This window comes from Dipodomys spectabilis, unplaced genomic scaffold (assembly GCF_019054845.1).
Source record: "Dipodomys spectabilis isolate Male_0828 unplaced genomic scaffold, ASM1905484v1 ptg000295l, whole genome shotgun sequence".
Taxonomy (NCBI): Eukaryota; Metazoa; Chordata; class Mammalia; order Rodentia; family Heteromyidae; genus Dipodomys; species Dipodomys spectabilis.
Genome location: NW_024870972.1, coordinates 6,262,656 through 6,333,247, shown reverse-complemented (window position 1 = coordinate 6,333,247; position 70,592 = coordinate 6,262,656). Strand labels below are relative to the sequence as shown.

At 44.8% G+C, this 70,592-nt stretch overlaps 1 long non-coding RNA gene across 1 annotated transcript; it reads right to left on the bottom strand.

The window, feature by feature from the left end:
* Positions 1–32,529: 32,529 nt before the first annotated feature.
* Positions 32,530–37,475, bottom strand: LOC122126969. Its single transcript, XR_006151051.1, has 2 exons — positions 37,435–37,475; positions 32,530–32,593 (listed from the first exon to the last, which is right to left on the bottom strand). It is a non-coding gene; the product is annotated as an uncharacterized LOC122126969 (long non-coding RNA).
* Positions 37,476–70,592: the final 33,117 nt, after the last annotated feature.

Genomic DNA, 70,592 nt, shown 5'->3' with positions numbered 1-70,592 from the left:
AGGGTGAGGTTTAGGGTGAGGGTGAGTGTTAGTGTTAGCATAAGGGTTAGGGTGAGGGTGAGGGCTATTGTGAGGGTTCGGGTTAGGGTTAGGGATAGGGTGAGGATTAGGGTTATGGTTAAAGTTAGTATTAGGGTGAGGTTGAGGGCGAGGGTTAGGGTGAGGCTATTTCTTGGTTTAGAGTGCGGTTTAGGGTTATGGTTAGGGTGAGGGTAAGTGTGAGGGTGAGGGTGAGGGTTAGGTTTTGGGTTAGGTTTAAGGTTAGGTTGAGGGTGAAGATTAGGGTGAAGTTGTGGGTTAGGGTGAGGGTTAGGGTTAGTGTGAGGGTGAGGGTTATGTTTAGGTAAGGGTGAGGGTGAGGGTAAGGGTTAGGAGGAGGTTTAGGGTGAATGTGAGAGTTAGGGTGTGGGTGAGGGTGAGGGTGAGGGTTAGTGTGAGGGTGAGGGTGAGTGTGAAGGTTTCGGTTAGGTAAGTATTAGTGTTAGGTTTAGGGTGAGGTTGTGGGTTAGGGTGAGGTTAGGGTTAGGGTGAGGGTGAGGGTTATGTTTAGGGTAAGGGTGAGGGTGAGGGTAAGGTTTAGGGGGAGGGTAAGGGTGAGGGTGAGGGATAGGGTTATGGTGAGGGTAAGGGTTAGGGTGAGGTTTAGGGTGAGGGTGAGTGTTATTGTTAGCATAAGAGGTAGGGTGAAGGTGAGGGTTATTGTGAGGGTTCGGGTTAGGGTTAGGGATAGGGTGAGGATTAGGGTTATGGTTAAAGTTAGTATTAGGGTGAGGTTGAGGGTCAGGGTTAGGGTGAGGGTGAGGCTTAGGTTTAGAGTGCGGTTTAGGGTTAGGGTTAGGGTGAGGGTAAGGTTGAGGGTGAGGGTGAGGGTTAGGTTTTGGGTTAGGTTTAAGGTTAGGTTGAGGGTGTGGGTGAGGGTTACGGTTAGGATTAGCGTTAGGTTTAGGGTTAGGATGAGGGTGAGGGTTATTGTTAGGGTTAGGGTGAGGGTGATGGTGAGGATTAGGTTTAGGGTGATGTTTAGGGTGAGGGTGAGGGTTAGGGCAAGGGTGAGGGTTCGGTTGAGGGTGAGGCTTCGGGTGAGGGTGATGGTTATGGTGTGGGTGTGGTTTAGGGTTAGGGTGAGGGTTACGGTTACAGTGAGGTTTAGGATGATCTCGAGCGTTAGGGTTAGGGATAGGGTGAGGGTTAAGTTTAGAGTGAGGGCTAGGGTGAATTTTAGGGTTAGGATGAAGCCTAGGTGAGGGTTTCAGATAGGGAATGGTTAGGGTTAGGGTTAGGGTTAGGATTAGGGTGAGGGTGAGGCTTAGATTTAGAGTGCGGTTTAGGGTTAGGGTTAGGGTGATGGTGATCGTGAGGATTAGGTTTAGGGTGATGTTTAGGGTGAGGGTGAGGGTTAGGGCAAGGGTGAGGGTTCGGTTGAGGGTGAAGCTTCGGGTGAGGGTGATGGTTATGGTGTGGGTGTGGTTTAGGGTTAGGGTGAGGGTTATGGTTACAGTGAGGTTTAGGATGATCTTGAGGGTTAGGGTTAGGGATAGGGTTAGGGTTAGTGTGAGGATAAGGGTTAGGGTGAGGGTTAGGGTGGGGGTGAGGCTTAGGGTTAGCATTAGGGTTAGGGTGAGGGTGAGGGTGAGTGTTAGGGTTAGGGTGAGGTTTAGGATTAGGATTAGGGTGAGGGATAGGTTTAGGGTGATGTTTAGGGTGAGGGTGTGGGTTAAGGTGAGGGTGAGGGTGAGGGTTAGGGTGAGGCTGAGGGTTAGGGTTAGGATTATTGTTAAGGTTTGGTTTAGGGTTAGGGTGAGGGTTAGGTTTAGGGTTAGGCTGAGGGTGAGGGTGAGGGTGAGGGTTAGCATTAGGGTTAGGTTTAGGGTTAGGCTGAGGGTGAGGGTGAGGGTGAGTTTGAGGGTTAGGGTGAGGGTGAGGGTTAGGTTGAGTGTTTGGGTTATGCTGAGGGTTAGGGTTAGGGTGAGCGTCAGTGTTAGGTTGATGATTAGGGTGAGGGTGTGGGTGAGGGTGAGGGTGAGGGTTAGGGTGAGGGTCCTAGAGAGGGTTAGGGTTAGGATTAGTGTTGGAGTTAGGGTTAGGGTTATTGTTAGGGTTTGGGTTAGGGTTAGGTTGAGGGTGAGGATGAGGGTTAGGGTTAGGGTTAGGGTTAGGGTGAGGGTGAGGGTGAGGGTGGGGGTGAGAGTTAGGGTTAGGAATAGGGATAGGGTTAAGTTTAGGCTGAGTGGGAGGGTGAGGGGAGGGGGAGGGTAGGCTTAGGGTTAGGGTTAGGGTTAGGGTGAGGGCTAGTGTGAGGGTGTGGGTTAGAGTGATGCTGAGGTTGAGGTTATCGGTTAGGTAAATGTTAGCATTATTGTTACGGTGAGAATTAGGTTGAGGGTGAGGTTTAGTGTGAGGGTTAGGGTTTGGGTTATGGTTTGGGTGAGGGTTAGGGTTAGGGTGATATTTAGATGAGGGTGAGGTTTAGTGTGAGGTTTAGGTTTCGGGTGAGGTTGAAAGTTAGGGTGTGGGTGAGGTTTAGGGTTATGGTGAGGGTTAGGGTAAGTGTGAGGGTTAGGGTGAGGGTGAGGGATATGGTTAGGATGAGGTTTAGGGTTAGTGTGATTGTTAGGGTTAGGTTTAGTGTTAGGGTTAGGTTGAGGGTAAGGGTTAGGGTGAGGATTAGGGTGAGAGTGAGGGTTAGGGTGAGGGTGAGGGTGAGGGTGAGGGTGAGGGGTTCGATTACGTAAGGGTTAGGGTTAGGGTTAGGGTGAGGGTGAGGTTTAGGGTAAGGTTTACGGTGAGGGTGAGGGTGAGGGTGAGGGATTCGGTTAGGTAAAGGTTAGGGTTAGGTTTAGGGTGAGAATTAGGTTGAGGGTGAGTGTTAGGTTGACGGTTAGGGTTATGGTGAGTGTTAGGGTTAGGGTTTGGGTGAGGGTTAGGGTTAGGGTGATATTTAGGGTGAGGGTGAGGCTTAGGTTGAGGGTGAGGGTTAGGATTAGGATTAGGGTTAGGGTGAGTTTTAGATTTAGGGTTAGGTTTATGGTGTGGGTTAGGGTTTGGATTAGGGTTAGGATTAGGGTTAGGTTTAGGGTTTGGGTTACGGTTAGGTTTAGGGTTACGGTTAGGGTGAGGGTGAGGGTGAGGGTAAGGGTGAGTTTTAGGGTGAGGGTGACAGTGAGGGTTAGTTTTAGGGTTAGGATTAGGGTTAGGGTGAGTTTTAGGGTTAGGGTTAGGATGAGCGTTAGGGTTAGGATTACTGTTAGGGTTAGGGTTAGTGTGAGGATAAGGGTTAGGGTGAGGGTTAGGGTGGGGGTGAGGGTTAGGGTTAGCGCTAGGGTTAGGGTGAGGGTGAGGGTGAGTGTTAGGGTTAGGGTGAGGTTTAGGATTAGGATTAGGGTGAGGGATAGGTTTAGGGTGATGTTTAGGGTGAGGATGTGGTTTTAGGTGAGGGTGAGGGTGAGGGTTAGGGTGAGGCTGAGGGTGAGGGTGACGGTTAGGGTTAGAGTTATTGTTACAGTGAGGGTGAGGGTGAGGGTTAGGGTGAGGCTGAGGGTGAGGGTGACGGTTAGGGTTATAGTTATTGTTACAGTGAGGGTGAGGGTGAGGGTTAGGGTTAGTATTAGGGTTAGAGTTAGGCTTAGGCTGAGGGTGAAGTTGAGGATGAGGGTTAGTGTTAGGGTTAGGGTGAGGGTTAGGTTAAGGGTTAGGTATAGGGTGAGCGTTAGTGTGACGTTGAGGGTGAGGGTTAGGGTTAGGGTTAGGTTTACGGTGAGGTTTAGGGTGAGGGTTAGTGTTAGGGTTAGGGTTAGGCTGAGGGTGCGGGTTAGGGTTAGGGTTAGGGTGAGGGTTAGGTTAAGGGTTAGGTATAGGGTGAGCGTTAGTGTGACGGTGAAGGTGAGGGTTAGGGTTAGGGTTAGGGTTAAGTTGAGGTTTAGGGTGAGGGTTAGTGTTAGGGTTAGGGTTAGGCTCAAGGTGCGGGTTAGGGTTAGGGTTAGGGTGAGGGTTGGGTTTTGGGTGAGGGTTAGAGTTAGGGATAGGGAGAGGGTGAGGGTGAGAGTTAGGTTTAGGCTTAGGGTTAGGGTGGGTTTGAGGGTTAAGTTTAGCGTTAGGGTTAGGTTGAAGGTGAGGGTTAGGTTTAAGATTAAGGTTATTGTTAGGGTTAGGGTGAGGGTTAGGGTGAGGGTGAGGGTTCAGGTGAGCGTGAGTGTTAGGGTGTGTGTGAGGGTTAGGGTTAGGGTGAGGTTTAGGGAGATGGTGATGATTAGGGTGAGGGTGAAGGTGAGGTTGAGGTTTAGGGTGAGGGTGAGGGTGAGGGTGAAGGTTTCGGTTAGGTAAGGGTTAGGGTTAGGTTTAGTGTGAGGATTAGGTTGAGGTTGTGGGTTAGGGTGAGCGTTAGGGTTAGGGTGAGGGTGAGGGTTATGTTTAGGTAAGGGTGAGGGTAAGGGTTAGGAGGTTTAGGGTGAATGTGAGAGTTAGGGTGTGGGTGAGGGTGAGGGTGAGGGTTAGTGTGAGGGTGAGGGTGAGTGTGAAGGTTTCGGTTAGGTAAGTGTTAGTGTTAGGTTTAGGGTGAGGTTGTGGGTTAGGGCGAAGTTAGGGTTAGGCTGAGGGTGAGGGTTATGTTTAGGGTAAGGGTGAGGGTGAGGGTAAGGTTTAGGGGGAGGGTAAGGGTGAGGGTGAGGGATAGGGTTATGGTGAGGGTAAGGGTTAGGGTGAGGTTTAGGGTGAGGGTGAGTGTTAGTGTTAGCATAAGGGTTAGGGTGAGGGTGAGGGCTATTGTGAGGGTTCGGGTTAGGGTTAGGGATAGGGTGAGGATTAGGGTTATGGTTAAAGTTAGTATTAGGTTGAGGTTGAGGGCGAGGGTTAGGGTGAGGCTATTTCTTAGGTTTAGAGTGCGGTTTAGGGTTATGGTTAGGGTGAGGGTAAGTGTGAGGGTGAGGGTGAGGGTTAGGTTTTGGGTTAGGTTTAAGTTTAGGTTGAGGGTGTGGGTGAGGGTTAGGGTTAGGATTAGCATTAGGTTTAGGGTTAGGGTGAGGGTGAAGATTAGGGTTAGGGTGAGGGTGAGGGTGAGGATTAGGTTTTGGGTGATGTTTTGTGTGAGGGTGAGGGTTAGGGCAAGGGTGAGGGTTCGGTTGAGGGTGAGGATTCGGGTGAGGGTGATGGTTATGGTGTTGGTGTGGTTTAGGGTTAGGGTGAGGGTTACGGTTACAGTGAGGGTTAGGATGATCTTGAGGGTTAGGGTTAGGGATAGGGTGAGGGTTAAGTTTAGAGTGAGGGCTAGGGTGAGGTTAGGGTTAGGGTGAAGCCTAGGTGAGGGTTTCGGATAGGGAAGGGTTATTGTTAGGGTTAGGGTTAGGGTTAGGGTTAGGATTAGGGTGAGGGTGAGGGTTAGGTTGAGGTTAGGTTTAGGTTGAGGGTGAGGGTTAGGGTGAGGGTGAACGTTCGGGTGAGGGTGAGGTTTCCGTTGAGTGTGAGGTTTAGGGTGTAGGAGAGGGTTAGGTTTAGGGTTAGGTTGATTGTTAGGCTGATGGTGAGGTTTAGTGTGAGGGTGAGGGTTAGGGTTAGGTTTAGTGTGAGAGTTAGTGTTAGGGTAAGCGTGACGGTTAGGGTGAGGGGTAGGGTTAGGTTTAGGGTGAGGGTTAGGGTTAGGGTTAGTGTGAGGATAAGGGTTAGGGTGAGGGTTCGGGTGAGTGTGAGTTTTAGGGTTAGCGTTAGGGTTAGGGTGAGGGTTAAGGTTAGGATTAGCGTTAGGTTTAGGGTTACCCTGAGGGTGAGGGTGAGGGTGAGGGTTAGGATTAGTGTTAGGTTTAGGTTTAGGCTGAGGGTGAGTGTGAGGGTGCGGTTGAGGGTTAGGGTGAGGGTAAGGTTTAAGTTGAGGGTTAGGGTGAGGGTGAGGGTTAGGGTGAGGGTGCGGGTGAGGGTTAGGGTTAGGATTGGGGTTGGGGTTAGGGTTAGGTTTATTGTTAGGGTTAAGGTTAGGGTTAGGGTGAGGGTGAGGGATATGGTTAGGATGAGGTTTAGGGTTAGTGTGATTGTTAGGGTTAGGTTTAGGTTATCGTGAGGGTAGGTGTTAGGGTGAGGGTTAGGGTGAGGGTGAGTGTTAGGGTTAGCATAAGGGTTAGTTTGAGGGTGAGGGCTAGGGTGAGGGATCGGGTTAGGGTTAGGGATAGGAAGAGGATTAGGGTTATGGTTAAGGTTAGTATTAGGGTGAGTGTGAGGGTGAGGGTTAGGGTCAGGGTGAGGGTTAGGTTTAGAGTGAGGTTTAGGGTTAGGTGAGGGTGAGGGTTAGGGTTAGGATTAGCGTTAGGTTTAGGGTTAGGGTGAGGATTACGGTTAGGGTTAGGGTGAGTATTAGGGTTAGGGTTAGGGTGAGGGTGAGGGTGAGGGTTAGGTTTAGGGTGATGTTTAGGTCGAGGGTGAGGGTTTGGTTGAGGGTGAGTGTTCGAGTGAAGTTGATGGTTAGGGTGTGGGTGTTGTAGGGTGAGTGTGATGGTTACGGTGACAGTGATGGTTAGGACAATCATGAGGATTAGGGTTAGGGATAGGGTGAGGTTTAGGGTTAGGGTTAGCGTGAAGGTGAGTGTTAGGGTGAGACTAGGTTTAGGGTTAGGGTGAGGGTCAGGGTTAGTGTGAGGGTTAGGTTTAGGTTTAGGGTTAGGGTTAGTGTGAGGATAAGTGTTAGGGTGAGTGTAAGGTTGAGGGTGAGGGTTAGGATTAGCGTTAGGATTAAGGTGAGGTTTAGGGTGAGGGTTAGCGTTAGGGTTAGGGTTAGGGTGATGGTGCGGGTTACGGTTAGGGTTAGGGTTAAGGTGAGGGTTAGGGTTTGGGTGAAGGTTAGATTTAGGGATAGGGTGAGGGTTAGGTTTAGGGTTAAGATTAGGGTGAGGGTGAGGGTTAACTTAAGCTTTAGTGTTAGGGTGAGGGTGAGGGTCAGGGTTAGGATGAGGTTTAGGTTTAGTGTTATTGTTAGGGTTAGGTTTATGATTAGGGTTAGGTTGAGGGTAAGGGTTAGGGTGAGGGTTAGGGTGAGAATGAGGGTTAGAGTGAGAGTGAGGGTGAGGGTGAGGTATTTGGTTAGGTAAGGGTTAGGGTTAGGGTTAGGGTGAGGGTTAGGGTTAGGGTTAGGGTTAGGGTGAGTGTGTGGTTGATGGTGAGGGTGAGGGATTCGGTTAGGTAAGGGTTAGGGTTAGGTTTAGGGTGAGGATTAGGGTGAGGGCGAGTGTTAGGTTGAGGATTAGGGTTAGGGTGAGGGTTAGGGTTAGGTTATGGTGATAATTTGGGTGAGGGTGATACTTAGGTTGAGGGTGAGTGTTAGGATTAGGATTAGGGTTAGGGAGAGTTTTAGGGTTAGGGTTTGGGTTAAGGTTATGGTGAGGTTTAGGGTTAGGATTAGGGTTAGGTTTAGGGTTTGGGTTATTGTTAGGTTTAGGGTTAGCATGATGGTGAGGGTGAGGGTAAGGGTGAGGGTTAGGGTGAGGGTGACAGTGAGGGTGAGGGTCAGGGTTAGGATTAGGGTTAGCGTTAGGGTTAGGTTGAGGGTTAGGGTGATGGTTAGGGTTAAGGTGAGGTTTAGGTTTAGGATTAGAGTGAGGATTAGGTTTAGGGTATTGTTTAGGGTGAGAGTGTGGGTTAAGGTGAGGGTGAGGGTGAGGGTTAGGTTGAGTCTGAGGGTGAGGATGAAGGGTAGGTTTACCGTTGTGGTTAGGGTGAGGGTGAGGGTGAGGGTTAGGGTTCGTATTAGGGTTACGGTTAGGGTTAGGCTGAGGGTGAGGGTGAGGGTTAGGGTTAGTATTAGGGTTAGGGTTAGGGTTATGGTGAGGTTAGGTTGAGGGCGAGGGTTAGGGTGATGGTGAGGGTGAGGGAGAGGGTTAGTCTGAGGGTGAGGGTGAGGGTGGGTGTTAGGGTTAGGATTAGGGTTAGGGTTAGGGTTATGGTTAGGTTGAGGTTGAGGGTGATTGTTAGGGTTAGGGATAGGGTGAGGGCTACAGTGAGTGTGAGGTTTGGGGTGAGGGTGAGAGTGAGGTTGAGCGTTAGGGTTAGGGTTAGGTTAGGGTAAGGGTTAGGGTTAGGTTGAGGGTTAGGCTGAGGGTTAGGGTTAGGGTTAGGGTGAGGGTTTGGTTTACTGTGATGGTTAGGATTAGGGTTAGGGTTAGTGTGAGGGTAAGGGTTAGGTTAAGGGTTAGGGTGATGGTGAGGGTGAGGGTTAGCATTAGGGTTAGGGTTAGAGTTAGGTTGAGGGTTCAGGTGAGGGTGAGTGTTAGGGTGTGGATGTGGTATAGGGTTAGGGTGAGGGTTAGGGTGACGGTGAGGGTTTGGATGAGGGTGAGGTTTAGCGTTAGAGTTAGGGTGAGGTTTAGGGTAAGGGTTACTGTGAGGGTAAGGGTTAGGGTGAGGTTAGGTTTAGGGTTAGGGTGAGGGTTAGGCTTAGCATGAGGTTTATGGTTAGGGTTAGGTTTAGTGTGAGGGTTAGGATTTGGGTGAGTCTTAGGGTTAGGGACAGGTTTAGGGTGAGGGTGAGGGTTAGGTTTAGGATTAGGGTTAGGGTGAGGGTTATGGTTAGGGTGAGTTTTAAGGTTTGGTTTAGGATTAGGCTGAGGGTGAGGTTGAGGGTGAGGTTTAGGCTTAGGGTTAGGTTGAACTTTAGGGTTATTGTGAGGGTTAGGGTAAGGGTGAGGTTGAGGGTGAGTGTAAGGTTTAGAATTAGGGTTAGGTTGACTTTTAGGGTTAGGGTTAGGGTTAGCGTTAGGTTTAGGATTATTGTTAGGGTTAGGGTTAGGTTCAGGTTTAGGGTGAGGGTGAGGGTGAGGGTTAGGATTAGGGTTAGGGTTAGGGATAGGCTGAGGGTGAGGGTGAGGGTGATTGTTAGGGATAGGGTTAGGGTAAGGGCTAGGGTGAGTTAGAGGTTTAGGTTGAGGGTGAGGGTGAGGGTAATCGTTAGGGTTAGGATTAGGTTAGGGTTAGGGTTAGGGTTAGGTTGAGGTTAGGCTGAGGGTTAGGGTTAGAGTTAGGTTGAGGGTGATAGTCAGAGGTAGGGTGAGGGTTAGGGGAAGGGATAGGTTTAGGGTGAGTTTAAGGTTTAGGATGAGTGTTAAGATTGGGGTTAGTGTTGGGTGAGGGTTAGGTTTAGGGTTAGGGTGAGGGTTAGGGTGAGGGTTAAGGTTAGGGTTAGGGTTTGGGTGAGGGTGAGGTTTAGGGTTAGGGTTAGGGTGAGGTTTAGGTTTATTGTGTGTGCTTGGGTGAGGGTTTGGATGAGTGTGAGGGTTAGGGTGAGGTTAGGTTTAGGGTTAGGGTGAGGATTAGGGTTAGTGTGAGGGTTTCGGTTAGGGTTAGGGTTAGTGTGAGGATAAGAATTAGGGTGAGGGTTAGGGTCAGGTTGAGGGTTAGGGTTAGCGTTAGGGTTAAGGTGAGGGTTAGGGTGAGGCTTAGGGGTAGGGTTAGGGTTAGGGTGAGGTTGGAGATTAGGGTTAGTGTTAGGGTGAGGGTTAGGATTTGGGTGAGGTTTAGGGTTAGGGACAGGTTTAGGGTGAGGGTGAGGGTTAGGTTTAGGATTAGGCTTAGGGTTAGTGTTAAGGTGAAAGTTAGGGTGAGGATGAGGGTTCGGGTGACGGTGAGGGTTAGGGTGTGGATGAGGGTTAGAGTTAGGGTGAGGCTTAGGGTGATGGTGAGTGTTAGGGTGAGGGTGAGGGTGAGGGTTAGGATTAGGATTTGGGTTAGGGTTAGACTTAGGCTGAGGGTGAGGTTGAGGTTGAGGGTGAGATTGAGGGTTAGGGCTTGGGTTAGGGTTAGGGTCAGTGTTTGTGTGAGGGTTAGGTTTAGGTTGATATTTACGGTGAGGGTGAGTTTTAGGGTGAAGTTTAGTTTTCCGGTGAAGGTAAGGGTTAGGGTGTGGGTGAGGGTTAGGTTTAGGGTGAGGGTTAGGTTTAGGGTGAGGGTTAGGGTGAGGGTGAGGGTTAGGGTTAGGTTTAGGTTGAGGGTTAGTGTTAGGGTTAGGGTGAGGGTGAGGGTTAGAGTGAGGGGTAGAGTTAGGTTTAGGGTAAGGGTTAGGGTTAGTGTGCGGGTTAGGGTTAGGGTTAAAGTGAGGGTAAGGTTTAGGGTGAGGGTAAGGGTGAAGGTGAGGATTTGGATTAGCATTTGTGTTAGTGTGAGGGTTAGGGTGAGGATTAGGTTTAGGGTTAGGGTTAGGGTGTGGGTTAGGTTTAAGGTTAGGGTGAGGGTTAGAGCGTGGGTTAGGGTTAGGGTTAGGGTTTGGGTGAGGGTGAGGGTGAGGGTTAGGGTTTGGGTTCGGTTTAGGGTGAGGATTAGGGTGAGTGTTAGGTTGAAGGTTAGTGTTAGGGTGAGGGTTAGTGTTAGGGATAGGGTATGGGATAGGGTTAGGGTGATTTTTAGGGTGAGGGTTAGGTTTAGGGTGAAGGTGAGGGTTAGGGTTAGGGTGAGTTTTAGGGTTAGGGTTAGGGTTATGGTGAGGGTGAGTGTTAGGACTAGGGTTAGGCTTAGGGTAAAGCTTATTGTTAGGATTAGGGTTTGGGTTAGGGTTAGGGTGAAGGTAAGGTTTAGGGTGAAGGTGACGATGAGGGTGAGGCTTAGGGTTAGGATTAGGTTTAGGGTGAGTTTTAGGGTTAGGGTTAGGTTTAGAGTTAGGGTGAGTTCTAGGGTTAGGGTTAGGTTTAGGGTTAGGGTTAGGGTGAGCGTTAAGGTTAGTGTGAGGGTTAGGGTGAATGTTAGGGTTAGGGTGAGTTTTAGGGTTAAGTTTAGGGTTAGGCTGAGGGTGAGGGTGAGGGTTAGGCTTAGGGTTAGTGTGAGGGTTAGGATGAGGGTGAAGTTGAGGGTGAGTGTTAGGGTTAGGGTGACGGTGAGGGTGAGTGTTAGGGTTAGAATTAGGGTTAGGGTGACTTTTAGGGTGAGGGTTAGGGTTAGCGTGAGGTTTAGGGTTAGGATTATGGTTAGGGTTAGGGTTCGGCTTACTGTTAGGGTTAGGGTTAGGGTTAAGGTGAGGGTGAGGGTTAGCGTTAGTGTTAGGGTTACGGTTAGGGTGAGGGTGAGGGTGAGGGTTAGGGTTAGGATTAGGGTTAGGTTTAGGGATAGGCTGAGGGTGAGAGTGAGGGTGAGGGTGAGGTTTAGGGTTAGTGTGAGGATAAGGGATAGGGTGAGTGTTAGGGTGAGCGTGAGCATTAGGGTTAGGTTTAGGGTTTGGGTGAAGGTTAGTGTTAGGGTGAGTTTTAAGGTTTGGTTTAGGATTACGCTGAGGGTGAGGGTGAGGGTGAGGGTTAGGCTTAGAGTTAGGTTGAAAGTTAGGGTTATTGTGAGGGTTAGGGTGAGGGTGAGGTTGAGGGTTAGTGTTAGGGTTAGAATTAGGGTTAGGTTGACTTTTAGGTTTAGGGTTAGGGTGAGGGTGAGGGTTAGCATTAGGGTTAGGCTTAGGGTTATTGTTAGGGTTAGGGTTAGGTTTAGGTTTAGGGTGAGGGTGAGGGTGAGGGTTAGCATTAGGGTTAGGTTTATGGTTAGGTTGAGGGTGAGGGTCGGGTTTAGGGTTAGGATTAGGGTTAGGGTTAGGGATAGGCTGAGGGTGTGCGTTAGGGTGATTGTTAGGGTTAGGGTTAGGGTGAGGGCTAGGGTGAGTTAGAGGTTTAGGGTGAGGGTGAGGGTGAGCGTTAGTGTTAGGGTTAGGTTAGTGTTAGGGTTAGGGTTAGGTTGAGGTTAGGCTGAGGGTTAGGGTTAGAGTTAGGGTGAGGGTGAGAGTTAGAGTTAGGGTGAGGGTTAGGGTTAGGGGTAGGTTTAGGGTGAGTTTAAGGGTTAGGATGAGGGTTAGGGTTTGGGTTAGGGTTCGGTATGGGTTAGGTTTAGGGTTAGGGTGAGGGTTAGTGTTAGGGTTAGGGTTTGGGTGAGGGTGAGGTTTAGGGTTAGGGTTAGGCTGAGATTTAGGTTTATTGTGTGAGCTTGGGTGAGGGTTTGGGTGAGGGTGAGGTTTAGGGTGAGGGTTAGGGTGAGGTTAGGCTTAGGGTTAGCGTGAGGATTAGGTTTAGTGTGAGGGTTTCGGTTAGGGTTAGAGTTAGTGTGAGGATAAGTTTTAGGGTAGATTTAGGGTCAGGTTGAGGGTTAGGGTTAGTGTTAGGGTTAAGGTGAGGGTTAGAGTGAGGCTTAGGGTTAGGGTTAGGGTTAGGGTGAGGTTGCGGGTTAGGCTTAGTGTTAGGGTGAGGGTTAGGATTTGGGTGAGGTTTAGGGTTAGGGACGGGTTTAGGGTGATTGTGAGGGTTAGGTTTTGGATTAGGGTTAGGGTTAGTGTTAGGGTGAGGGTTAGGGTGAGGGTGATCATTTGGGTGACGGTGAAGTTTAGGGTGTGTGTGAGGGTTAGGGTTAGGGTGAGGCTTAGGGTGATGGTGAGTGTTAGGGTGAGGGTGAGGGTTAGGATTAAGATTTTTGTTAGGGTTAGAGTTAGGCTGAGGGTGAGGGTGAGGTTGAGGGTGAGATTGAGGGTTAGGGTTTGGGTTAGGGTTAGGGTCAGTGTTTGTGTTAAGGTTAGGTTTAGGTTGATCATTACGGTGAGGGTAAGGTTTAGGGTGAGGTTCTGGTTTCCGGTGAGGTTGAGGGTTAGGGTGTGGGTGAGGATTAGGGTTAGGGTGAGGGTTAGGTTTAGGGTGAGGGTTAGGGTGAGGGTGAGGATTAGGGTTAGATTTAGGTTGAGGGTTAGTGTTAGGGTTAGGGTGAGGGTGAGGGTTAGGGTGAGGGTGAGGGTTAGGGTTAGGGTGAGGGTTAGGGTTATTTTGCGGGTTAGGGTTCGGTTCAGGTGAGGGTATAAGGGTTAGGGTGAGTGTTAGGGTGAAGGTGAGGGTTTGGGTTAGCATTTGTGTTAGGGTGAGGGTTAGGTTTAGGGTTAGGGTTAGTGTGCGGGTTTGGTTTAAGGTTAGGGTGAGGGTTAGGGCGTGGGTTAGGGTTAGTGTTAGGGTTTGGGTGAGGGTGAAGCTTAGGGTTAGTGTTAGGTTGAGGTTTATGGTTATTGTGAGGGCTCGGGTGAGGATGAGGGTTAAAGTGAGGGTGAGGTTCAGGGTTTCCGTTAGGTAAGGTTTGGGTTCCGTTTAGGGTGATGAATAGGGTGAGGGTGAGTGTTAGGTTGAGGGTTAGTGTTTGGGTGAGGGTTAGGGTTAGGGTGAGGGTTAGGTTTAGGGTGATGTTTAGGGTGAGGGTGAGGTTTAGGGTGAAGGTGAGGGTTAGGGTTAGGGTGAGTTTTATGGTTAGGGTTAGGGTTATGGTGAGGGTGAGGGTTAGGTTTAGGGTTAGGGTTAGGGTAAGGCTTATTGTTAGGGTTAGGATTTGGGTTAGGGTGAGGGTGAGGGTGAGGGTTAGGGTGAAGGTGACGATGAGGGTGAGGGTTAGGGTTAGGATTAGGTTTAGGGTGAGTTTTAGGGTTAGCGTTAGGGTAAGGTCTAGGGTTACAGTGAGTGTTTGGGTTAGGATTAGCGTTAGTGTTAGCGTTAGGTTTAGGGTGAGGGTTAGCGTTATTGTGAGGGTTAGGTTTAGTGTCAGGGTTAGGGTGAGTTTTAGGGTTAGGTTTAGGGTTAGGCTGAGGGTGAGGGTGAGGGTGAGGTTGAAGTTTAGGCTTAGGGTTAGGGTGAAGTTTAGGGTTAGTGTGAGGGTATGGGTGAGGGTGAGGTTGAGGGTGAGTGTTGGGGTTAGGGTGACGGTGAGGGTGAGTGTTAGGGTTAGAATTAGGGTTAGGGTGACTTTTAGGGTTAGGGTTAGGGTTACGGTTAGGGTGAGGGTTAGGATTAGGGTTAGGGTTAGGGTTAGGGTTTTTGTTAGGGTTAGGGTTTTTGTTAGGGTTAGGGTTAGGGTGAGGGTGAGGGTTAGAGTTAGTGTTAGGGTTAAGGTTAGGGTGAGGGTGAGGGTGCGGGTTATGGTTAGGATTAGGGTTAAGGTTAGGGATAGGCTGAGGGTGAGGGTGAGGGTGAGGGTGAGAGTGAGGGATAGGGTTGAGGGCTAGGGTGAGGGTGAGGTTTAGGGTGAGGGTTAGTGTGAGTGTTAGTGTTAGGGTTAGGGATAGTGTGAGGATAAGGTATAGGGTGAGTGTCAGGGTGAGGGTGAGCTTTAGGTTATGGTTAGGGTAAGGGTTATGGTTAGGGTGAGGTTTACGTTGTCTTTGAGGATTAGGGTAAGGTTGTGTTTTAGGGTGAGGGTTAGTCTTAGGGTGAGGGTGAGGGTTAGGGTTAGGGTGATGGTTCCGGTTAGGGTGATGTTTAGGGTGATTTTGAGCGTTAGGTTTAGGGTTAGTCTGAGGGTTAGGGTTAGGTTTAGGGTTAGGGTTAGAGTTAGGGTTAGGTTTAGGATTAGGGTTAGGGTGAGTGTAAGGGTTAGGATGAGGGTTAAGGTGAGAATGAAGGTTAGGGTTGGGGTTAGGGTTAGGGTGAGGGTTAGGGTGAGGGTTAGGGTTAGTGTGAAGGTTTGGGTGAAGTTTAGGGTTAGGCTTAGGGTTTGGGTTAGGGTGAGGGTTAGGATGAGGATAAGGGTGAGGGGGAGTTTTAGGGTGAAGGTGAGGAATAGGGTTATGTTGAGGGTAAGGGTGAGGGTGAGGTTTAGCGTGAGGGTGAGTGTTAGAGTGAGCATTAGGGTTAGGGTGAGGGTAAGGGTTAGGATGATGGTTCAGGTTAGGGTTAGGGATAGGGTGAGGATTAGGGTTAGGGTTAGGGTTAGTGAAAGGGTTAGGCTGAGGGTTAGTGTTAGGGTTAGTGTGAGGGTTAGGTTTACTGTGAGGGTTAGGATTAGGGTTAGGGTTAGGGTGAGGTTAAGGGTTAGGGTGGGGGTGAGGGTTAGCGTTAGGGTTAGGGTTAGAGTTAGGTTGAGGGGTCAGGTGAGGGTGAGGTTTAGGGTGTGGATGTGGGATAGGGTTAGGGTGAGGGTTAGGGTGACGGTGAGCGTTAGGATGAGGGTGAGGGTTAGCGTTAGAGTTATGGTGAGGGTGAGGGTAAGGGTTAGTGTGAGGGTGAGGGTTAGGGTGAGGTTAGGTTGAGGGTTAAGGTGTGGGTTAGGATTAGTGTGAGGGTTACAGTTAGGGTTAGGGTTAGTGTGAGGATAAGGGTTAGGGTGGGAGTTAGGGTGAGGTTGAGAGTTAGGGTTGGGGTTAGGGTTAGGGTAAGGGTTAGGGTGAGGTTGCGTGTAAGGGTTATTGTTTGGGTGAGGGTTAGGATTTGGGTGAGTTTTAGGGTTAGGGACAGTTTTAGGGTGAGGATGAGGGTTAGGTTTAGGATTAGGGTTAGGGTTAGTGTTAGGGTGAGGGTTAGGGTGAGGGTGAGGGTTCTGGTGAGGGTGAGGGTTAGGGTGATGGTGAGGATGAGGTGAGGATTAGACTTAGGGTTAGGGTTAGCATTAGGCTGTGGGTGAGGGTGAGGGTGAGGGTGAGATTGAGGGTTAGAATTTGGGTTAGGGTTAGGGTCAGGGTTTGTGTGAGAGTTAGGGTTAGGTTTAGGGTTAAGGTGAGGGTAAGGGTTAGGGTGAGGTTTAGGGTGACGTTGAGTGTTTGGGTTAGCATTAGTGTTAGTGTGAGGGTTAGGGTGAGTGTTAGGATTAGGGTGAGAGTTACGTGTAGGGTTAGGGTGAGGGTTAGGGTTAGGGTTAGGGATAGGCTGAGGATCAGGGTTAGGGTTAGGGTTAGTGTGAAGGTTAGGCTGAGGGGTAGTGTTAGCGTTAGGGTGAGGGTTAGGTTTGCTGTGAGGGTTAGGGTTAGGGTGAGGGTGAGGGTGAGGTTTAGGGTTAGGATTAGGGTTAGATTTAGGGTTAGGCTGAGAGTGAGGGTGATGGAGAGGGTTAGGTTTAGGGTGAGGGCTGGGGGGAGTGTGAGGTTGAGGGTTTATATTAGGTAAGTGTTAGGGTTACGGTGAGGATTAGGGTGAGGGTGAGGGTTAGGGTGAGGGTTAGGGTTAGGTTTAGGATGAGGGTGAGGGATGGGGTTATGTTTAGAGTGAGGGTTAGGGTTACGGTTAGGGTGAAGGTGAGTTTTAGGGTGAGAGTTAGGTTTAGGGATAGGGTGAGGGTTAGGGTTAGTGTGAGGGTTACGGTTAGGGTTAGGGTTAGTGTGAGGATAAGGTTTAGGATGAGGTTTAGGGTGAGGGTGAGGGTTAGGGTTAGCGTTAGGGTTAAGGTGAAGGTTAGGGTGAGGGTTATTGTTAGGGTTAGGGTTAGGGTGAGGGTTCGGGTTAGGGTGAGGGTGAGGGTAAGGGTGAGGGTAGGGTGAGGGTTAGGGATAGGGTTAGGGTGATGGTTTGGGTGAGGGTGAGTTTTAGAGTTAGGTTTAGTGTTAAGGTGAGGGTGACGGTTTGGGTGAGGGTTAGGGTTAGCGTTAGGGTGATTCGTCGGGTTAGGGTGATGGTTAGGGTGATTGTGAGCATTAGAGTTAGTGTTAGTCTGAGGGTTAGGGTTAGGGTTATGGTGAGGGTGAGGGTTAGGGTTCGGGTGAGGGTTAGGGTTAGCGTTAGGGTGATTCTTCGGGTTAGGGTGATGGTTAGGGTGATTGTGAGCATTAGAGTTAGTGTTAGTCTGAGGGTTAGGGTTAGGGTTATGGTGAGGGTGAGTGTTAGGGTTAGGGTGAGGGTTAGGGTTAGGGTTAGGGTGAGGGTAAGTGTTAGGTTGAGCGTTCAGGTTAGGGTTAGGGATAGGGTGAGGATTAGGGTTAGGGTTAGGGTTAGGGTGAGGGTTAGGCTGAGGGGTAGTGTTAGGGTTAGTTAGAGGGTTACGTTTACTGTGTGGGTTAGGATTAGGGTTAGGGTTAGATTGAGGGTAAGGGTTTGGGTGAGGGTTAGGGTGAGGGTGAGGGTTAGCGTTCCGGTTAGAGTTAGGTTGAGGATGAGGATGAGGGTGAAGGTTAGGATTAGCGTTAGGTTTAGCGTTAGGCTGAGGGTGAGTGTGAGGGTGTGTGTGAGGGTTAGGTTAGCATTAGGATTAGGGTGAGGGTGAGTGTTAGGGTTAGGGTTAGGGTGAGGGTGAGGTTGAGGGTTAGGTTTAGGATTAGGGTTAGGGTTAGGGTGAGGGTTAGGGTGTGGGTGAGGTTTAGGCTTAGGTTGAGGGTTAGGGTGATGGTGAGGGTTGGGGTGAGGGTGAAGGTTAGGGTTAAGATTAGCGTTAGTGTGAGTGTAAGGGTTAGGGTGAGGGTTAGGTGACGGGGAGGGTTAGGTTTAGGGTTAGGTTTAGGATTAGGGTGAGTGTGAGGATAGGTTTAGGGTGAGGGTTAAGTTTAGGGTTAGTGCTTGGTTGAGGGTGAGGGTGAGGGTTAGGGTTAGGGTTATGGTTACAGTTAGGGTGAGGGTGAGGATTAGGATTAGGACTAGGGTTAGGTTTAGGGTTAGGCTGAGGGTGAGGGTGAGGGTGAGGGTGAGGGTTAGGGTTAGTGTGAGGGCTAGGGTGAGGGTGAGGGAGGGTTTCGTTTAGGTATGTATTAGAGTTATGGTGAGGGTGAGGGTTAGGGTGAGGGTTAGGATTAGGGTTAGGTTTAGGTTTAGGCTGAGGGTGAGTGTGAGTGTGTGGGTCAGGGTTAGGGTTTGGGTTAGGGTTAGGCTGAGGGCTATGGTGATTGTGAGGATTAGGGTGAGGGTGAGGATGAGGGTGAGGATTTCGTTTAGGTATCGGTTAGGGTTAGGGTAGGGTGAGGACTAGGGTGAGGTTGAGGGTTATGGTTAGGGTTAGGGTTAGGGTGAGGGATAAGGTTAGGGTTAGAGTGAGGGTTCGGGTTAGGGTAAGGGTTATTTTTAGGATTAGGGTTAGAGTGATGTGAGGGTGAGGTTTTGGGTTAGGGTGACAGTGAGGGTTAGGGTTAGGATTTAGGTTAGGGTGAGTTTTAGGGTTAGGGTTAAGGTTAGGGTTAGGGTGAGGGTTAATGTTAGAATTAGGGTTAGGGTTAGGGTTAGGGTGAGGGTGAGGTTTAGGGTTAGTGTGAGGGTTAGGGTTAGGGTTAGGGTGAGTTTTAGGATTAGGTTTAGTGTTAGGCTGAGGGTTAGGGTTAGGGTTAGTGTTAGGGTGACTTTTAGGGTTAGGGTTAAGGTTAGGGTGAGGATTAGGGTTAGGGTTAGTGTTCGGGTAAAGGTTAGGGTGAGGGTGAGTGTGAGAGTTAGTGTTAGGCATAGGGTTACAGTTAGGTTGAGGGTGAGGGTGAGGGTTTCGTTTAGGTAATTGTTAAGGTTAGGGTGAGGATTAGTTTGAGGTTGAGGGTGTGGGAGAGGGTTGGGGTTAGGGTTAGGGTGAATGTTAGGGTGAGGGTGAGGTTTAGGGTGAGCGTGAGTTTGAGGGAGAGGTTTTCGGTTAGTTAAGGGTTAGGGTTATTGTTAGGGTGAGGATTAGGTTGAGGGTGAGAGTTATTGTGAGGGTTAGGGTTAGAGTTAAGGTGAGGGTTAGGATTAGGGTTATGTTTAGGTTGAGGATGAGGGTTAGGTTTAGGGTGAGGGTTAGGGTGACAGTCAGGGTTACGGTGTGGGTGAGGGTTAGCGTTAAGTTAACTTGAGGGTTAGGGTTAGGTTTATGGTTAGGGTGAGGGGTAGGGTTAGGTTTAGGGTGAGGGTTAGGTTTAGTGTGAGGGTTAGGGTTAGGGTTAATGTGAGGATAAGGGATAGGATGAGAGTTAAGGTTACGGTTAGGTTTAGGGTAAGGGTTAGGTTTGGACTTAGGGTTAGAGTTAGGTTTAGGATTAGGGTTAGGGTGAGGGTGAGGGTTAGGTTTAATGTTAGACTGAGGGTGAGGGTGAGGGTGAGGTTTAGATTTAGGATTAGGGTTAGGGTTAGGGTTAGCCTTAGGGTGAGGGTGAGGGTTAGGATTAGGTTGAGGATTAGGGTGACGGTGAGGGTTAGGGTGAAGGTGAGGGTTAGGGTTAGCGTTAGGGTTAGGGTAAGGTTTAGGGTGAGGGTTAGGTGAGGGTGAGGGTTAGGGTTAGGTTTAGGGTTAGGTTTAGGATTAAGGTGAGTGTGAGTGTTAGGGTTAGAATGAGAGTTAAGGGTAAGGTGAGGGTTAGGGTTAGGGTTAGTGTTAGGGTGAGGGTGAGGGTGAGGGCGAGGTTTAGGGTTAGGGTTACAGTTAGGGTGAGGGTGAGGGTTAGTGTTAGGATTAGGGTTAGGTTTAGGGTTAGGCTGAAGTGTAGGTTGAAGTTAATGATGAGGGTTAGGGTTAGGGTTAGGGTTAGGGTGAGGGCTACGATGAGGGTGAGGGAGGGTTTGGTTAGTTAAGTATTAGGCTTATGGTGAGGGTGAGGGTTAGGGTGAGGGTTAGCATTAGGATGAGGGTTAGGGTTATGGTTAGGGTTAGGGTGAGGGTTACGTTTAGGGTGATGTTTAGGGTGAGGGTGAGGGTTAGGGTGAGGATTCGGGTTCGAGTGAGTGTGAGGGTTCCAGTGAGGGTGATGGTTAGGGTGTGGGTGTGAGTTAGCTTTAGGGTGAGGGTTAGGGTGACGGTGAGGGTTTGGATGAGGGTGAGGGTTAGGGTTAGGTTTAGGGTGAGGGTTAGGTTTAGGGTTAGGATGAGGGTGAGGTTTAGGGTGAGCTGTAGGTTTAGGGTTAGTGTGAGGTTTAGGGTTAGTGTGAGGGTTAGGTTTAGGGTTAGGGTTAGTGTGAGGAGAAGAGTGATGGTTAGGGTTAGCATTAAGGTTAGGGTGAGGGTTAGGGTGAGGGTTAGGGTTAGGGTTAGGGTCAGGGTGAGGATTAGGGTGATGTTTAGGGTGAGGTTGAGGGTTAGGGTAAGGGTGAGTGTTAGGGTTAGTGTTAGGATTAGGGTTAAGGAGAGGGTGAGGGTGAGGGTTAGGTTTAGGATTAGGGTTAGGCTTAGGGTTACGGTAAGTGTTAGGGTGAGGGTGAGGGTTCCAGTGAGGGTGAGTGTTAGGGTGTGGGTGAGGGTTAGGGTTAGGGTGAGGATTATGGTTCGGGTTAGGGTTAGGGTTAGGTTGACTTTTAGTGTGAGGGTTAGGGTTAGGGTTAGGGATAGGGTGCGGGTTAGGGTGAGGGTAAGGATTACGGATGAGGGTTAGGGTGAGGGTTAGAGTTAGGGTTAGGTTGAGGGTAAGGGTTAGAGTGAATGTGAGGGTTAGAGTGAGGTTTAGGTTTTGGGTTAGGGATAGGGTGAGGATTAGGGTTAGTGTGAGGCTTAGGTTTAGGGTTAGGGTGAGGGTTAGGGTTAGGTGAGGGTTAGGGTTTGGGTTAGGTTTAGTGTTAGGTTTTGGGTCAGGGTTAGATTTAGGGTGAGGGTGAGGATGAGGGTTAGGTTTAGTTTTAGGTTTAGAGTTAGGTGAAGGTGAGGTTAGGTTTAGGGTTAGGTTTAGGGTTAGTGTGAGAATAAGGGTTAGGGTGAGTTTTAGGATGAGGGTGAGTGTGAGAGTTAGCGTGAGGGTGAGGGTTAGGGTTAGGTTGAGGGTAGGGTAGGGGTTAGAGTGAGGGTTCTGTTTTAGGTTACCCAAGTTCTCAGGGCTCTATCTTGTCGTTTTCATCCTGAGCTCCCTAACACTGCCCAGCAATCCCAGAATTGCAAGGAAAAAATTGGGACTGGTTAATGGGGACAGTGTGAGGAGCTTTAAGCCCTGCTAGGATGCAGACCGAAGTTGCCTGGGATAGACCGATGCTCTCTAACTCTCCTTAGTGCCCTGTCTTTCGTTTTCGGAATGTGTAGAGCATTTAGAACCTGGTCAGAGTAAAACAATAATGTTTGAAATCGCCGAGGTTCTGAGTGCTCTATCTTGTTTTTTGCATCCTGAGTTCCTAAACAGATTTGATCTCTCTCAGAATTAAAAGGAAAAAAAATGTCACCTGTTATTGTTGGCAAAATGAGGCACTTTCAATATTGCTAGGATGCAGAGCAGAGCTTCTTGGGAGAGATAGTTACTGTGAATTTATCTTTGGAGGGGTGTCTCTTCCTTGGGGAAGGTGTAGAGCCCTCCTTCCTTGGAGGCCTTAAGACTGTTCTAGGGTCCCCATATTCTGAGTACTCTATCATATCGTTTGTAAGTGGGCTCCCTAACACTGGTCACTTAACCAAGAATTGGAAGAACAAAGTTTGGACTGTTTACTGTGGATAGTGCAAGCGTCATAAAGCCCTGCTAAGATTCAGAGCAGAGTTGCCTGGGATAGAACCATGCTTTCTATTTCTCCTAAGTGTCTTGTCTCGCTTTTGGGAAAAGTTGAGAGCACTCAGAACTTGGAGACCTTAAAACAATTTTCTTTATGGTCCCCAAATTCTGAGAACTCTCTTTTATTGTTTGTATCCTGTGCTCCCAAACCCTCCACAGCTCTTCCAAAATTGCAAAGAAAAAGGATTGACCTGCGGATGCTGACACCAAGAGGGGCTTTGAACCATGCCAGGATGCATAGAGGGGCGGCTAGAAACCGAACGATGTTGTCTATTTCTCTTCGGGGGCTGGTCTTTTCATTTTCAAAGGTATAGACCATTCAGAACCTTGGCGATATAAAACAATTTTGTTTTAAGTTCCCCACATTCTCAGTGCTCTATCTTGTCGTTTTCTTCCTGAACTTCCTAACACTGTTTAGCCCACCCTGAATTGCAAGGAAAAAATTCGGACTTGTTACTGTGGACTGTGTAAGGGGCTTCAAGCGCTGATAGGATGCAGACCGCTGTTGCCTGTGATAGAACCATGGTGTCTATTTCTCTTTAGTGGCTTGTATCTCCTTTGAGGAATTGTAGAGCCTTCAGAACGTGGGCACCATACAATATTGTTTACCTCACCGAAGGCCTGAGTGCTCTCTCTTGTCGTTTACATGCTGAGATCTCAAAAACTTTCCAGCCCTCCCAGTCGTAAGGAAAAAAAACGGAACCTGTGATTGTAGACAGGATGAGACACTTTCTGTCTTGCTAGGATGCAGAACAGAGTTTCTTGGGAAGATTGGTGCTGTCAATTTCTCTTTGGAGGCGTGTCCCTCTTTTGGGGAAGGAGTCAACTCTCATTGCTTGTGGGCCTTCAAACTGTTTCAAGGACCCCAAGTTCGGATCTCTCCATCTTTTCTTGTTTTTAAATTTACTTATTTCTTTATTTGTTCATTTATTTTTTGTGTGAAAACAATGTACAGAGTGGTTAAATATACATGTGCACGATAAAGAGTACATTTTTTACTAAGTATTGTAATGTGCTCCTTTGTTTCCCCTTCCCATCTTTTCCCATCCTCCTCCTGCTCTCTCCCACAGTCCTACCACTCCCATACCCCCCCACCACTCACAAACCAAAGTTGTAAAATTCGGTTTGGACGTAACCTCTTGTACATCGCGTTTTTGCAATGGGTCCAGCTTTATCCCTTTTTAAACGAATTGTTTTTCCCCTTCCCCTCCACAAATTATACCGACACTAAATACAGTGAAAGCAGTGGCTATACAATGGGAGAGGGACTTACAAAGTAAAAAAGAAATGATCTTATGAATTTGTCATAAACAATCACTTGAAAGCAAATAAAAATCCTTTGAATACATATCTTAGGGTTCATTTCATTAACATAACCTTATCTGACCTTCTTTCCTTTACTCAGACTTTCGTTTGCATGCTGAACTCGTAAAACTAGTCAGATCTCCCATAATTGGAAGAAAAAAAATTGTACTGGTTACTGTGAATGAACAGTATAAGGGGCTTTCAGCAATGCTAGTATGCAGACTGGAGTAACCTAGGTGAGAAAGATGCAGTCTATTTCTATTTAGAGGCTTGTCTCTCCTTAGGGGAAGGTGTAGATGATTGAGAATTTGAGCCATGAAAAGCAGTTTTATTTTAAGGCGCGGAATTTCTGTGTTGCTCTATTTTTTCGTTTGCATCCTGTGCTTCCAAACACTTTTCAGCTTTCCAGAATTGCAAGTAATATAATTGGACCTGTTATTGTTGACAGAATATGGAACTTCCCCATTGTATAACAACTGCTTTCACTGTATTTCATGTCGGTATAATTTGTGGAGGGGAAGGGGAAAAACAATTCGTTTAAACAGGGATACAGGTGGACCCATGGCAAAAATGCCGTGTACAAGTCCTTATGTCCAAAACGAACTTTACAGCTTTGGTTTGTGGGTGGTGGGGGTTATGTGAGCGGGAAGGACTGTGGGGGATGGCAGGAGGAGTACCGGAAAAGATGGGAAGGGGAAACAAACAGGACGTTACAATACTTTATAAAAAATATACTCATTATCTTGCACATGTAATTGCAATCCTTCTGTACATTATTTCACACAAAAAAATAAAAGAACAAATAAATAAAAAAATAAATTTAAAAACAAGAAAAAATGGAGCACTCAGAACTTGGGGACCTTGGACCAGTTTTAAGGCCCAATAGAAATGAGGTTTTACTCCTTTCTCAAAGGAGGGAAACGCCTCCATATAGAAATTGACAGCACCAATATTCCCAAGAAGCTCTGGTCTGCATCCTAGCAAGACAGAAAGTGTCTCATCCTGTCTAAAATCACAGGTTCCGTTTTTTTCCTTACCTCTGGAGGGCTGAAAAGTTCTTGAGATCTCAGGATGTAAACAACAAGATAGAGAAATCAGACCTTCGGTGAGGTAAACAATATTGTATAGTGCTCAAGTTCAGAAGGCTCTACAATTCCTCAAAGGCGATACAAGCAACTTAAGAGAAATTGAAAGCATGGTTCTATCACAGGCAACAGCGGGCTGCATCCTACCAGGGCTTGAAGCCCCTTACACTGTCCACAGTAACAAATCCGAATTTTTTCCTTGCAATACACAGTGAGCTGACCAGTGTTAGGATGTTCAGAATGAAAACGACAAGATAGAGCACTGAGAATGTGGGGAACTTAAAACAATATTGTTTTATGGCGCCAAGGTTCTGAATGATCTATACCTTGGAAAAGAAAAGACCACCCCCGAAGAGAAATAGACAACATCGTTCAGTTTCTTGCAGAACCTGTGTGCATGCTGGCATGGTTCAAAGCCCCTCTTGGTGTCACCATCCGCAGATCAAACTTTTTTCCTTGCAATTCTGGGACAGCTGTGGTGGATTTGGGAGCACATAATGCAAAAAACAAGAGAGAGTTCTCAGAACATGGTTAATATAAATAAAATTGTTTTAAGTCCTCCAACTTCTGAGTGCTCCCAACTTTTCGCAAAAGCGAGACAAGTAACTTAGGAGAAATAGAAAGCATTATTCTGTCCCATGCAACTGTGCTCTGAATCTTAGCAGGGCTTAATGACCCTTGCACTATGGACAGTAAATAGTTCAAACTTTGTTCTTCCAATTCTGGGAGATGTGACCAGTGTTAGGGAGAATATGTACAAACGATAAGATAGAGTACTCAGAATAAGGGGACCCTAGAACAGTCTTAATGCACCCAAGGAGGAGGGGTCTACACCTTCCCCAAGGTAGAGACACCCCTCCAAACAGAAATTCACAGCACCCATCTTTCCCAAGAAGCTCTGCTCTGCATCCTAGCGATATTGAAAGTGCCTCATTCTGTCTACAATAACAGGTGAAAATTTTTTTCCTTTTAATTCTGAAAGAGGTCAAAAGTGTTTAGGAACTCAGGATGGAAAGAACAAGATAGAGCACTCAGATCCTCGGCGATTTAAAATCTTATTGTTTTACAGTGACCAGGTTCTAAAAGCGCTACACATTGCCCAAAGGAAAGACAGGGCACTAAGGAGAGTTAAACAGCATCGGTTTATCCCAGGCATGTTCGGTCTGCATCCTAGCAGGGCTTAAACCTCCTCACACTGTCCCCATTCACCAGACCTAAATTATTCCTTGCAAATCTGGGAGTGCTGAGCAGTGTTAGGGAGCTCAGGATGAAAAAGACAAGATAGAGCCGTGAGAACTTGGGTACCTTAAAACAGAACTGTTATTTGGCACCTCAGTTGTGAATACTCTCCAACTTCCATAATGAAGAGACATGCCACCAAAGAGAAATAGCATATTTCGGTCTCTAGTAGCTGCTATGTGCATCCTGGCATGGTTCACAGCCCCTCTCGGTATCACCAGCCATAAGTCAAAAGTTTTTTTTTTAAATATTGGGAGAGCTGAAGAGGTTTTGGGAGAACAGCATGCAAATAACAAGAAAGAGCACTCACAACTTGGGGACCTTAAAACAACTGTTTTAAGGTCCCCAAGTTGTGAGTGCTCTACACCTTCCCCAAAGAAGGGAAAAGCTGCTAAACAGAAATAGACTGCGTTTTCCTCGCCCAGGAAACTCTGGTCTGCATCCATCAGGGCTTAATGCCCCTCATGCTGTCCACATAGCCCAGTCCAATTTGTTTCATCCAATTCTGGGAGAACTGATCTGTGTTAGCGAGCTCAGGATGGAAACAACATTAGAGTGCACTCAGAAATTGGAGACTTTAAAACAGGTTTAAGGTCCCAAATTGAGGAGGCTCTACTCCTTCCCCAATGGAGAGACAAACCTCCAAAGATACATAGACAGCACCGACATTTCCCACTAAGCCCTAATCCACATCCTAGCAAGACTGAAAGTTCCATATACTGTTAACAAGAACAGGTCCAATTATATTCCTTGCAATTCTCGGAGAGGTGAAAAGTGTTTGGAAGCACAGGAGGCAAACGACAAGATAGAGTAACACAGAAATTTGGCGCCTTAAAACAAACTTGTTTTTCAGGGCTCAAATTCTCAATGATCTACACCTTCCCCAAGGGAAAGACAAGCCTCTAAATAGAAATAGAAAGCATCTTTCTAACCCAGGTTACTTCGGTCTGCATCCTAGCATGGCGGAAAGCCCCTTATACTGTCCATCCACAGTAAACAGTCCAATTTTTGTTTTCCAATTCTAGGAGAGCTGACCAGTGTTAGCGAGTTCAGCATGCAAACGAAAGTTTGAGTAAAGCAGAGAAAGTCAGATAAGTTGATGTTAATGAAATGAACCCTAAGATATGTATTCAAATGTTTTCTATTTGCTTTCAAGCGATTGTTTATGACACATTCATAGATCATTTATTTTTTAATTTGTAAGTCCTTCGCCCGTTATATAACCACTGCTTTCACTGTATTTCATGTCGGTATAATTTGTGGAGGGGAAGGGGAAAAACAATTCGTTTAAATAGGGAAACAGGTGGACCCATTGCAAAAATGCGATGTACAAATCGTTATGTACTAAACGAAATTTACAGCTTTGGTTTGGGGGGTATGGCAACGGGGTGGACTGTGGGGGAGGGCAGGAGGAGAATGGGAAAAGATGGGAAGGGGAAACAAAGGAGGACGTTACAACACTTTATAAAAAATGTACTCATTTTCTTGCACATGTAATTGTAACCCCTGTCTACATTGTTTTCACAAAAAAATAAATGAACAAATAAATAAATAAATTTAAAAACGAGAAAACATGGATCGCTCAAACTTGGGGACCTTGAAACACTTTGAAGGCCCCCCAGCAATGAGGGTTTGCTCCTTCCCAAAAGGATGGACACGCCTCCATAGAGAAATTGACCGCACCAATCTTCCCAAGAAGCTCTGGTCTGCATCCTAGCAAGACAGAAAGTGTCTCATCCAGTCTACAATCACAGGTTTCGTTTTTTCCCTTACCACTGGGAGGGCTGAAAAGTTTTTGAGATCTCAGGATGTAAGTGGCAAGATAGACCACTCAGACCTTCGGTGAGGTAAACAATATTTTATGGTGCCCAAGTTCTGAAGACTCTACAATTCCTTAAAGGAGATACAAACCACTAAAGACAAATAGATAGCATGGTTCTATCACAGGCAACAGCAGTCTGCATCCTAGCAGGGCTTGAAGCCCCTTACATTGTCCACAGTATCAAGTCCGAATTTTTTCTTTGGAATTCAGGGTTGGCTGACCAGTGTTTGGGTGCTCAGGGTGTAAAGCACATGATAGAGCACTGAGAATGTAGGGAACTTAAAACAAAATTATTTTATGTCACCTAGGTTCTGAATGCTCTATACCTTCGAAAAAGAAAAGACCAGCCCCCGAAGAGAAATAGACAACATCGTTCGGTTTCTAGCAGCCCCTGTGTGCATCCTGGCATGGTTCAAAGCCCCTCTTGGTGTCACCATCCGCAGGTCAATCTTTTTTCCTTATAAATTTGGGAGAGTTGTGGAGGGTTTGGGAACACAGGATGCAAAGGTCAAGAGAGAGTTCTTCGAATTTGGGGACAAGAAAAAAAATTGTTTTAAGGTCTCCAAGTTCTGAGTGCTCTCAACTTTTCCCAAAAGACAGACAAGCCACTTAGGAGAAATAGAAATCATTGTTCTGTCCCAGGCAACTGTGCTCTGAATCTTAGCAGGGCTTAATGACCCTTGCACTATCCACAGGAGACAGTCCAAACTTTGTTCTTCCAATTCTGGGAGAAGTGACCAGTGTTAGGGAGCCCAGGTACAAATGATAAGACATAGTCCTCAGAATAAGGGGACCCTAGAACAGTCTTAAGGCCCCCAAGGGAGGAGGGCTCTACACCTTCCCGAAGGAAGAGACACCCCTCCAAAGAGAAATTTACAGCACCCATCTTTCCCCAGAAGCTCTCCTCTGCTTCCTAGAAATATTGAAAGTGCCTCATTTTGTCTACAATAACAGGTGAAATTTTTTGTCCTTTTAATTCTGAGAGAGGTCAAAAGTGTTTAGGAACTCAGGATGCAAAGAACAAGATAGAGCACTCAAAACCTTGGCGATTGAAATCATTATCGTTTTATGGTTACAAGGTTCTAAATGCTCTACACGTTCCCCAAAGGAAAGACAGGGCATTAAGGGGAGTTAGAAAGCTTTGGTCTATCCCAGGAATATTGGGTCTGCATCCTAGCAGGGCTTAAACCTCCTCACACAGTCCCCATTAACCAGTCCCAATTTTTTCCTTGCAATTCTGATTGCTGAGCAGTGTTAGGGAGCTCAGGATGAAAACGACAAGATAGAGCCCTGAGAACTTGGGTAACTTAAAACAGAACTGTTTTTTGCCACCTCAGTTGTGAATACTCTCCACCTTCCATAATGAAGAGACAAGGCACCAAAGAGAAATAGACAGCATATTTCGGTCTCTAGTAGTTCCTAGGTGCATCCTGGCATGGTTCACAGCCCCACTCGGTATCACGAGCCATAGGTCAAAAAGTTTCTTTGAAATATTGGGAGAGCTGAGGAGGTTTTGGGAGCACAGGATGCAAATAACAAGAAAGAGCACTCACAACTTCCCCAAAGGAGAGAAAAGCCGCTAAATAGAAATAGACTGCATTTTTCTCGCCCTGTCAACTCTGGTCTGCATCCATCAGGCCCCTCACACTGTCCACAAAACCCAGTCCAATTTTTTTCATCCAATTCTGGGAGAGATGACCTGTGTTAGCTAGTTCCAGATGCAAACGACAAGATAGAGCACTCAGAAAATGGTGACCTTAAAACAGTTTTAAGGTCTCAAAGTGAAGATGCTCTACTCCTTCCAGAATGGAGAGACAAGCCTACAAAGATATATGGAAAGCACCAACCTTTCCCACTAAGCCCTAATCTACATCCTAGCAAGACTGAAAGTTCCATATACTGTCAACAATAACAGGTCTAATTCTAGTCCTTGCAAATCTGGGAGAGCTGAAAAGTGTTTGGAAGCAGAGGATGCAAAGGACAAGATAGAGCAACACAGCAATTCGGCGCCTAAAAACGAAATTGTTTTCAGGACTCAAATTGTCAATGATCTACACCTTCCCCAAAGGAGAGACAAGCCTTAAATAGAAATAGACCGCATCTTTCTAACCAAGGTTACTCAGGTCTGCATCCTAGCATGGCTGAAAGCCCCTTATACAGTCCATCCACAGTAACCAGTCCAATGTTTTTCTTCCAATTTTGGGAGAGCTGACCAGTGTTAGCAAGTTCAGCATGCAAAGAGAAATTTGAGTAAAGCAGAGAAAGTCAGATAAGGTGATGTTAATGAAATGAACCCTAAGATATGTATTCTAAGGTTTTTTATTTGCTTCCAAGCTATTGTTTATGACACATTCATAAGATCATTGGTTTTTTACTTTGTAAGTCCCTCCCCCATTGTATTACCATTGCTTTCACTGTATTTCATGTCGGTATAATTTGTGGAGGGGAAGGGGAAAAACAATTCGTTTAAATTGGGATACAGGTGGACCCATTCCAAAAATGCGATGTACAAGTCGTTTATCCAAAACTAACTTTACCACTTTGGTTTGTTAGTGATGGGGGGTATGGGAGCGGGGAGGACTGTGGGGGAGGGCAGCCGGAGGATGGGAAAAGATGGGAAGGGGAAACGAAGGAGGACGTCACAATACTTTCTAGAAAATGTACTCAGTATCTTGCACATGTAATTGTAATCCCTCTGTACATTGTTTTTACAAAAAAAATGAATGAACAAATAAATAAATAAATGAATTTAAAAACAAGAAATGATGGAGGACTCAGAACTTGGGGACCCTCACACAGTTTTAAGGCCCCCAAGCAATGAGGGTTTACTCCTTCCCCAAAGGAGGGACACGCCTCCATACAGAAATTGACAGCACCAATCTTCCCAAGAAACTGTGGTCTGCATCCCAGCTAGACAGAAAGTGTCTTATCCTCTCTACAACCACAGGTTCCGTTTTTTTCCTTAGCAGTGTGAGGGATGAAAAGTTTTTGAGATCTCAGGTTGTAAATGACAAGATAGAGAACTCAGACCTTCGGTGAGGTAAACAATATTGTATGGTGCCCAAGTTCTGAAGGCTTTACAATACCTCAAAGGAGATACAACCCACTAAAGAGAAACAGACAGCATGGTTCTATCACAGGCAACAGCGGTCTGCATCCTAGCAGGGCTTGAACACCTTTACACTGTCCACAATAACAAGACCGAATTTTTTCCTTGCAATACAGGGTTGGCTGAACAGTGTTAGGATGCTCAGGATGAAAACGACTAAGAATGTGGGCAACTTAAAACAAAATTGTTTTACGGCGCCAAGATTCTGAATGCTCTATACCTTCCAAAAAGAAAAGACCAGCCCACGAGGAGAAATAGACAATATCGTTCGGTTCCTAGCAGTCCCTGTGTGCATCCTGGCATGGTTCAAAGCCCCTCTTGGTGTCACCATCCGCAGGTCAAACTTTTTTCCTTGCAATTTTGGGAGAGCTGTGGAGGGTATGGGAGCACAGGATGCAAAAACAAGAGAGAGTTCTCAAAATTTGGAGAACATAAAGAAAATTGTTTTAAGGTCTACAAGTTTTGAGTGCTCTCAAAGTTCCCCAAAAGCGAGACAAGCCACTTAGGAGAAATAGAAAGCATTGTTCTGTCCCAGGCAACTGTGCTCTGAATCTTAGCAGGGCTTAATGACCTTTGCACTATCCACAGTAAACAGTCCAAACTTTGTTCTTCCAATTCTGGGAGAAGTGACCAGTGTTAGGGAGCCCAGGTACAAATGATAACATAGTGGACTCAGAATATGGGGACCCTAGAACAGTCTTAAGGCCCCAAGGAAGGAGGGCTCTACACCATCCCCAAGGACGAGACTCCCCTCCAAAGAGAAATTCACAGCACCCATCTTTCCCAAGAAACTCTGCTCTGCACCCAGGCAATACTGAAAGTGCCTCATTCTGTCTACAATAACAGGTGAAAAATTTTTTTTCCTTTTAATTCTGAGAGAGGTCAATCGTGTTTAAGAACTCAGCATGCAAAAAACAAGATAGAGCATTCAGAAACTCAGCGATTTAAAACGTTATTGTTTTACAGTGACCAGGTTCTATATGCTCTACACATTCCTCAAAGGAAAGACAGGGCACGAAGGATAGTTAGACAGCATCGGTCTATCCCATGCTTCTTCGGCCTGCATCCTAGCAGGGCTTAAACCTCCTCACACTGTCCCCATCAACCAGTCCCAATTTTTTCCTTGCAATTCTGGGATTGCTGAGCAGTGTTAGGGAGCTCAGGATGAAAATGACAAGATAGAGCCCTGAGAACTTGGGTACCTTAAAACAGAACTGGTTTTTGGCCCTTCAGTTTTGAATACTCTCCACCTTCCATAATGAAGAGAGTAGCCACCAAAGAGAAATAGACTGCATATTTCGGTCTCTAGTAGCTCCTATGTGCATCCAGGCATGGTTCACAGCCCGGCTCTCTATCACCAGCCATAGGTCAAAAGATTTCTTTGAAATATTTGGGAGAGCTGAGGAGGTTTTGGGAGCACAGGATACAAATAACAAGAAAGAGCATTCACAACTTGGAGACCTTAAAACAATTGTTTTAAGGTCTCCTAGCTGTGAGTGCTCTACACCTTCCCCAAAAGAGAGAAAAGCGGCTAAATAGAAATAGACTGCATTTTTCTCACTCAGGCAACTCTGTTCTGCATCCATCAGGGCTTAATGTTCCTCACACTGTCCACAGAGCCCAGTCTAATTTGTTTCATCCAATTCTTGGAGAGCTGATCTGTGTTAACGAGCTCAGGAGGCAAACGACAAGATAGAGCACTCAGAAATTGGTGACCTTAAAACAGTTTTAAGGTCCCAATGTGAGGATGCTCTACTCCTTCCCCAAAGGAGAGACAAGCCTCTAAATAGAAATAGACCGCATTTTTCTAACCCAGGTTGCGGCGAACGCCTTCTCGGCCAGCGAGGAAGAACGACCACCACACCAGGAGTCTTCTCAGATCACACTTTATTGGAGAGCCTTTTAGTTGAAGGGAGAGCTTGAGCGCAAGAGAGCGAGCAAGGAAATACAGCCGCTTATATAGGGTTTGGAACACGGATCGCTTCAGGATTGGCTGTCCGCCTTCTACCGTCACCAGGTGCCACGGGATTGGCTCAGGATTTACAATGGTGGTGCATGTGCAAAGCTAGGGACCCGCAGTCCCCCCAAGCACTGCCTAACGTGGAGTTGTTTACCTCTAAGCTGCAAGGAAGTGGGCGCCATCTAGTGATGGCGTTTGTCCCGGCTCCCTGCAGTTCCCCCTTTATGTTTTGGTAACAGGTAAGAGTAGAGGTCGGGCCTCTGTCTCAAAGAGAGGACCTTGCACTGGCCTTCGCCTGGGGGGCGCCTTCCCCAGTGACGACCAGGCCCGTCCGATGCCTTTTTTGCAGAGGTGGGATCTTGGGCATCAACCCACTTGCAGCCCAACGTGCTCTTCTTGAGAGGAAAATTCTTCTCAAGTGCAGTGCACTTGCCTTGCACCCTGTTCCAAGTTATCAGTCACATACCCGTCCCGGTGCAATGGGATCCCCAGATCCCTCGGGGTGCTAGGGCTATGCGAAATGATAAGGCTTAATGACCTCTCAGGGCCGACAGCCAAATTTGGGGTGAGGATCCACTTCTCCAAAGCGGCTAATGCTTGCGAAATAACTTTGTCCCTACTGGTTTGGGCTCGAAGGTGACAGACCAACCATAGGCAGACCACGCATCCGCCCAAGCAGCAAGCTAAAAATAAACCCCACCCCCACCCATTCCTTGAACCAGGAAACAGCGGAGGAAATCCAGGACTGGAGCCCCTCCCACAAATCCGGGATCCATTCGCGGGGAATTGACAGTCACAATGGCAATCCGCAAAAAGGCGGGCATCATGCCTAACTGGCATCGGCCTCGGGAACACCGATAGGATCCCCCATCGTAGCTCTCCTTGACTGTGATAGGTCTTGACCATCAATAATATTATCACGTTCAACGCCTTCTTGATCATCCTGTTTTCCGTCCTGAGTTTCCTTGACCAATCTTGTTAGCCGAGTTGGGACCCAATGTGGTGTTTCTTGATCCTGTGGAAAAACACAAACAGCTCCCCTGGATCTCATAATAGCAGGATCCGGTCCATACCATTTGTTATCAATGACATCCTTCCACATAACCATGTCTTTATTGTCTGTAGAGTCTCTTGTCACATGCCGGTCTGCTGCAGACTGGTCTTTATCATTTAAAATTAAAAAATTGAGGGTAAAGAGCGCAAGGGAAAGTCTTTCCCTGGGGGACGCTGACTCAGCAATTCCCCCTTTTTGTTTTTGAAGCATTTCTTTTATGCTTCTATTGGCTCTTTCCACTATACCTTGTCCTTGAGGATTATAAGGCAACCCCGTAGTGTGGGCAACTTGCAGTTGTGCACAAAAGGCACGAAAACCCTGGGAAGTATAAGCAGGGCCATTATCTGTCTTAAGTCTAAGGGGCTTTCCCCAAGCTGCCCAAGCTTCCAAGCAGTGTATTTTAACGTGAGACACCTTTTCTCCTGCCAAAGGTGTGGCATGAATGACACCAGAAAAGGTGTCCACAGACACATGTAAATATTTTAACTTTCCAAATTCTGTCAAATGAGTAACATCCATTTGCCACAAGGCGTTTGGTCTCAACCCCCTGGGGTTTACCCCCACATGGGGAGGATGAAGAAAGGTAACACAAGATTTACAAGCTTTAACAATTTTCCTAGCTACATGTCTGGGCAAATTATATCTTTTCCTAAGGGTATTTGCAGGCACATGATACAACCTATGAAAATCCTCTGCCAATTTTACAGGATCAGCAGCGACCAGGGCCACAGCCCGAGTTGCTTGATCCACTAAGTCATTACACTTTGCCATTGGGCCCGGCAACATAGAGTGAGCACGAATATGTCCAATATAAAAAGGGTGTTTTCTGTCTAAAATAAGGGATTGAATCTGTAGCAAAACATTAGAAATTGTACTAGCCTGTTTAATTGAAGCAGCAACTTCAAGGGAAGCAACAGCATTTACTACATATAGTGAATCAGAAAATAAATTAATAGGTTGATCAAATCTTTTAAAAACTTCAAGCACAATTAAACATTCAACAGCCTGTGGGACGTTTGGCCGAAAATTAAAGACCACCGGCTGTCGGCGTCCTTGAACAAGGAAGGCACCTTGTCCAGATTTTGATCCATCCGTAAAAATAGTTAAAGCATCAGCCAAGGGTTTCTTCAAAGTAACAACAGGAAAATATATTAAATCTTTTTTAACTATGGCAAGCAAAGGATGTTTAGGATAATGATTATCAATAATATTGGGGAATGAGCAAACAAGAATCGCCCACATATCCACTGTAGCGGCCAAAATCTCAACTTGCTCACGAGTATATGGAATGATTAATTTATCTGGGATCTTTGCAAAGTGCATCAAACAATACTTTATGCCCAAAAGTGCTTGTTTAGCCACTAATTCAGGAAAATATTGGACTGTCTTTGCTCCCACTGAGTTGCCATGAAGCCACCACAAGGGGCCATTTTGCCAAAGAACCCCCGTGGGATAATTTTTCGTTTTTAATATACATAAATCGATAGGTAATTTTAAATCAACCCGTGAAAGTTGAGCCCTAGACAAAGCTGCCTCAACCTTTTGTAGGGAATCTAGTGCTAAAGGTGTCAGGGACCTAGAGGAGGTGACTTCAGGGTCACCCTCCAAAATGGCAAACAAAGGTAACAACTCTGACCGAGGGAGATTAAGAAATCCCCTTATCCAATTAATGTCTCCTGCCAATTGCTGAAAATCATTAAGTGTTTTAAGGTGATCAGTTCGAATAAAGAGCTTTTGCGGCTTAATCTCATTGGGAGAAACAATGGTTCCCAGAAATTGAACAACACTAGTCTGTTGAACCTTTTCAGGGGCAATTATCAATCCCTTCTCAGCTAAGGTCTTTGTTATCTGCCCAAACACTTTATGAAGAGTCTCTTTTGAAGGAGCAGCCAACAAGATATCATCCATATAATGGATAATCCGTACCTTTGGAAAGTTTTTTCTAACAGGGGCCAACACAGCTCCTACAAACAATTGACAAATTGTTGGGCTATTAGCCATCCCCTGAGGGAGAACCTTCCACTGGTAGCGAGCATCCGGAGTTTCATGATTAACTGAAGGTAAAGTAAAAGCAAAGCGCTCCCTGTCCTTTTTATGGAGCGGTATGGAGAAAAAACAATCCTTAATATCTAAGGCTAAAATAGGCCATTCTTTAGGTAATGCCGAAAGCAGGGGGAGCCCCCTTTGCACCGGTCCCATGATCTGCATCTGAGCATTTACTGCTCGAAGGTCATGTAGCAGTCTCCATTTTCCAGAGGCCTTTTTTATTACAAAAATTGGGGTGTTCCAGGATGACACGGAAGGCTCAACATGCCCCAACTGTAGCTGTTCCTGAACAAGGGTTTGTGCTGCTTCCAACTTTTCTTGAGAGAGGGGCCACTGAGGAACCCACACTGCTTTTTGGGATAACCAAGGTATGGGCACCGCACCTTTAGTGGAAGCTTTGTTTTCAGGGGCCCCTAATGAAAACCCAAACCCTTTCTATCCTGCTTAGGAAGTGGCTCTATTGGCTCCTTGCATCCTTGGAGACATCGCCCAAGCCCCAGGGCTGGAACAAATCCTTGTTGTTTCATCATGTTTTGACTGGCCTCTGAATAATCATTAGTCAAAGTTAACTTTAGCTGTTGTTGTATATCTCTTCCCCAAAGGTTAACGGGGACGTCAACCACAAAGGGTTGCATCCTCCCGATCTGGCCTTCGTCTGTTTTCCAAGTCAATTCTTTAGCACTTAACTGTGGGGCCTCAGCATAGCCCAGCCCTTGCAAGGTTTGGGAGGATTTTTGAGTTGGCCATCGCTTTGGCCACTCCCCTCTTCGGATGATGCTTCTATCTGCCCCTGTATCCACCAGTCCCTCAAATCTTTTTCCTTCCACTTGAAGAGTTAACATGGGCCTTTGGTCCAAAGCTAAGGACAGACATGTAAGGTCGACTCCAGTGGAGCCTAACCCTCCATCACCTCTCTTTATCTCCTCAGCAGGGAAGTTGCCGTGCAAGGAAGGCAAAACCAGAAGTTGTGCAATTCTGTCTCCGGGGGAAATAGACACTACCCCGCGGGGGACATGACAGAGGACCTTAATGGTTCCCGTATAGTCTGGGTCAATTACCCCTGGGTAAATTATTAGCCCCCTCATAGTAGAGGAGGAGCGTCCTAGAACTATTCCTACAGTGTCCTTATCCAGGGGTCCTGTCATGTCCGTCTCCACAATCTGAACTCCCATCTGTTGGGTTAATACCAGTCCGGAGGTGGCACAGAGGTCCAACCCTGCGGAGCCTGAGGTTGCTCTCTTTGGTTGGAGGGTTGTTGTGGGGGTTGTTCGGGAACCGGACTCTGAAATGCCCCATAAATTTTCGGGCCCTGGGGACGAGGGCCCCTTTTCCCGTTTTTTGGCTCTGGTTCCGAATGAGTGTTTGAAATGATTTTTGGGATAAGATGTCCATCAATGTCCCTGACTGACCTACATTCGTTGACCCAATGCTTCCCCTTTTTACAACGAGGACACACCCCTGGAGTCCTTAGCGGCCTGGGCGTGTTTTGTGCAGGATCACCATTTTGAGGGCACTGCCGTTTAACATGTCCCAACTGACCACACCGAAAACATCCTTTTCCCTTATTATCTTTTGCAGCCCTGGCAGCTGACAAAACAGCAGCCGCCAGCCCTGCATTAGTCAGGGGGCCACCCAGCTCTCTACAAGCTTTTCCCCACGCTTCCAGGCTTTGAGTTCTAACTGGGGTGATTGCCCTCTGACATTCCTGAGTACTTTGTTCAAAAATGATTTGTTGCACAAATGGCATGGCTGTCTCCAAATTTCCTAACACCCGCTCAGCTGTCTCCAGCATGCGAGCAACAATGTCGGAAAATGGTTCATTAAGGGCCTGAGTGATTTTTGTTAAATTGCCCGCCATCTCCCCCTTGTTTGGAAGAGCTCGCCAGGATTTGTAAAAAAGGGTATTCACTTGCTGGTACACTTCAAAGGGGTACCCTAGTTGATCCACGGCAAAGGGTCCCTGCCCAAGAAGCATGTCTACAGTCCAATCAGGATGCCCATCATGGACGTTTTGTCTGTATTGAGCTTGAGCCTTGTCATGAACAATAGATCGAAAATCAAGAAATTGCCCGTGGTTAAGGCAGGTGCGGGCCACCTCGAACCAGTCCGTAGGCGTCATGGCATTAACAGTCAGCCTTCGGAGTAAGGCTATGGTATAATTAGCCGTCACTCCATAAGTTCGGACTGCCTCAACTAAATCCTTAAGCTGGGAGTAGGAAACCGGCTCAAAATTTCTTTCATTAGTAATTGGATTTTCAAAAACTGGAAAGGCGGCTGCCAGCCGCGATCAGGTGCTCCCTTTTATAAAGTGACTCCGCCCCGCCGGCGGGTACGGCGGGGGAGGGGCCGACGGGTGAGGGCCAGGTCCTTTCCTCCTTTCTGGCTGCTGCGGTACTCTTATCGTTTGGGGACGCTGCCCCCCATATCTGTCTGCCTCATACTCAGCCACAGCCTCTTCTAAGTCTTCATTATCAGCTGGATCGAGCTGCTCTCCTTCCTCCTCTAACATTTCTTCCCCTGAGTCACTCACAGGATCACTGCGTTCTTGGTCCTGCCCTTCCACATGTAGGGCTGAGAACCAGTTTGAAAATTCCTTCAAAAAAGGGTACAGGGGTCTCCTTGAGACCCCCTCTTTGTGGTCATCCCCACAACGCAGACAGTCACAGAGAACCACCAGAAAGACAAACCACAAAGGAAGCAGCAATGCAAACAACCAATAGTCCATAGTAGAAAACAGCATACCTAGGGATACTTACCGACGTCTCCTCTCCGTGTGTTGAGTTCTGGCTCCTGTTCGACCTCTTGCGCAGGTCCCGGGTTTCGGCACCACTTGCGGCGAACGCCTTCTCGGCCAGCGAGGAAGAACAACCACCACACCAGGAGTCTTCTCAGATCACACTTTATTGGAGAGCCTTTTAGTTGAAGGGAGAGCTTGAGCGCAAGAGAGCGAGCAAGGAAATACAGCCGCTTATATAGGGTTTGGAACACGGATCGCTTCAGGATTGGCTGTCCGCCTTCTACCGTCACCAGGTGCCACGGGATTGGCTCAGGATTTACAATGGTGGTGCATGTGCAAAGCTAGGGACCCGCAGTCCCCCCAAGCACTGCCTAACGTGGAGTTGTTTACCTCTAAGCTGCAAGGAAGTGGGCGCCATCTAGTGATGGCGTTTGTCCCGGCTCCCTGCACCAGGTTACTGCGGTCTGCATCCTAGCATGGCTGAAAGCCCCTTATACTGTCCAGGGGGACCAAGATGGCGACGGGAGAGTAGGGAAACGCCACATCTCTCTCCAACCAAAAAGAGAGTTCGAGTTCCAATGCTTAATCTCCCCAAGAGACCGACAACAACACAAAGACGAACACTCAGAGAAAAACCAGAGGTGGAAAATAACAAAAAAAGAAAGAGAGGAATAGAAGAATTTCAGAACAGAGAAAAGCGAAGACCCCTCCCCCAACCTTTACTGGCCGCGCGGCAGTGTGCCAAGCAGCAGGCCAGCCAGCCTGGCGGGGGTTGCCGGAGCCCCAGAGACACAGGGGACCGCTTGCAGATCACCAGGTACCGCTTTGCAGAACAGCGGATCGCCAGGAACAGAGAAACCTACCAGCCAGGAGTCTCCACGAGGGTCCCACCCCCACCCCTCACTCTCCACCGGAGCAGAGAGGCTCTATCCTGCCAAAGCCGCCCGGCACCAGCAGCGCGACAAAGGGACCTGTTGGCACACCACCCTCCTGAATGCGATCGCAATGACCTTGAGGTGGCCGCCTGGGTCCCAGAGGCATAGGGGGTTGGCTGCCTGCAGATCACCAGCACAGAAGTCGCCTGAGGCACTGGCGTCAGACCCACTGGATCTCTACAACCCACAAAGAAGCCGCCTGAGCATGGACACTTTTGACCCGACAGCTTCGACAGAGGCAGAGACAGAAAAGAATCACACAGAGCCACCACTGCCCAACCCAGCCCGCAACCACCCCAACTGAACTCGGACTGCAACAACAACTGACGACCTACACCACACAGAAACAACCAGCTCCTAGGTGAGAACCCCAAAGGGGACAGTGTATCCCTCAAGGGAGACCAGAGCTGGAGGGAATCCCCAGATCCCCTAGACTCCCTACCCCAACACCCGGACCACAGGACCCACTAAAACTGGGAACTGTTCGAGAGCTCCACCAGCCCGTGGAGCACACTCTGCTGGCCAGGCCAGAGCAAGAGTGCCCCTGGAAGGGAGCTTAAATGCCCAAGTCAGGAACAGCGCCCCTGGGTCAAGACTGCCAACAGTAGAAGAAATTTGAACTGTGTCCCCCAGGCTGCAAAACCTAGTTGGTATACACATCAGCACAGGCCTAACGAGCCCGCTCCAGGCTGGGGCCGGAACCAGGCCCAGGGATCTGGTGCCTGAACAACACAACTAACTCCTCCCAACTGAAGTAAAAAGCTGAGCATATGCCTCAACAGAGGGGAGAAAATCAGGAAACAACACTCCCCGGGAAGCATGCCAGTGACAACAAAAGACCTGGAGGCTCAGGACAAGAGAAGCGCAAACCCCACCAAAACTCCACCCATATACCCTAGGCTGGGAATTGGGCAACACAGGATGCCAGCAGCTGATAGTAAGCAGGAGCTCAGGTTGTTAAGGCGGCTCAGCAATAGAGTGATAGTCTTGGATGTATGAGTCCCTGGATCTGATTCCTCAGCATCACAAAAGCAAAAAGGGTCAGAAGTGGTGCTGTGGCTCAAATGGTAGGGTGCCAGCCTTGAGCTGAAGAGCTGAGGGACAGCACCCAAACCTAGAGTTCAAGCCCACAACCAGCCCCAAACAAACAAACAAAAACACATCAGGAGCCCATAGCAGACTCCAGTATTTGGGAGAGTGCATCCAGAGCATCTGATCTTCCCAAGAGCACCCATAGGAGCAAACACAAGCAGTCTAGGCTGCTCAACCCTTCCAAAGGCGGGAATTGCCAGCAATCTACAGCAGAGAGCTGAGAATCCTAAGTAGGTCAGAATAGCAGCTGGAAATAGGCTCCCAACAGAACCCAGATCAGGCACAGACTCTCTCTACCAATACAGAATCAGCAACCAAGCAAAGACAGACACACCAAAACAAAATTGAAGAACAGTCTCCTGAACCCCCATGCGAAAATCACAGAGAATAATCACAAGGTTTACCACCACCCAGGACAGCAAGCTCACCTCAAAAGCCAGCAGCCACGCATGGGAGAGCCCCAGTAGGAGCAAAGCAGGAATGGAAGACAAAAGCTACATCCAAGGGTTGCTGGAGGCAATGACTCAAGAAATAAAGCAAGAAATTGATCAGAAATTGAAAGAGCACAAGGATGAACTATCAAAAGAGGTACAGGATATCAAACAAGAGTTGGATGCAAAAATAGAAGCTGCACAAATCTCAGTAAGAAGTGAGATAAACGCCAAATTAGAGGTAATGCATACCTCATTGAGAGGTGAGATCAGTACTCTGAGAACCAACATTGAATCCATAAGGAGATCCATTTCCTCCATGCAAACCACAATAGAAGCCACGGTCAACAGAGTGAATGAAATGGAAGGTAGAGTGTCAGATACAGAAGACAGAATACACCAACTGGACCAAAAAGTGACAGATATGGAAAATTCACTCAAATTAAACCAAAGGGAAATTCAAGAGCAAGCAGATAATGCCAAGAAATTTAACCTTCGCATAATTGGAGTGGACGAAGGTGAGAAATTCCAGAGCAAGGGAATGCAACACCTATTTAACAAGATAATCAATGAAAAATTTCCCCACCTCAAAAACGACCATCTTAACTACATCACAGAAGCTTATCAAACACCCAACAAGCAAGATCCCAGGAGAAACACTTCTAGACACATTATAGTAAAAATGATAGATCTGAATAATAAGGAAACAATCCTGCATGCAGCAAAAATGAAGAAAGAGCTATACTACAACGGGAAAAAAATTAGAATCACTGCAGATCTCTCCACACAAACAATGAATGCAAGAAATGCCTGGGAAAGCACCATACGAGCCCTGAGAGCCAATAACTGCCAACCCAGACTAATATACCCAGCAAAGCTAGCATTCACATTCGATGGAGAACTGAAAACTTTTAATAGCAAAGAAAAACTAAATGAATACATAAACATTAAGCCAGCATTACAAAGAATTCTAAGAGGGGGGACACAACCTGAAGAAAGCAACCAGGAACTGGGACCTGCCCCAAACAGGCGTTACTCAAAGTCTAACTGAGCAAGCACAGGAGGAAAGGAAAGAAGAAAAACTTAGGAAAACGGAATGGCAGGGACAACAATGCATCTCTCTATACTTTCTCTTAATATAAATGGGCTGAATTCGCCAATTAAAAGAAAACGAACTGAGGACTGGATCAGAAAAGAAGACCCATCCATCTGTTGCCTTCAGGAGACCCACCTCTCAGCCAAACACACAAACAAACTCAGAGTGAAGGGGTGGAAAAAGATCTACCAATCAATTGCCCCCAGTAAGAAAGCAGGTGTAGCTATCATCATATCTGACAAAATAAACTTTTCATTAAAATCAGTACAGAAAGACAAAGACGGACACTACATATTAATAAAGGGAAAAATCCAAGAGGAGAATATAACCATCATCAACTTATATGCCCCAAATATTGGTGCACCCAGATATGTCAAACAAATGCTCTCAAACTTACAGAATAAAATAGATCCCAATACGATAATACTAGGAGACTTTAACAGACCACTCTCACCAAAGGACAGGTCTACCAACCAGAGGATTGGCAAAGAACCTACCGAGAGGCCATACTTCAAGCGGAATTAACTGACATCTACCGAGTATTTTACCCTAAAACAACACAGTACACATTCTTCTCAGCAGCTCACGGAACTTTCTCCAAAATAGACCATATCATAGTTCATGCAAGGAACTTAAGCAAATACAAAGGGATCGACATAATCCCCTGTATCCTATCTGACCACAGTGGAATCAAGCTAGCTCTCAATAACAAAGCATACCGCAGAAATTTCTCTAATACATGGAAATTGAACAGCACACTCCTTAACAATGCCTGGGTAACAGAAGAGATCAGAGAAGAAATAAAGCATTTCCTACAACTAAATGAAAATGAAAATACCTCACAAAGAAACTTGTGGGACACAGCAAAAGCAGTCCTGAGGGGCAAATTTATTGCCCTCAGTGCCCACATCAAGAGAATGGAGACAGACTAAGTAAATAATCTTATCTTACAATTAAAACAGCTAGAAAAACAAGAAAAAATGGGACCTAAAACTACTAGACAAAGCCAGATAACCAAATTAAGAGCAGAGATTAACCAATCAGAAAATCAGAAAACCATAACCAAAATAAACCAAACAAAAAGCTGGTTCTTTGAAAAAATAAACAAAATTGATGGCCCGTTGGCTAGATTAATTAAAAAAAGAAGAGAGGAAACCCGTATTAATAGGATTAGAGATGCCATGGGAAACATCACAACACGTACCCAAGATATCCAAACAATTCTAACAGACTACTTTCAAAAGCTATACTCTCTAAAGGAAGAAAATCGGGCAGAAATGGATGCATTTTTAGAGAAATACAAGTTGCCCAAACTGAGCAAAGAAGAAGTTAACCAATTAAATAAGCCAATATCCTATAATGAGGTACAGGAAGCTATCAAAAGTCTTCCAACAAAAAAAGCCCAGGACCATATGGATTCACAGCAGAATTCTATAAGATCTTTAAAGAAGAACTAATACCCATACTCCTCAAGCTCTTCAGAGAAACAGAGAAGGAGGGAGCTATCCCAAACTCATTCTATGAAGCCAATATCACACTCATCCACAAACCAGGCAAAGACCCAAACAAAAAGGAGAATTACAGGCCAATTTCCTTGATGAACACAGATGCAAAGATCCTTAACAAGATTCTAGCTAACAGAATCCAGAAACACATAAAAAAAAAATACACTATGACCAGGTAGGCTTCATCCCAGAGACACAGGGATGGTTTAACATACGTAAGTCAATAAATGTAATCCAACATATCAACAGAGCCAAGGTCAAGAATCACATGATTATCGCCACAGATGCAGAAAAGGCCTTTGATAAAATTCAACATTCATTCATGCTAAAAGCTCTGGAGAAAATAGGAATAGAAGGAACATTTCTAAAAACAATAAAAGCCATTTATGACAGACCAATAGCCAATATTATACTTAATGGGGAAAAGCTACAACCAATTCTCCTAAAATCAGGAACAAGGCAAGGATGCCCACTGTCTCCACTCCTCTTCAATATAGTCCTAGAACCCTTAGCCAGGGCAATAAGGCAAGAAAAAGACATTAAAGGGATCCACATAGGGAAAGAAGAAGTTAAACTATCCCTTTTTGCAGACGACATGATACTATACCTCCATGATCCCAAAAACTCCATCCCCAAACTCTTAGAAATCATAAATCATTTTGGCAAAATAGCAGGATACAAAATAAACCCACAAAAATCAGTTGCCTTCCTATACACTGATAATGTACAGGAAGAGAGGGAAATAAAGGGAGCAACCCCATTCACAATAACCTCCCCAAAAATAAAATATTTAGTAATTAACCTAACCAAAGATGTAAAAGAACTATTTAATGGGAACTATAAAAAGTTAAAGAAAGAAATTGCAGAAGACACTAGGAAATGGAAAGACCTCCCATGCTCCTGGATAGGCCGACTTAATATAGTAAAGATGGTAATACTTCCAAAACTAATATACAAATTCAATGCAATTCCTATTAAAATCCCAATGACGTACATCACTAAAATACAGAAAACAGTCCAAAAATTCGTATAGAAGAACAAAAGACCTAGAATAACCAAAACAATTCTAGGGGATAAAGACAATATGGGAGGGCTATCCATGCCGAACTTCAAACTCTACTACAGAGCTATAATAACAAAGACAGCATGGTACTGGCACAAAAACAGACCCGAAGACCAATGGAACAGAATAGAAGATCCAGAAATAAATCCACAGGCCTAGAGCCAGCTGATATTCGACAAAGGAGCCAAAGACATACAATGGAAGAAACACAGCCTCTTCAACCGCTGGTGCTGGGAAAACTGGGCAGCCACATGCAGAAAACTAAAATTGGACCCCAGCCTATCACCATACACCAACATCAACTCAAAATGGATTAAAGACCTTAACATTAAACCTGAATCTCTGAAACTACTGCAGGACAGAGTAGGAGAGACACTTGAACTAATAGGCACAGGAAGGAACTTCCTGAACAGAGTCCCAGGGTCACAACAAGTTGGAGAGAGACTCGACAAATGGGACTACCTTAAAATAAAAAGCTTCTGCACAGATAAAGCTCTCACAACCAAGCTAGAAAGACAACCAACCAATTGGGAAAAAATATTTACCAGCAATATATCAGACAAGGGGTTAACATCCTGTATATACAGGGAACTCAAGAAACTAATCCATCCCAAACCTAACAAACCAATTACTAAATGGGCAAGGGAACTAAAGAGGGACTTCTCAAATGAAGAAATAAAAATGGCAAAGAAACACATGAGGAAATGTTCATCATCCCTGGTGGTGAAGGAAATGCAAATAAAGACAACCCTGAGATACCACCTTACCCCAGTCAGAATGTCCCACTTCCACAAATCAGCCAACGACAAATGCTGGAGGGGATGTGGAGAAAGAGCAACCCTATTACACTGTTGGTGGGAATGTACACTTATACAACCACTTTGGAAATCAGTCTGGAGGGTCCTTAGAAAGCTAAAGATTGACCTCCCTTACCACCCAGTCATACCACTTATAGGCATCTACCCTGAACAACAGGAACCAATATACAAGGACACGTGCACCTCCATGTTTATTGCAGCACTGTTCGCAATAGCTAGGATATGGAAAAAACCTAGATGCCCCACCACAGAAGAATGGATCCAAAAATTGTGGTATCTATACACAATGGAATATTATGCAGCCATTACAAATGACAAAATAAAGGCATTTGCAGGGAAATGGATGGAGCTAGAAGGAATCATGTTGAGCAAGGTCAGCCAAGAACGAAGAGACAAATGGTACATGGTCTCCCTGATAAGTGGATGCTAAATCCAAAATGTTAGGTGATATGACAAAACTAACAGGACTTAAGAAACAAAGAACTCCCACTCATCTGGTTGAACCACAACTAAATATCCCCATGCTGCAGATCACATATATGGTATATAACATGTGAGCACCGTTATATATTACAGACTGTGATAGACAATTTGCTCCAGGAAAGTTAGAATGAACTTGTGACTTTAAATGAGCATCATTATTCCACAGTACTGTGAATTTCCGGAAATTATGTAATCACATAATCACAAAAAAAAAAAAAAGAACATCGGGGAAGGGAGGGAGGGAGGGGATGGTAGGGGAAAACAATGGAGGGGGTAACAATGTTCAAGAGGAAGTGTACTCATTACCCCACTCATGTAACTGTAACCCTCTGTATAGTAGTTTTACAATAAAAAAAGAAAAAAAAAAGTTCAAGGGCTGGAAAGTTAACTCAGTGGTGGAGTGATAGCCTTAAGCTGAAGAGCTGAGGGACAACACCCGGGCCCTGAGTTCAAGCTCTATGAAAAACAAATAAGTAAACAAATAAATGTTCAATATACCTTAAGTGCTTAACTTAAAAAAAAAATTCTGGGAGAAGTGTCCAGTGTTATAGAGCCCAGGTACAAACGATAAGATACAGTACTAAGAATATGGGGACTCTAGAACAGTCTTAAGGCCCCCAAGGAAGGAGGGCTCCACAACTTCCCCAAGGAAGAGACACACCTCCATAGAGAAATTCACAGCACCCATCTTTCCCAAGAAGCTCTGCTCTGCATCCTAGCAATATGGAAAGTGCCTCATTCTGTCTACAATAACAGGTGGCATTTTTTTCCTTTTAATTCTGAGAGAGGGCAAAGGTGTTTAGGAAGTCAGGATGCGAAGAACAAGACAGAGCACTCAGAACCTCGGCGATTTAAAACATTATTGTTTTACAGTGACTAGGTTCTAAATGCTCTACACATTCCCCAAAGGAAAGAAAGGGAACTAAAGAGAGTTAGAGAGCATCCGTCTATCCCAGGCATCTTCGGTCTGCATCCTAGCAGGGCTTAAACCTCCTCACACTGTCCCCATTAACAAGTCCCAATGTTTTCCTTGTAATTCTGGGATTGCAGAGCAGTGTTAGGAAGCTCAGGATGAAAACGACAAGAGAGAGCCCTGAGAACTTGGGTATCTTAAAACAGAACTGTTTTTTGGCGCCTCAGTTGTGAATACTCTCCACCTTCCATAATGAAGAGACAAGCCACCAAAGAGAAATAGACAGCATATTTCGGTCTCTAGTAGCTCTTATGTGCATCCTGGCATGGTTCACAGCCCCTCTCAGAATCACCAGCCATAGGTCAAAAGTTTTCTTTGAAATATTGGGAAAGTTGAGGAGGTTTTGGGAGCACAGCATGCAAATAAAAAGAAAGAGCACTCACAACTTGGGGACCTTAAAACAATTGTCCAAAGGAGAGAAAAGCCGCTGAATAGGAATAGACTGCATTTTTCTCGTCCAGGAAACTCTCTTCTGCATCCATCAGGGCTTAATGCCCCTCACACTGTCCACAGAGCCCAGTGCAATTTGTTTCATCCAATTCTGGGAGAGCTGACCTGTGTTAGCATGCGCAAGATACAAGTGAAAAGGTAGAGCACTCAGAAATTGGTGACCTTAAAACAGTTTTAAGGTCCCAGAGTGAGGAGGCTCTAATCCTTACCAAATGGAGAGACAAGCCTCCAAAGATATATGGACACCACCGACCATTCTCACTAAGTCCTAATCTACATTCTAGCAAGACTGAAAGTTCCATATACTGTCAACAATAACAGGTCCAATTATATTCCTTGCAATTCTGGGAGAGCTGAAAAGTGCTTGGAAGCACAGGATGCAAACGACAAGATAGAGCAATACAGAAATTCGGCGCCTTAAAACAAAATTGTTTTTCAGGGCTCAAATTCTCAATGATCTACACCTTCCCCAAAGGAGAGATCCTTGGGGCAGGTGTAGAGCCCTTCATCCTTGGGGGCCTTAAGACTGTTCTAGGGTCCCCGTATTTAGAGTACTCTATCTCATCGTTTCTACCTGCACTCCCTAACACTAGTCACTTCTCCCAAAATTGGAAGAACAAAGTTTGGACTGTTTACTGTGGATAGTGCAAAGGTCATTAAGCCCTGCTAAGATTCAGAGCACAGTTACCTGCGACAGTACAATGCGTTCTATTTCTCCTACGTGGCTTGTCTCGCTTTTGAGAAAAGTTGAGAGAACTCAGAAATTGGAGACCTTAAAACAATTTTCTTTATGGTCCTCAAATTCTGAGATCTCTCTATATCTAAAGGTTCATTTTCCTAACATCACATTACCTGACCTGATCCGCTTGACTCATACATATACTAGATATTGCAAATAATGGAAGCCATGGGAAGGTCACCAATTGCTCTATCTTGTCGTTTGCATTCTGAGCTCGCTAACACAGGTCTGCTCTCCCAGAATTGGATGAAACAATTTGGACTGGGCTCTCTGGACAGTGTGAGGGGCATTAAGTCCTGATGGAATCAGACCAGAGTTGCCTGGGCGAGATAAATGCAGTCTATTACTATTTTGCGGGGTTTCTCTCCTTTGGGTTAGGTGTAGAGCACTCAGAACTTGGGGACCTTAAAACACTTGTTTCAAGGTCCCCAAGTTGTGAGTGCTCTTTCTTGTCATTTGCATCCTGTGCTCCCAAAACCTCCTCAGCTCTCAAATACTTCAAAGAAAACTTTTGACCTATGGCTGGTGATACCGAGAGGGGCTGTGAACCATGCCAGGATGCACATTGGAGCTACTAGAGACCGAAATATGCTGTCTATTTATCTTTGGTGGCTTGGCTCTTCATTATGGAAGGTGGAGAGTATTCACAACTGAGGCGCGAAAAAACAGTTCTCTTTTAAGGTACCCAAGTTCTCAGGGCTCTATCTTGTCCTTTTCATCCTGAGCTCCCTAACACTGCTCAGCAATCCCAGAATTTCAAGGAAGAAATTGGGACTGGTTAAAGGGGACCGTGTGAGGAGGTTTAAGCCCTGCAAGGATGCAGACAAAAGATGCCTGGGATAGACCGATGCTGTCTACCTCTCCTTAGTGCCCTGTCTTTCCTTTGGGAAATGTGTAGAGCATTTAGAACCTGGTCACCGTAAAACAATAATGTTTTAAATGGCGGAGGTTCTGAGTGCTCTATCTTGTTCTTTGCATCCTGAGTCTTAAACACTTTTGACCTCTCTCAGAATTGAAAAAAAAATTTCACCTGTTATTGTACACAGAGTTGAGTCACTTTCAATATTGCTAGGATGCAGAGCAGAGCTTCTTGGGCAAGATGGTTGCTGTGAATTTCTCTTTAGAGGGGTGTCTCTTCCTCAGGTAAGGTGTAGAGACCTACTTCCTTGGGGGCCTTAAGACTTTTCTAGGGTCCCCATATTCTGAGTACTCTATCTTACCGTTTGTACCTGGGCTCCCAAACACTGGTCACTTCTCCCAGAATTGTAAGAACAAACTTTGGACTGTTCACTGTGGATAGTGCAAGGGTCATAATGCCCTGTTAAGATTCAGAGCACAGTTACCTGGGACAGAACAATGCTTTCTATTTCTCCTAAGTGGCTTGTTTTGCTTTTGGGAAAAGTTGAGAGCACTCAGAACTTGGAGACCTTAAAACCATTTTCTTTATGGTCCGCAAATTCTGAGAGCTCTCTCTTGATGTTTGCATCCTGTGTTCCCAAACCATCCACAGCTCTCCCAAAATTGCAAGGGAAAAAGATTGACCTGCGGATGGTGACACCAAGAGGGGCTTTGAACCATGCTAGGATGCACACAGGGGCTGCTAGAAACCGAACGATGTTGTCTATTTCTCTTCAGTGGCTGGTCTTATCTTTTTTGAAGGTATAGAACTTTCAGAACCTTGGCGCCATAAAACAATTTTGTTTGAAGTTCCCCACATTCTCAGTGCTCTATCTTGTCGTTTACATCCTGAGCATCCTAACACTCGTCAGCCCACCCTGAATTGCAAGGAAAAAATTCGGACTTCTTACTGTGGACAGTGTAAGGGGTTTCAAGCGCGGCTAGGAGGCAGACTGCTGTTGCCTATGATAGAACCATGCTGTCTATTTCTCTTTAGTGTCTTGTATCTCCTTTGAGGAATTGTAGGGCCTTCAGAACTTGGGCACCATACAATTTTGTTTATCTCACCGAAGGTCTGAGTGCTCTATCTTGTCCTTAACATCCTGAGATCTCAAAAACTTTTCAGCCCTCCCAGTGGTAAGGAAAAAAACGGAACCTGTGATTGTAGACAGGATGAGACACTTTCTGTCTTGCTGGGATGCAGACCAGAGCTTCTTGGGAAGATTGGTGCTATCAATTTCTCTATGGAGGCGTGTCCCTCTTTGGGGAAGGAGTCAACCCTCATTGCTTGAGGGCCTTCAAACTGTTTCAAAGTCCCCAAGCTCTGGGTGCTAAATCTTTTCTTGTTTTTAAAATTAATTATTTATTCATTTGTTCATTTTTTTGTGAAAACAATGTACAGAGTGGTTACAATTACCTGTGCAAATAAATGAGTACATTTTTTATAAAGTATTGTAACGTCCTCCTTTGTTTTCCCTTCCCATCTTTTCCCATCCTCCTCCTGCTCTCCCCCACAGTCCTCCCCTCTGCCATAACACCACCACTCACAAACCAAAGTGGTAAAGTTCGTTTTGGACATAACGGCGTGCACATCACATTTTTGCAATTGGTCCATCTTTATCCCTATTATACGAATTGTGTTTCCCCTTCCCCTCCACAAATTATACCGACATGAAATACAGTGAATGCAGTGGTTATACAATGGGGGAGGGAATTACAAAGTAAAAAAGAAATGATCTTATGAATGTGTCATAAACAATCGCTTGAAAGCAAATAAAAAAAAACACTTGAATACATATCTTAGGGTTCATTTCATTAACATCACTTTATCTGACTTTCTCTGCTTTACTCAAACTTTCGTTTGTATGCTGAACTAGCTAACACTGGTCACCTCTCCCAGAATCGGAAGAAAAAAATTGGACTGGTTACTGTGGATGGACAGTATAAGGGGCTTTCCGCCATGCTAGGATGCAGACTGGAGTAACTTGGGTTATTATGATGCGGTCTATTTCTATTTAGAGGCTTGTCTCTCCTTTGGGGAAGGTTTAGATCATTTAGAATTTGAGCCCTGAAAAACAATTTTGTTTTAAACGCCGAATTTCTGTGTTGCTGTATCTTGTTGTTTGCATCCTGTGCTTCCAAACACTTTTCAGCTCTCCCAGAATTGCAAGGAATATAATTGGACCTGTTATTGTTGACAGTGTATGGATCTTTCCGTCTTGCTATGATGTAGATTAGGGCTTAGTGGGAAAGGTAGGTGCTGTCTATATATCTTTGGAGGCTTGTCTCTCCATTGGGGAAGGAGTAGCCCCTCCTCACATTGGGACTTACAACTGTTTTAAGGTCACAAATTTCTGTGTGCTCTATCGTGTCGTTTGCATCCTGAGCTCGCTAATACAGGTCAGCTCTCCCTGAATTGCATGAAACAAATTGGACTGGGTTCTGTGGACAGTGTGAGGGGCAATAAGCGCTGATGGATGCAGACCAGAGTTGCCTGGAGGAGAAAAATGTAGTCTATTTCTATTTCTATTTTGGCGAAGGTGTAGAGCACTCACAACTTTGGGATCTTAAAACAAGGTCCCCAATTTGTGAGTGCCCTTTCTTGGTATTTGCATCATGTGCTCCGAAAACCTCCTCAGCTCTCCTAATAATTCAAAGAAAATCGAATCATGCTGTCTATTTCTCTTTAGTGGCTTGTATCTCCTTTGAGGAATTGTAGAGAATTCAGAACTAGGGCACCATAAAATATTGTTTACCTCACCGGAGGTCTGAGTACTCTATCTTGTAGTTTGCATCCTGAGATCTCAAAAACTTCTCAGCCCTCCCAGTGGTTTAGTTTTGGCATGTCAATATTTGCTAGGAAAAGTCCATTTCTGTCAAGTTCTCAAACTTATTAGCATAAAGTTTTGAGAAGTATTCCCTTATAATGTTTTGATTCTTGGTTTTTTCCGTGGTGATGTTTCCATTCTCATTTCCGAGTTTATTTATTTGGGTGTGTTCTCTTCTTTTTCTGATAAGATTTGCTAAGGGTCTTTCAATTTTGTTAAGTTTTTCAAAGAACCAACTCTTTGTTTTGTTGATTCTTTCTATAGTTTTTTTGGATTCTAATTCATTTAATTCTGATTTAATTTTAATTATTTCTTTCCATCTACTGGATTGGGGTTTATCTTGCTGCTCTTTTTCAAGGAGGTTTAGATGTGTCATTAGATTGTTGGTTTCAGATCTCTCCAATTTGTTGATGTAGGAGCTCAGAGCTATAAACTTGCCTCTGAGTATTGCTTTTGCTGTGTCCCAGAGGAGCTGGTAATTTGTGTGTTCATTTTTGTTGAAAAGCATGAACATTTGAATTTTCTTTCTAATCTCTTCCATGACCCACTCGTGATTCAGGAGTGTGTTGTTCAGCCTCTATGTGATACCAGTCTTTCTTAGGTGGCTTTTGGTGTTGAATTCTAATTTTATTCCCTTGTGGTCAGAGAGAATGGAAGGTATAAATTCAATGTTTCTGAATTTGGACAAGTTTGCTTTGTGGCCTAAAATGTGGTCTATTTTAGAAAATGTTCCATATGCTACTGAGAAAAACGTGTATTCTGATGCTGCTGTGTGAAACGTTCCATAGATATCTGTTAAATCTAGTTTATCTATGTAGCTGTTTAGATCTGCGGTTTTTCTGTTGAGTTTTTGCTGAGTTGATCTATCTAGTGGGGAGAGTGGTGTGTTAAAATTCCCAACAATTAATGTCTTTGGAGTTATATGGGATTTGAGGGAAAGTAGTGTATCTTGGATAAATTTGGGTGCTCCATTGTTTGGCGAGTAGATATTTAGAATTGTAATATCCTCCTGAAAGAGAGATCCCTTAATTAGTATGCAGAGACCTTCTTTATCTCTTCTCACGAATTTCAATTTGAAGTCTATTTTATCTGATATTAGGATTGTAAGTCCCGCCTGTTTATGGAGGCCGTTTGCTTGGTAGATTTTGTTCAAACCTTTAACACTGAAAATGTGTTTGTTTTACGGGCAAGATGTGACTCCTGAAGGCAGCAGATAGAAGGGTCTTGTTTTTTACTCCAACTAGACAGTCTATGTTGCTTAATTGGGGAGTTCAGTCCGTTAAAGTTAAGAGAAAGGACTGAGAGACATTTGGGAGTTCCTGCCATGTTATCCACCTTCTTGGGGGTTGTGAAAACTTCTTCCTATGGTTCTTGGATTCTCAGTTTGGGTGCAGTTTCTTGACCTTTATTGTGGTCTTGTTGGTTTTCTATGTGTAGGACATCTTTAAGAATCTTTTGTAGGGCTGGTTTGGTGGAGATGTATTGTTTCAATTCTTCTTTGCTATGGAAGGTTTTTATTTGGCCTTCAGTTATGAAGGAGAGTTTAGCTGGGTACGGTATTCTTGGTTGAGAGTTGTTTGTTTTTAGCGCATGGCATACATCGTTCCAGGCTCTTCCTGCTTTGATTGTCTCTGCTGAGAAATCTGAGGTGATTCTAATTGGTTTTCCTTTATAGGTGATTAATCTTTTCTCCTTGACAGCTTTAAGGATCTTTTCCTTCGTCTGAGTTGATCCTGTGTGCATTATAATGTGACGGTGAGATGTCCTACTCTGGTCTGGTCTGTTTGGAGTTCTAAAAGCTTCTTGTATCTGAATAGGCCTATCTTTTTGCATGTTTGGGAAGTTCTCTGCTAGGATCCTGTTAAACAAATTTCCTAGGCCATTGACTTCTGTTTCTAGGTGCTCCTCTACACCCATTATCCTTAGATTAGGCCTTCTGATGGTGTCTTCCAATGTTGGATAGATCTCTCATATTTCTTGTACTTGTCTTGGAGGTTTGTACGTTCTTTCTCTATAATATCTAGCCTGTCTTCAATCCCTGAGATTTGATCTTCTGCATGGTCTAACCTGCTGTCAATACTTTCTACTTTGTTTTTTATCTTTTTTCCTTCTAATTGGTCAGCTTTAAGTGGCTTCAAGTTCTTTGTTGAAGCTTTTTTTTCGATCTTGTATGAACTTCTTTACTTCCTTAATTTGATGTTCAGTGTTAATTCTCAGATCACTTAGTTGATTGGTTATGGTTTCCTTGGACTCCCATTCCTTCTGTTGGGTTCCATTCAGCATTCCCTTTGTGGTCTCCCTGACTTCCTTCAGCTCTTTGTTAATGGATTCCATGAAAGCCTTTAGTGATCTTTGTGTATTCTCTTCGTGCTCTCTCAATTCCTGTATTACTCTTTGATAAGCTTCCTCCCGTTCATGGGATTCCTGTAGTTCTCTTTGAGTGTTCTCAGCCTGTTCACGCCATTCCTGTCTTTCATTTTAAGTATTCTCAAACTGCTCATGCAAATCCTGTATCAGCTTTTGAGTAGCTTCCTCACGCTTATGATATTCCTGTGTAAACTTTTGGAATGCCTCCTCTCTCTCGATATCACGCTCATACAGAGACCTTTGTATGCTTTCAATCTTTTGATTTATCATGTTTGCCAGCAGTGTTGGTAGAGCTATTTGGGAATTCTCCTCTGTATTATTCATTATCTGTTCTGTCCCCTGATTATCGGGATTGGGAATTGAGATACCCGGATTTGCCATTTTTCTTGTGTTTTTCCGGCTTACTCTGCCCATTTGAGATGAAAATAGCACCAGTTTTGTGCTAGAACACTATCTTAATGCAAGCATCAACCCAAGTCTGAATTTGCACAGTCAATAGTCTACAGATACAATCTAGTTCAACAGATTCATCAATTCAACACCAAATAACTATACGTTAATGGGCTACGAACTGGAAAGAAGAATTTGGAAGACCAGAAATTATTTGGGTTAGGGAGAGATGTGGGTTAAAAAAATAGGAATAGATTGATGTGGGGAGGCTCTGGGAGAGTTAACTAAGTCTTAATCTCAAAGCAGGAAATAGGTTGGATAGGATGAAAGTAGAGAGAGAGAGAGAGAAAAAAAAAAGAAAGGGAACAGGAAAAGAAAAGAGACCAGAAAAAATAGAAAGGTAGAAATTAATAAAATTATGTAGAGTCGATAACAATCTATTTAGATAAGAACGTGAATTTATTGAGAGAAGGGGAGGGATATAAAGGAGATGTGAAAAACTTAAAAATAAAAATGCTTAAAATATTATATAGGTATAAAGAGGTAGTACTGCTATTAAGGAATTTAAGTCTCAGAGGTTTTGGCCTGTGCAATAAATTTGTGGATTAAGTGTGTGCACAATGGGGGATAGGGTCTAATAGTCCACTACAGGTTTATCTGAGGGTGTGCAGGACAAAAATTAAGTCACATAAAGAAGAACGAAAGAGAGGAGAAGGTGAAAAGGATAAGAAAGGAAGAAGAAAAAGAAGAGAAGCTCAGTAGAGCTAAACAAAAAACAAAAAGATAATTTAAAAAAGAGAAAAATAAAGAGAAAGAAGACCAAAAAAGGAAGCAAAAACGCACACTCCCGTATCCCCAAAATAAAAATTATAAGAGGAAAAGAAACTTTCTGGAAAACATTTTTTTTATCAAAAAAGGCAAAGATTAAAGATTGAAAAAAGATTTAGAAAAGAAAAAAAAATTTTTATATAAGATACCAAAAATAAAAACTAAAAAGAAAAAAAAAAAGAAAAAGAAGACGAAGAAGAGAAAAAAGAAAAAAAAAAAAAAAACCCCAAAAAATTTTTGATTTTTTTTTTGCGGGGGGAGGAGTGAGAAAAATCCTGTATTTCCCTTGTGTCCGTAACCAGCCGCTTGTTGGAGTCTCTGGTCTGCTTGTGGTCCTGTGGCTTGGTTGGTTTCTTAAGTCAGTTTGTTCGAACAGGCAGTAAAATGCTCTGCTTTACCCAGGATTTGGTGATCCTCCTCCCAGGCTAGTTCATTGGGAGACAGATCTGCTTTGAGCATCACAAAAGAGGGGGATTCAGTGATGAGGCTAGGATCTGGTAGCTTTTCCGGGGCTGGTTTGTGAAAACCTCACAGAGCCCAGCCTGGAGCCATTCTCAGGGTTTCTGTTTACTGACTTTCAATTGCTTGTCGAGGCTGCTAGAGGGAGGGGCAGCCTCTATCTCTGATTACCCAGTGAAGAAACCCACTCCTCTGACTGGCGCCCGAGCTGGGTGACTTTTCCCTGGGTTGAGCTGAGTCTGGCAGGCCACCGCCGCCGTTAAGTTCTTGTGACCTGCTAAATGACTCGTTTTATTCGAAGGCCTGAGCTGGAGCTAGCAGCTCCGGCGAGCTTTATCGGTATCTAAGATGGAGAATACCGGTGCTGGGGGGGGAGGGGTGGCCTTCCCTCCTCTGCTCCCTGAGAAGGAGTGAGGATGTCAGGCTTCTACTCACGCTGAGTCTTAGTTCCTGGGTCATCTCTGGTCTGTGAACTGCAGGATGAAGATGTCTGCTCCTTGTCGGTTCTTGCTGTTGTTGAGTAGAATCTGCTCGCCTGCTGCATCTGGCACCTTCATCCTGGACTCTCTGTTGCTCAGGTATGGCGGCTGCGCTCACCTGCCACCGCCACAGCTGCTGCCGTCGAGGCAGCTGCTGGCAAGGGCTCAGAAGTGTTTCCTTGCCTGGGTTTCTTTCTCTGGCCAAATTCTCTGTCCTGTGATGACTCACTTGGTGTAATTCTCTGACTTAGGACTGTTCACTGGAACTCTAAGACTGCTTTCTATGCGAGAGCTTACTTAGACTCCAGCTTCTCCTCCGCCATCTTCCCGGATTCTTTTACTCAAACTTTCTTTTGCATGCTGAACTCGCTAAAACTTGTCAGCTCTCCGAGAATTGGAAGAAAAAAAAATTGGACTGGTTACTGTGGATGGACAGTATAAGGGGCTTTCAGCGATGCTAGGACGCAGACCAGAGTAACCTGGGTTAGAAAGATGTGGTCAATTTCTATTTAGAGTCTTGTCACTCCTTTGGGGAAGGTGTAGATCATTGAGAATTAGAGCCCTGAAAAACAATTTTGTTTTAAGGCGCCGAATTTCTCTGTTGCTCTATCTTGTCGATTGCATTCTGTGCTTCCAAACACTTTTCAGCTTTCCCAGAATTGCAACGAGTTTAATTGGACCTGATATTGTTGACAGTATATGGAACTTTCAGTCTTGCTAGGATGTAGATTAGGGCTTAGTGGGAAAGGTCTGTGCTGTCCATATATCTTTGGAGGCTTGTCTCTCCACTGGGGAAGGAGTAGAGCCTCCTCAATTTGGGACCTTAAAACTGTTTCAAGGTCCCAAATTTCTGAGTGCTCTATCTTGTCGTTTGCATTCTGAGCTCGCTAACAGAGGTCAGCTCTCCCAGAATTGGATGAAACAAATTGGACTGGGCTCTGTGGGCAGTGTGAGGGGAATTAAGCCCTGATGGATGCAGACCAGAGTTGCGTGGGCGAGAAAAATGCAGTTTATGTCTATTTAGCGGCTTTTCTCTCCTTTGGGGAAGGTGTAGAGCACATACAACTTGGGGAAATGTTGTGAGTGCTCTTTCTTGTTATTTGAATCCTGTGCTCACAAAACCTCCTCAGCTCTCCCAGTATTTCAAAGAAAATTTTTGATCTATGGCTGATGATAACAAGAGAGTCTGTGAACCATGTCAGGATGCTCATAGGAGCTACTAGAGACCGAAATACGCTGTCTATTTCTCTTTCTCGGCTTGTCCCTTCATTATGGAAGGTGGAGAGTATTCACAACTGAGGAGCCAAAAAACAGATTTGTTTTAAGGTACCCAAGTTCTCAGGGCTCTATCTTGTGGTTTTCATCCTGAGCTCCGAAACACTCCTCATCAATCCCAGAATTGCAAGGAAAAAATTGGGACTGGTTAATGGGGACAGTGTGAGGAGGTTTAAGCCCTGCTAGGATGCAGACCGAAGAAGCCTGGGATAGACCTATGCTGTCTAACTCTCCTTAGTGCCCTGTCTTTCCTTTGGGGAATGTGTAGGGCATTTAGAACCTGGTCACCGTAAAACAATAATGTTTTAAATTGCCGAGGTTCTGAGTGCTCTATCTTGTTCTTTGAATGCTGAGTTTCTAAACACTTTTGACCTCTCTCAGAATTAAAAGGAAAAAAAATCACCTGTTAAGGTAGACAGAATGAGGCAATTTCAATACTGCTAGGATGCAGAGCAGAGCTTCTTGGGAAAGATGGGTGCTGTGAATGTCTCATTGGAGGGGTGTCTCTTCCTTGGGGAAGATGTAGAGCCCTCCTTCCCTGGGGGCCTTAAAACTGTACTAGGGTCCCCATATTCTGAGTACTTTATCATATCGTTTGTACCTGGGCTCCCTAACACTGGTCACTTCTCCCAGAATTGGAAGAACAAAGTTTGGACTGTTTACTGTGGATAGTGCAAGGGTCATTAAGCCCTGCTAAGATTCAGAGCCCAGTTGCCTGAGACAGAACAATGCTTTCTAAGTGGCTGGTCTCGATTTTGGGAAAAGTTGAGAGCACTCAGAACTTGGAGACCTTAAAACAATTTTCTTTATGGTCCCCAAATTCTGAGAACTCTCTTTTGTCGTTTGCGTCCTGTGCTCCCAAACCCTCCACAGCTATCCCAAAATTGCAAGGAAAAAATACTGTCCAGGAGATGGTGACACCAAGAGGGGCTTTGAACCATGCCAGGATGCACACAGGGGCTGCTAGAAACCAAACGATGTTGTCTATTTCTCTTCGGGGATGGGTCTTTTCTTATTCGAAGGTGTAGAGCATTGAGAATCTTGGCGCCATAAAACAATTTTGTTTTAATTTTCTCACATTCTCAGTGCTCTATATTGTCGTTTGCATCCTAAGCATCCTAACACTGGTCAGTCCACCCTGAATTGTAAGGAAAAAATTCGGACTTGTTACTGTGGACAATGTAAGGGGCTTCAAGCCTTGCTAGGAAGCAGACCGCTGTTGCCTGTGATAGAACCATGCTGTCTATTTCTCTTTAGTGGCTTGTAACTCTTTTAAGGAATTGTAGAGCATTCAGAACTTGGGCACCATAGAATATTGTTTACCTCACCGAAGGTCTGAGTGCTCTGTCTTGTCGTTTACATTCTGAGATCTCAAAAACTTTTCAGCCTTCCCAGAGGTAAGAAAAAAAACGGAAACTGTGATTGTAGACAAGATGAGACACTTTCTGTCTTGCTAGGATGCAGACAATAGCTTTTTAGGAAGATTGGTGCTGTCAATTTTTCTATGGAGACGTGTCCCACCTTTGGGGAAGGAGTAAACCCTCATTGCTTGGGGGCCTTCAAACCCTTTCAAGGTCCCCAAGTTCTGAGTGCTCCATCTTTTCTTGTTTTTAAATTTATTTATTTATTTATTTGTTCGTTTATTTTTTTTGTGAAAACAATGTACAGAGGGGTTACAATTACATGTGCAAGATAATGAGTGCATTTTTTATAAATTATTGTAACGTCCTCCTTTGTTTCCCCTTCCCATCTTTTCCCATCCTCCTCCTGCCCTCCCGCACAGTCCTCCCCTCTCCCATATCAACCACCACTCACAAACCAAAGTTGTAAAGTTCGTTTTGGACATGACTTGTATATCACATTTTTGAAATGGGTACACTTGAATCCCTATTTAAACGAATTGTTTTGCTCTTTTCCCCCCACAAATCATAACGACATGAAATACAGTCAAAGCATTGGTAATACAATGGGGGAGGGACTTACAAAGTAAAAAAGAAATGATCTTATGAATGTGTCATAAACAATCGCTTGAAAGCATAATAGAAAACATTTGAATACACATCTTAGGATTCATTTCATGAACATCACCTTATCTGACTTTCTCTGTTTACTCAAACTTTCGTTTGCATGCTGAACTCGCTAACACAGGTCAGCTCTCCAAGAATTGGAACGGTAATATTGGACTGGTTACTGTGGATGGACAGTATAAGGGGCTTTTAGCCATGCTCCGGTGCGGACCGGAGTAACCTGGGTTAGAAAGATGCGGTCTATTTCTAGTTAGAGGCTTGTCTCTCCTTTGGGGAAGGTGTAGATCATTGAGAATTTGAGCCCTGAAAAACAATTTTGTTTTAAGGCGCCGAATTTCTGTGTTGCTCTATCTTGTCGTTTGCATCCTGTGCTTCCAAACACTGTTCAGCTCTCCCAGAATTGCAAGGAATATAATTGGACCTGTTATTTTTGACAGTATATGGAACTTTCAGTCTTGCTAGGATGTGGATTAGGGCTTAATGGGAAAGGTCGGAGCTGTCCATATATCTTTGGAGGCTTGTCTCTCCATTGGGGATGGAGTAGAGCCACCTCACTTTGGGACCTTAAATCTGTTTTAAGGTCACCAATTTCTGAGTGATCTATCTTGTCGTTTGCATCCTGGGATCGCTAACACAGGTAAGCTCTCACAGAATAGGATGAAACAAATTAGACTGGGATCTGTGGACAGTGTGAGGGGCATTAAGCCCTGATGGATGCAGAACAGAATTGCCTGGGCAAGAAAAATGCAGTCTATTTCTATTTAGTGGATTTTCTCTCCTGTGGGGAATGTGTAGAGCACTCACAACTTGGGGACCTGAAAACAATTGTTTTCAGGTCCCCAAGTTGTGACAGCTCTTTGTTATTTGCATCCTGTGCTCCCAAAACCTCCTCAGCTCTCCCAATTATTTCAAAGAAAAGTTTTGACCTATGGCTGGTGATACCGAGAGGGACTGTGAACCATGCCAGGATGCACATAGGGGCTACTAGAGACCAAAATATGCTGTCTATTTCTGTTTGGTGTCTTGTCTCTTCATTATGGAAGGTGGAGAGTATTCACCACTGATGCGCCAAAAAACAGTTCTGTTTTAAGGTATGCATGTTCTCCGGGCTCTATCTTGTCGTTTTCATCCTGAGCTCCTTAACACTGCTCAGCAATCCCAGAATTGCAAGGAAAAAATTAGGACTGGTTAATGGGGACAGTGTGATTACATTTAAACCCTGCTAGGATTCAGTCCGAAGATGCCTGGGATAGACCTATGCTGTTTAACTCTCCTTAGTGCTCTGTCTTTCCCTTGGGGAATGTGTAGAGCATTTAGAACCTGGTCACCGTAAAACAACAATGTTTTAAATCGCCGAGGTTCTGAGTGCTCTATCTTGTTCTCTGAATGCTGAGTTCCTAAACAATTTTGACCTCTCTCAGAATTAAAAGGAAAAAAAAAAATTCACCTGTTAAGGTAGACAGAATGAGGCACTTTCAAATATTGCTAGGATGCAGAGCAGAGCTTCGTGGGAAAGATGGGTGCTCTGAATTTCTCTTTGAAGGTGTGTCTCTTCCTTGGGAAGGTGTAGAGCCCTCCTTCCTTGGGGACCTTAAGCCTGTTCTAGGGTCCCCATATTCTGAGTACTCTATCATATCGTTTGTGCCTGGGCCCCCAACATTGGTCACTTTTCCAAGAATTGGAAGAACAAAGTTGGGACTGTTTACTGTGGATAGTGCAAGGGTCATTAAGCCCTGCGAAGATTCAGAGCACAGTTGCCTGAGACAGAATAATGCTGTCTAATTCCCTAAGTGGCTTGTCTCGCTTTTGGGACACGTTGAGAGAACTCAGAACTTGGAGACCTTAAAGCAATTTTCTTTATGGTCCCCAAATTCTGAGAACTCTCTCTTGTTGTTTGCATCCTGTGCTCCCAAACCCTCCACAGCTCTCTCAAATTTGCAAGTAAAAAGGATTGTCCAGGGGATGGTGACACCAAGAGGGGCTTTGAACCATGCCAGGCTGCACACAGGGGCTGCTAGAAACCGAACGATGTTGTCTATTTCTCTTCGGTGACTGGTCTTTTCTTTTTCGAAGGTATAGAGCATTCAGAACCTTGGCGCCATAAAACAAATTTGTTTGAAGTTCCCCACATTCTCAGTGCTCTATCTTGTCGTTTTCATCCTTAGCATCCTAACACTGGTCTGCCCACCCTGAATTACAAGGAAAAAATTCTGACTTGTTACTGTGGACAGTGTAAGGGGCTTCAAGCCCTGCTAGGATGCAGACCGCTGTTGCCTGTGATAGAACCATGCTGTCTATTTCTCTTTACTGGCTTGTATCTCCTTTTAGGTATTGTAAAGCATTCAGAACTTGGGCACCATACAATATTGTTTACCTCACGGAAGTTCTGAGTGCTCTATTTGGTCGTTTATATTCTCAGATCTCAAAAACTTTTCAGACCTCCCAGTGGTACCTCCCAGTGGTAAGGAAAAATAAAACAGAACCTGTGATTGTAGACAGGATGAGACAATTTCTGTCTTGGTAAGATGCAGACCAGAGCTTCTTGGGAAGAATGCTGCTGTCAATTTCTCTAGGGAGTCGTGTACCTCCTTTTGGGAAGGAGTAAACCCTCATTGGTTGGGGGCCTTAAAACTGTTTCAAGGTCCCCAAGTTCTGAGTGCTCCCACTTTTGTTGTTTTTAAATTTATTTATTTGTTCATTTATGTTTTGAGAAAAAAATGTACAGAGTGGTTACAATTACATGTGCAAGATAATGAGTGCATTTTTTATAACGTGTTGTAACGTCCTCCTTTGTTCCCCCTTCCCATCTTTTCCCATACTCCTACTGCCCTCCCCCACAGTCCTCCCCACTCCCATACTCCCCACCACTCACAAACCAAAGTTGAAAAGTTGGTTTTGGACATAACGACTTGTACATCACATTTTTGCAATTGGTCCACCTGTATCCCTATTTAAACAAATTGGTTTTCCCCTTCCCCTCCACAAGTTATACCGACATGAAATAAAGTGAAAGCAGTGGTTATACAATGGGGAAGGGACTTACAAAGTAAAAAAGAAATGATCTTATGAATGTATCATAAACAATCGCTTGAAAGCAAATAAAAACATTTGAATACATATCTTAGAGTTCATTTCATTAACATCACATTATCTGACTTTCTCTGCTATACTCAAACATTCGTTTGCATCCTGAACTCGATAACACTGGTCAGTTCTCCCAGAATTGGAAGAAAAAATTGGACTGGTTACTGTGGAAGGACAGTGTAAGGGGCTTTCTAGAATTCTAGGATGCAGACCGGAGTAAACTGGGTTATTACGATGGGGTCAATTTTATTTAGAGGCTTGTCTCTCCTTTGGGGAAGGTGTAGATCAATCAGAATTTGAGCCCTGTAAAAAATCTTTGTTTTAAGGCGCCGAATTTCTGTGTTGCTCTATCTTGTCGTTTGCAACCTGTGCTTCCAAACACTTTTCAGCTCTCCCAGAATTGCAAGGAATATAATTGGACCTGTTATTGTTGACAGTATATGGAACTTTCAGTCTTGCTAGGATGTAGATTAGGGCTTGTAGGAAAAGTCGGTGCTGTCCTTATATCTTTGGAGGCTTGTCTCTCGAAGGAGTAGAGTCTCCTCACTTTGGGACCTTAAAATCGTTTTAAGGTCATCAATTTCTGAGTGCTCTATCTTGTCGTTTGCATCCTGAGCTTGCTAACACCCGTCAGCTCTCCCAGAATTGGATGAAACAAATTGGACTGGGCTCTGTGGACAGTGTGAGTGGCATTAAGCCCTGATGGACGCAGACCAGGGTTGCCTGGGCTAGACAAATTCATTCTATCTCTATTTAGCGACTTTTCCTTCCTTTGGGGAATGTGTAGAGAACTCACAACTTGGGGACCTTAAAACAATTGTTATTTGCATCCTGTGCTCCTAAACCCTCCTCAGCTCTCCCAACATTTCAAAGAAAACTTTTGACCTATGTCTGGTGATACCGAGAGGGGCTGTGAACCATGCCAGGATGCACATAGGCGGTACTAGAGACCGAAATATGCTGTCTATTTATCACTGGTGGCTTCTCTCTTCATTATGGAAGGTGGAAGGTATTCACAACTGAGGCCCCAAAAAACAGTTCTGTTTTAAGGTACCCAAGTTACCAAGGCTCTATCTAAATCTCCCTAACACTGCTCAGCAATCCCAGAATTGTAAGGAAAATAATGGGACTGGTTAATGAGACCGGGTGAGGAGGTTTAAGCCCTGCTAGGATGCAAACCGAAGATACCTGGGATAGTCTGATGCTGTCTATCTCTCCTTAGTGCCCTGTCTTTCCTTTGGGGAATATGTAGAGCATTTAGAACCTGGTCAGCGCAAAACAATAATGTCTTAAATCGCCGAGGTTCTGAATGCTCTATCTTGTTATTTACATCTTGAGTTTGACCTCTCTCAGAATTAAAAAGGAAAAAAAATTTCACCTCTTATTGTAGACAGAATGAGGCACTTTCAATGTTGCTAGGATGCAGAGCAGATCTTCTTGGAAAAGATGGGTGCTGTGAATTTCTCTTTGGAGGGCTGTCTCTTCCTATGGGAAGGTGTAGAGCCCTCCTTCCCTGGGGGCCTTAAGACTTTTCTAGGGTCCCCTTATTCTGAGTACTCTATCTTATCGTTTGTACCTGGGCTCCCTAACACTTGTCACTTCTCCCAGAATAGGTAGAACAAAGATTGGACTGTTTACTGTGGATAGTGCCAGGCTCATTAAGGCCTGCTAAGATTCAGGGCACAGATGCCTGGGACAGAACAATGCTTTCTATTTCTCCTATGTGGCTTGTCTCGCTTTTGGGAAAAGTTCCGAGCACTCAGAACTTGGAGACCTTAATAGGTGGACCTGTTGCAACAATGAGAAGTACAAGTTGTCATGTCGAAAACGAGCTTTACAACGTTGGTGCGGGGGCGGGGAGGGGGGCGAGGGGAAGATTGCAAGGTGGGGAGGTAGGGGGGAGGTAGGGAAGGGATGTGAAGGGTAAACAAAGGAGGAGGCTGCAATGCTTGATAAGAAATGTATACATTTTCCTGCCCATCTAATTTTAACCCCTCTGTCCAGTATGTTCACCAAAAAAAAAAATTATATTAAAAAAAAATTTCTTAATGGTCCCCAAATTCTGAGAACTCTCTCTTGTTGTTTGCATCCTGTGCTCCCAAACCCTCCACAGCTCTCCCAAAATTGCAAGAATAAAAGATTGACCTGCGGATGGTGACACCAACAGTAAGTTTGAACCATGGAAGGATGCACACAGAGGCTGCTAGAAACTGAATGATGTTGTCTATATCTCTTCGGGGCTGATCTTTTCTTTTCTGAAGGTATAGAGCATTCAGAACCTTGGCACCATAAAACAATTTTGTTTTAAGTTCCTCACATTCTCAGTGCTCTATCTTTTCATTTTCATTCTGAGCATCCTAACACTGATCGGCCCACCCTGAATTGCAAGGAAACAATTTGGACTTGTAACTGTGGACATTGTAAGGGGCTTCGAGCCCTGTTAGGATGCAGACCGCTGTTGCCTGTGATATAACCATGCTGTCTATTTCTCTTTAGAGGCTTGTATCTCCGTTGAGGAATTGTAGAGCCTTCAGAACTTGGGCACCATAAAATAGTGTTTACCTCACCGAAGGTCTGGGTGCTCTACATTGTCGTTTACATCCTGAGATCTCAAAAAATTTCAACCCTAGCAGTGGTAAAGAAAAAAACGGAACCTATGATTGTACACAGGATGAGACACTTTCTGTCTTGCTAGGATGCAGACCAGAGCGTCTTGGGCAGATTGGTGCTGTCAAACAATTTGGCCTGAGCTCTGTGGGCAGTGTGAGGGGCATTAAGCTCTGAGGGATGCAGACCAGAGTTGTCTGGGAGAGAAAAATGCAGTTAATTTATAATTAGCGGCTTTTCACTACTTTGGGGAAGGTGCAGAGCACTCACAGCTTGGAGGCCTTAAAACAATTGTTTTAAGGACCCCAAGTTGTGAGTGCTCTTTCTTGTTATTTGAATCCAGTGCTCCCAATACCTCCTCAGCTCTTCCAGTATTTCAAAGAAAACTTTTGACCTGTGACTGGTGATACCGAGAGGGGCTGTCTTCCTTTGTTTCCCCTTCCCATATTTCAAACACTTTTTATTTGCTTTCAAGCGATTGTTTATGACACGTTCATAAGATCATGTCTTTTTTACTTTGTAAGTCACTCCCCCATTGTATAACCACTGCTTTCACTGTATTTCATGTCGGCATAATTTGTGGAGGGGAAGGGGAAAAACAATTCCTTTAAATAGGGATACAGGTGGGCCCATTCCAAAAATGCGATGTACAAGTCACTATGTCCAAAATGAACTTTACAACTTTGGTTTGTGAGTTGTGCAGGGTATGGGAGCGGGGAGGACTGTGGGGCAGGGCAGGAGGAGGATGGGAAAAGATGGCAAGGGAATACAAAGGAAGAACTTACAATACTTTATACAAAATGTACTCATTATCTTGCACATATAATTTTAACCCCTCTGTACAATATTTTCAAAAAGATAAATTAACAAATAAATAAATCAATAAATTTAAAAACAAGAAAAAATGGAGCATTCAGAACTTGGGGACTTGGAAACAGTTTGAAGGCCCCCAAGCAATGAGGGTTTACTCCTTCCCAAAAGGAGGGACACGCCTCCATAGAGAAATTGACATCATCAATCTTCCCAAGAAGGTCTGGTCTGCATCCTAGCAAGACAGAAAGTGTCTCATCCTTTCTACAATTACAGGTTCCGTTTTTTTCCTTACCAATGGGAGGGCTGAAAACTTTCTGAGATCTCAGGATGTAAACGACAAGATAGAGCACTCAGACCTTCGGTGATGTAAACAGTATTGTATGTTGCCCAAGTTCTGAAGGCTCTACAAAATCTCAAAGGAGATACAAGCCACTAAAAAGAAATAGACAGCATGGTTCTATCACAGGCAACCGCGGTCTGCATCCTAGCAGGGCTTGAAGCCCCTTACACTGTCCACAGTAACAAGTCCGAATTTTTTCCTTGCAATTCAGGGTAGGCTGACCAGTGTTAGGATGCTCAGGATGAAAACGACAAGATAGAGCACGGAAAATGTGGGGAACTTAAACAAAATTGTTTTATGGCGCAAAGGTTCTGAGTGCTCTGTAAGATGGAAAAAGGAAAGACTAGCCCCTGAAGACAAATAGACAACATCGTTCGGTTTCTAGCAGCCCCTGTGTGCATCCTGGCATGGTTCAAAGACCCTCGTGGTGTCACCATCCACAGTTCAATCTTTTTTCCTTGCAATTTTGGGAGATCTGTGGAGGTTTGTTAGCACAGGATGCAAACAACAAGAGAGAGTTCTCAGAATTTGGGGACCATAAAGAAAATTGTTTTAAGGTCTCCATGTTCTGAGTGCTCTCAACTTTTCCCAAAAGCGAGACAAGCCACTTAGGAGAAATAGAAAGCATTGTTCTGTCCCAGGCAACTGTGCTATGAATCGTAGCAGGGCTTAATGACTCTTGCACTATCCACAGTAAACAGTCAAAACTTTTTTCTTCCAATTCTGGGAGAAGTGACCAGTGTTAGGGAGCCCAGGTACAAACGATAAGATAGAGTACTCAGAATATGGGGACCCTAGAACAGTCTTAAGGCCCCCAAGGAAGCAGGGCTCCACACCTTCCCCAAGGAAGAGACACCCCTCCAATGAGAAATGCACAGCACCCACCTTTCCCAAGAAGCTCTGTTCTGCATCCTAGCAATATTTGAAAGTGCCTCATTATCTCTACAATAACAGGTTACATTTTTTTTCCTTTTAATTCTGAGAGAGGTCAAAAGTGTTTAGGAACTCAGGATGCAAAGAACAAGATAGAGCACTCAGAACCTCGGCGATTTAAAACATTATTGTTTTACGGTGACCAGGTTCTAAATGCTCTACACATTTCCCAAAATAAAGACAGGCCACAAAGGAGAGTTAGACAGCATTGGTCTATCCCAGGCATCTTCGGTCTGCATCCTAGCAGGGCTTAAACCTCCTCACACTGTCCCCATTGACCATTCCCAATTTTTCCTTGCAAATCTGGGATTGCTGAGCAGAGGTAGGGAGCTTAGGATGAAAACAACAAGTTAGAGCCCTGAGAACCTGAGTACCTTGAAACAGAAGTCTGTTTTGGCGCCTCAGTTGCGAATACTCTCTACCTTCCATAATGAAGAGACAAGCCACCAAAGAGAAATAAACAGCATATTTCGGTCTCTAGTAGCTCCTAGGTGCATCCTAGCATGGTTCACAGCCCCTCTCTGTACCACCAGCCATAGGTCAAAAGATTTCTTTGAAATATTGGGAGAGCTGAGGAGGTTTTGGGACCACAGGATGCAAATAACAAGAAGGAGCACTCACAACTGGGGAACCTGAAAAAAATTGTGCCAAAGTTGTGAGTGCAGTACACCTTACCCAAAGGAGAGAAAAGCCGCTAAATAGAAATATACTACATGTTTCTCGTCCAGGCAACTCTGGTCTGCATCCATCAGGGCTTAATGCCCCTCACACTGTCCACAGAGCCCAGTCCAATTTGTTTCACCCAATTCTGGGAGAGCTGACCTGTGTTAGCGAGCTCAGGATGCAAACTACAAGATAGAGCACTCAGAAATTGGTGACCTTAAAACAGTTTTAAGGTCCCAAATTGAGGAGGGTCTACTCCTTCCCTAATGGAGAGACAAGCTTCTAAAGATATATGGACAGCACCGACCTTTCCCTCTAAGCCCTAATTTACGTCAGAGCAAGACTGAAAGTTCCATATACTGTCAACAATAACAGGTCCAATTATATTCCTTGCAATTCTGGGAGAGCTAAAAAGTGTTTGGAAGCACAGGATGCAAACGACAAGATAGAGACAAACTCTCCTTCATAACTGAAGGCCAAACAAAAACCTTCTATAGCAAAGAAAAATTGAAACAATACATCTCCACCAATCCAGCCCTACAAAAGATTCTTAAAGATGTCCTACACATAGAAAACCAACAAGACCACAATAAAGGCCAAAAATCTGCGGCCAAACTAAGAAACCAAGAACCATAGGAAGAACCAAGTTGTTGCATCCCCCAAGAAGGGGGATAACATGGCAGGAACTCCCAAACACCTCTCAGTCCTTTCTCTTAACGTTTACAGACTGGACTCTCCAATTAAGCGACATAGACTGTCTAGTTGGGTTAAAAAACAAGACCCTTCTATCTGCTGCCTTCAGCAGTCACATCTTGCTCATAAAACAAACACATTTTCAATGTTAAAGGTTAGAACAAAATCTACCAAGCAAACGGCCCCCATAAACAGGCTGGAGTTGCAATCCTAATGTCACATAAAGTAGACTCCAAATTAAAATTCGTGAGAAGAGATAAAGAAGGTCGCTACCTACTAATTAAGGGATCTCTCTTTCAGGAGGATATCCGAATTCTAAATATCTACTCGCCAAACAATGGAGCACACAAATTTATCCAAGATACATTACTTTCCCTCAAATCCCATATAAATCTAAAGACATTAATTTTTGGGGATTTTAACACACAATTCTCCCAACTAGATAGGTCAACCCGGCAAAAACTAAACAGAGAAACAGCAGATCTAAACAGCTGCATAGATCAACTAGATTTAACAGATATCTACTGAACATTTCACCTAGCAGCATCAGAATACACGTTTTTCTCAGCAGTACATGGAACATTTTCTAAAATAGACCACATTTTAGGCCACAAAGCAAACTTGTCTAAATTCAGAAACATTGACGTTATACCTTCCATGCTCTCTGACCACAAGGGAATAAAATTAGAACTCAACCACTAAAGCCACCAAAGAAAGTCTGGTATCACATGGAGGCTGAACAACACACTGCTGAATCACGAGTGGGTCATGGAAGAGATTAGAAAGTAAATTAAAATGTTCAAGCTATTCAACAAAAATGAACACACAAATTACCAGCTCCTCTGGGACACAGCAAAAGCAGTACTCAGAGGCAAGTTTATAGCTCTGAGCTCCTACATCAACAAATTGGAAAGATCTGAAACCAACAATTTAATGACACATCTAAACCTCGTTGAAAAAGAGCAGCAAGATAAACCCCAATCCAGTAGACGGAAAGAAATAATTAAAATTACATCAGAATTAAATGAATTAGAATCCAAAAAATCTAGAGAGAGAATCAACAAAAAAAAGAGTTGATTCTTCGAAAAAATTAACAAAATTGACAGACCCTTAGCAAATCTTATCAAAAAAGAAGAGAACTCACCCAAATAAATAAACTCAGAGATGAGAATGGAAACATCACCACGGAAACAACCAAGATTCAAAACATTATAAAGGAATACTTCTCAAAACTTTATGCTAATAAGTTTGAGAACTTGACAGAAATGGACATTTTCCTAGCAAATATTGACATGCCAAAACTAAACCAAGATGAGTTAAAAGAGCTTAACAGGCCCATATCAAGCATTGAAATAGAAAAAGCAATAAGAGACCTTCCAGCTAAGAAAAGTCCAGGACCAGATGGTTTTACATCGGAATTCTACAAGGCCTTCAAAGCAGAGCTCACACCAATACTCCTCCAAATCTTCAATGAAATTGAAAGAGAAATTTCACTACCGTACACATTCTATGAAGCCATCATAACCCTCATCCCAAAACCAGGCAGGGACTCATCAAAGAAAGAGAACTACAGACCTATTTCTTTGATGAACTTTGATGCAAAACTTCTCAACAAAATTTTGGCCAATCGACTTCAACAATTCATCCAAAAAATCATACACCACGATCAAACAGGATTCATTTCAGGGATGCAAAGCTGGTTCAATATATGCAAATCAATTTATATTATTCATCACATCAACAGGAGCATAAATAAGAACCACATGGTTATCTCAATAGATGCAGAAAAAAGCATTTGACAAGGACCCACACACCTATAAGATGAAGTTTTTGAAAAATTAGGAATCCATGGAACATTCCTCAATACAATAAAGGCTGTAAATGACAAACCTACAGCCAGCATTATACTTAATGGTGAAAAACTAAAGCCATTTCCTCTTAACTCAGGAACAAGACAAGGATGCCCACTCTCTCCACTTCTCTTCAATCTAGTATTAGAATGCCTAGCTACAGCAATAAGACAAGATGCAGACATAAAGGGGATCCAAATAGGGAAAGAAGAAATAAAACTCTCCCTCTTTGCAGATGACATGATCTTGTATTTAAAGAATCCCATAGAATCCACTCCCAAATTACTCAAGCTGATTCAAAACTTTGGCAAAGTAGCAGGGTATAAAATTAACCCCCAAAATCAATGGCTTTTCTGTATGCCAACAATGAGAAAAGTGTGGCTGAAATTAGGAAAGGAACTCCATTTGTAATAGCCCCACAAAAAATAAAATACCTAGGAATAAACTTAATCCAAGAAGTGAAGGACTTCCATGATGAAAACTTTAAAATCTTGAGAAAGGAAATCAACACAGAACTTAAAAAATGGCAAAACCTCCCATGCTCCTGGATTGGAAAGATTAACATCGTGAAAATGGCAATACTTCCCAAGGCTATCTACAAATTCAACGCAATACCTATCAAAATTCCAACCTCATTCTTCAAGGAAATAGAAGAGGCAATCCAAAAATTCATATGGAACAATAAAAGACCCCGAATAGCAAAAACGCTCCTCAACGGAAAGAACACTGCTGGAGGAATATCAATACCAAATTTCAAACTCTACAATAAAGCCATAGTAATCAAAACAGCTTGGTATTAGCATAAGAACAGACCTCAGGACCAATGGAATAGAATTGAAAACAGAGAAATGAACGTACAGACCTATAGCCATCTAATCTTCGATAAGGGAGCTAAAACAATAGAATGGAAGAAAGACAGCCTCTTCAGTAAATGGTGTTGGCAAAATTGGTTAACTGCATGTAGAAAATGAAAGCTAGATCCTTATATATCACCTTGCACCAGAATCAACTTCAAATGGATCAAAGACCTTGTAGTCAAAGCAGATACTCTGAAAACAT